Genomic DNA, 72,089 nt, shown 5'->3' on the forward strand with positions numbered 1-72,089 from the left:
AATGAAGGATATTAAGTCAGAAACTAGTGTTCTAAAAGTAGAAAAAAATGCACTCGAAATAATTGTAGATAAATGAAATATGCTAAAATTCAATTCAATATTGTAATTATCACTTAAAATATACTGAACTAAGATAAACAATTTCTAAATGTCACTTTGGAAACATAATGGCATCTACAGACAATAATCATAATCTGATCTTTTCATTAACCAACGCTCTATTTTCAAAACTATCACCTATAGGAAATTATAGGAATTTATAGATTGCATGTTAATTAATGAAAATGACTAATGAGTGAATCTAAACATGATTAATCATTTCTAAAGCAATCAAAATCAAATAGACAACACATACCAAGGGGCCCTCTTGGAACATGTTGTAGAAAGTATTCAAGAGCTTAGGGAAATGCCACACCATTGAACGCGAGGAGTCTTTATCTATTAAATAACTTCACACATGATTACATATAACAATATATTCTTAAAATAAACATATAGAATAATTAAATAACTACTCCCACTCTTCATGAGAATTTATTTATACATAAATTATCAATTAGAAATGATATAACCAAATCCCCAAATGAAAAATTTGTTCAAACAGATTTTGCAAATTTGGCAAATTGGATACACATAAAAAATGTGTTTGATAGTCTTAGAAATATTCAATATCTCCCAAATCATGCACTTTTTCAGGACTATGCTCTTGTTTCTCCTAAATGAGGATAATCCACACAAAATCCATGTTTTATATTTTTCTCAAAAATTGAGGCAGAAGTTGATTGTTCATAAATTATCGCAATTTTGGTTGAAGCTTTGATTGCGACAGAGGCTTGCACATGCGACCTAGGTAAGTTGTGAAGGACATAAAACCATATTGAGGGATCTAGTAACAAAATCTAGGTTTCATATTTTCTCCTTGAGTTGTGCAAGTATAATAACCTTGGATTTTATTGTGGGAAATCAACCTTTGATTGCAGGAAATTCTAAAAACTACCATCATTAGCAAGATAAAGTATAATCTTCTTTAATCTATTAAAAATGAAGGAAAATTGATATTAATCAACCACTAAAGCATAAAGAAATGTATAATGGTGTTTTTACAGAAAAAACATGGTAAATGGAGTGATTAATGAGTGAAAGAATGAGTCAATTTAATCAAAAGAATGAGTGTGGATGATGAAAATGGTGAAAAAATGATTGCAAATTTGTGACCCAACACAATGCATGCACACGTTATTAAGATTTTACTAAATATTTTTGTGTTGACAATTATTTGGCTTAACCATTCCCCTTCTTGGGCATCCTTGCAATACATGCATTAATTTGAAAATTAAAATATATCAAATTCAACTGAAAGGAACTTTTACCCAATTCTTTTACCCTTCTACCTTTTCTTTCTACTTTCCCTACTTACTTGGATACCATCACATGCATTATCAAGTAAGATCTTTTAAAGGAGTTCAACTGGATTCTTAGCATACTTGATGTTGCAAAATTTAGCGACCCATGAAATGATCTCAAACTCGCATATTAGTTACAATTCCATCATATCATTTGCTAACACACAAGTTTCAATTAATATTCATAAACACCATTTGCAATATGTATCCAATTTACACATTCAAATAATTCCTTCAGTAATGCACCTAAACATGTGCATATACATCTTGTCATGTTTTTTCCATACTTGCACATATTCCATGTTTTTCATACACATTAATTTTTAAATTTAGTTTTCAGTCTCTCCTATTTTCAATCATTCACATGACAAATCTCATAAGCATAAGCACACTACTTTCTTTTAGGTAGTTAACAACAAGAGATAAATTTTGCACACTTTCCATATGAACATTCCAGGTGGCATGGAATTATTTAGGTAACCTTATTGTATTACCCAAAATATAGCAAGTGCCAGTTTCTATTTTCTTACCATTCATACATTCATATAATTTTCCTAAATAAAATATATCAACCAAGCACAATTTTATGTTAAGGGAAACTCCCTTCTTAAGTCATTTTTACAGTTGTGACTTCACTTTCTATATAGTTCATATTGACCCAATTAAACCCTCCTTGAATGATCCTTTATCCACACCTGCCCTCTAATGCAAATCCAAATTTCTTCCTTGCAACATCTCTAGGGCCACTTCCCCATGCACTCATGTGCATATCAGTTGTCTCAACACACATTATATCAATACACCTATCTTAGAACATGATCATTCCTTGATGCAATAATAAAATCATATATTCATATCATGTACTTACTCAAGCATTCAAACAAATCTTTAAGTGTGCATAAAATTTAAGAGTCATAATCAATAATTATTAGAACACTTATTTTGAGGAAACCACTGAATGAAAACAAACCTCTTATTTTCTCTTATCCGTAGGCTCTATTTCTTATGTTTTGTTCAATAGTGGTTCATTCATAGGTTGGGACATGACTCCATAAGGACATTAGATTACCAAGAGCCAGTATGATACATAACCAATATAATACACAAAAAAGGTCAAGGCACCAGCCCCAACAGCCTCCAACCAAGAATTTCACATCCCTCCATCATACCATTCAACACAAGGTAGTGCACCCCCCTTCTCTGATCACAATAGTCCCTCAGGTTATGCGACTATCCTACCATGGTATCCAATTTTAGTTGTCCAAGGATGTCTCAGAGCCCTGTGGCTTATAGGAGTTTCATATGCCTTTGGGGTTCTAGGTATTCTCTAGACCCCACACACAAACATGTGTCCCCATACTCCCTCTAGGGTTCGCACAAGGCAACCCAAGGAGAATCGCACTCACAACACTATCACAACATGCATATCGACATGCATAAATTCCACTTGTACCATTCTCTCATCAACACCTTATCTTCCATAGCCTTAATTCCACAAGACTACACGTAGCACTTCATTGGCTTCCTAATCATGATGTCAACTTATTCTTGGTTACATGTTCACCATTAACCAATATTAGTCATCTGAATCATGTTATGACTGCAGACTACTCTGATTCTTTATGCATACACATCCATTATTGTATGCACCTAACATATCTTTATGCATTTATCATATCATTATTTAATATCTATTCAATGGACATGCATATTTGAACTATTTCATCTCTTGAATTTTTGTCATTCCCATGCTATTATTCATCAACATATGACAACTTCTCAAAACATTGAAGAAAATGATTAAAACTAGTAAGAGATAAATTAATAGATTCCCCCTCATAGTTATGGCTTCATCACTCACCATAAATTTTTGCAGTTTTGTTGGGTTGCGCTAGGGAATCTAATCAACATCTTGCATGTTTATCTTGCTACATAAAATTCAAGTTAGTCTTCAAGTAACATTAGTGTATTAATTTATACAAAAAAATGATTTCACATAAATACACATGCATGCATAAATATTAATATAAAACATAAATTCTTTCGTATACTCAAGCTCATCTAGGTTCAATATTGAAATTTGGCTCTACTACCACTTTGTCACATAGTATCAGAGCTCTCATTTCATCTATTCTTGAGCCCATCTAGGTCTAGTGTTGAAACATGCTCTCACACCACTTTGTCACATACCTGATTCCCTCAATGAATTACGGAGGTTACGGGGTACCCAAAATTTTCTTTTTCTTTTTACTAGCTTGAAAATAAGCTTTGATATTGCTTTGCCACATACTCCTAAAATTATCCTAATCACACTTGCAAAAACTTAATTTTCATATCTCATACATTTTTTCAAACATTTTACATGTAAACCTTTCTTCAAATATTTTAGATACAACCAATTAAGTAGTATTTTTATTGTAGACATTTTGAATGAAATCAAATAAGAAACACCGCTAACTAAAATATACCACTCAATCATGCAACTTTTGATTTCTATCTTTGAGGTATTTTATCAAATAGTTTGTATGAAAACTGTAATATAACACCTTTAACACATTTCTTCAAATTCTTTGCATGACAATAAGCATAGATCAACTAAAATAGTATTATGATACAACAATGCTATCCCCATCCACAAGGCAAAATTTCCATTGGGGCATTTCATCAAACAATTCGTATGCAATGAATCATTAAACCATTTAGTTATTTTTTCAAACACTTTGCATGTAAAATAATATAGAAACTTCTTTAGGGAATATATCCTAAATTATAGTATCCCAAGTTTTGAAAATTGAAGCAAATGATGAGTGGAAGTTCCCCTCATTATGGTCCAAGTTTCACCCTCTAGAACCTCCCAAACGAAAAGTTATAGTAGAAATTCCAACATGACCTGTATGATGCATGATTTTAGGAGCATTTAGGAAACTCGGCTTCCTTTGATCATATATCCTAAAATATCATGACCCAGGATTTGAAAGTTGGACCAGATTATCAACAAGATTTCCCTTCACTATGGTCCATGATTCAACTTCTAGAACCTCCCAAAGAAATTTATAGCATAAATGCCAACATGACCCATTTAATACATTATTTTAAGAGAATATAGGAAGTTCGACTTCCTTTGATCATATCTCCTAAAATATCATGACCTCTAATCTGAAAGTTGAACCATATGATCAACGAGATTTCCCCTCACTATGGTCAAAGTTTATTATAGCAGAAATTCGAACATGACATGTTTAAAGATGCATTTAAGAAGCCCAAATTCATCTAATCATATTTCCTAAAATTTTGTTACCCAAGATATGAAAATTGGACTAGATGATCAACGGGATTTCATCTTATTGTGATCCAAGTTTTAGCTTCTGGAACCTCCTAGGAGAAAAGTTACAACAAAAATTCCAAAATGACCTGTATAGAGAAGAGTTTAGGAAGCTTGTCTTCCTCAACTAGTGTTGTTACACAATTTAATACATCTATAAAGCTAGAAAAAATAGTATAACAACTAGAGCTAGGATAAATTTGTTAAAGGGTATGTGCATGTATATATAAAATTCTTAAATAGAGTAACTAGGTAATAATGCATGTCACTAAACAACTTATGCCAAAAATATCATTAAAAACATAAATAAATATTTATCTATTGTAGCAAAAAAATACTAGAAAATAAAGTAGGATGGGCCATGTTCTACAAAACCATAGGCTCAACTATGTTGCAATTTTTCTCACATCTAACCACCCCCGTGTTAGATTTTTATGCCTTGAGGGAAAAACTAAACTCAAGGATTTAACAAACATTTTTCAAACCAGATTTAACACAAAAAATGAAGGCTACTCTCCCCCCACACATGAAAGAATATCAATGTTCAACCTTCATTCCTTAACTAAGCTATTAAACATTAAAAAATGACAATGCATGTCTAAATGATATAAGGGATTACTTCTCTAATCTCTGTAGTCCCTTCTTCAGTGCTTTATGTGCCACAGATAACCAAGGCCATTCCAAGTTCTCATGGTCATCTAGTCCAAACAAAAAATAATTGCAAGACATTCATTTCCTATCACATAAGCTATCACTCACAACCCTTAACTAGTCATAAAGTCAAAACCTATCTAGGTTTTGTCACCAATCCTTTTGCCAATTCAAATTTCCTAAATGAGAGAGAGAGAGAGATTTTTATGAGAGAGTAATAGAAGAGATAAAAATCGGAAAGGAACAAAAAAGAAGAACCCCTTAATTCCTTCTCCCTCTTAATTTTATAATCAGACCTTGACCCTTCATCTTCCAAAAATTTCAACTTATTTCGAAGGCTAACCATCATATCAAAGGGAAATATTCACCCAAGATATAATTTTCCTCTTAAGTCAAGTTTACCCCCTCCCCAAGGAATCATAATCTATTGGTTGTCCCCTTTCTTCAGCTCTAGTATTTTTATTAATAAAATAAACATTGCATTATATAATAGAGTTTGACATCGTAGAATGAATGCTGGCATCCCAACATTATATGCTCTTAATCACATCACAAAATTTGGTGTAATGAAATGGGTGTCACAGAAATACAAGGATCAAAAAGTGGTTCAAGTACAAGTGGCTATAATGATGAAATTAAAGTAACTCTTCCAAGTTGGAATAAAAAAGTATAGATAATATTTCTTGTTTCCTTTTACCTCTGTAAGCATGCCTTCACAAGAAACAATTATTTATGTTGCCTTTATGTGGGGGTGTTAATTTGCATCTCCTCTAAAATCTTGTCTTTAATCTAACACATAAAAAATGAAATTGGGTTTGGCCGAGGATAGTTCTTTTACCTGTGTCAACCTCGTTAAAATAATGAAACAAGAGCTTGTGCAATTCGAGCTCAATAGCAGTAATGTCAACCTCCACTCCATTTTTCAATGGACTGAAGCTTGGGGGGCATGTACCTCGAATTGAGACACCATGCTGGGGGGCATGCCTGTTCCTTTATTCTCAAGCATAGTTTGCATGTGAGTGCTTTTAAGCTTGCATAAAAAATAAAATCATCTTCAAGCATAGTTTGCATATGTGATTATCATGTGTGTTTTCAAGCTTGTGTAAAAATAAAATATACATGTGTGTAAATACATTTCACAATGGGTCGTTTGTTACGCAATTGATACATTAGATTACATTTTGTGTCAAATATTCGCATAGCATATAACACATCATCACATGTGAAAGATCCATCTAAACCATAGGCATATGTATATATATGTGTGTCGCAAAGTTTTGCACCGCGCGCACCAAGCGTCTCAACAGACGATGGATGCGAGTCGGCACCCCCACTGTGTGCCTCTAGTATGCAAAAGGCACATCCGCCAATCTAGCATAACCCGGAATCCCTTGGGTGAGTCCCTCTAGATTCTGCACCAGCTCTTCCCCCACGGCACCCCTTGCCTGAGGATCAGCTGCAGGTTGGCCCCTCCATGCTATAGGAGACAAGCTGGCTGGTCGCTCTGGGCCCACATCTGCATATACGTACAACTGTCATCAGAACATGCATGTATTGACAAAAAAATGAAAATACATAAAACATCAAAAAAGAGGAGATCATACCTAACTCCTCTTCCCACTCCTCTCCCTCTGGCAGTGGGAGGTCTGGATCCCCCATGAAATTGGTTCCCGCGTATGGCCAATCCTCTACCATGATCAGCTGACGACGAAGCCATATGAAGAACTCGGGCCGCCAAGACATCTGCTGGCCCCCTCCTCCTCTGGGCATCAATGATGCCCAACGAGCCATCCTAGGCTCTCGTGGCAATGGGTCCGCCACTACAGCTCCTTGGAACTAGAAGAGGGGTAATCGTTCCAAGAAGAAGGACACCACAATCGAGCCATACCCAAACTGTTTCACTCCCCCGCGCTTACGCTTTGTAAGCTGCCTTTTGATATTTGTAGTCACCGCTGTAGCCCAGTCAAAAATGGTGGGGCTGAGGCATTCTGTCGCTAGTAACAAATGATTCTTGCTCACCTCATGGGGCGCCTGTACCCCAGCTGCACAAGTGATGGTGAACAGTATCACCTTAAGAACCAAGTCATGGATGGTGGCGATATCCACCTTGGCACTGTTTTTCCCAAATTGTGCCTCTGGACACACTCGGGCCTTCACTTCACCTATATTTTCTCTGGAAGGTCTGCTTCCGGTCAAAATAGGGCTCGCCCCTCTCCGTGACAGCCCAGTAATGAAGTACACATCAGATACATCCAGCTCTAAGGTTTGATCCCGTAAGCGAAATACTTGGTCATCAACATCTCAAGCATCCACTATGAACTGTAATAATTCTGGTTGAGCTCGCAGATAAGAGGTGAGGAAGAACTTCTTGAGACCACAGTCTCTCAAAGCATTCATACATCCCTCATCCGCTATGGCCAAGGCATCTACGACATCATGCTCCCGTTCTTTCCATTCCACCACCATTTTTGCTTGTTTCCTGCACCCACGAGGATGAATAAATCATTATTGAAACACTGGTAGGCTTACAAACCGGACAAATTTAAAAAATGATGAGAAAATTCAAGCAAAAAGTTAGGTCGCGCGGTTGGTGCGGCACCTTTGGGCAAATCACCCCATTGGCGCGGACCCGTGCCGGATACCCGCGCCAATGGGGTGCAACCCTAAATTTTAAAAGAGTATGAAAATGGAGCTAAGGGAAGTGCCTCTTACCTGGAACTGGCGGAATCTCAAATGGTTGTACGGATTGGCGGTAATCACTGCTCGAAGTTCGCTCCCCAAATGGACCACTACTACTATGCAAGAAGTAAAAAGTAAAAGTAATTCTATTTTTTACATTATATTTATAGACTTTTTGACTTGTAATTAGGTTTAAAAAGTTGTTTTTTGAATATTTTAATGTACTTTTGGTCGAAAATGGATTTTACGCTTGCTTCTGGTGCCATGACAGGTCTTTTTTGCAACTTCGATGGTGAAACGAGTTGTATTTTATACTTTTTCGGACTCAGTAAATACGCGAAAAAGTCACTATGGAGTCATCTTTCAGCTCTTTTCTGATTCGCTAAAAATGAAAAGATTGCCGAGTTATCCCTCTTGACTCGTTAAACGTAAATAAGAGGCGGTCGTCTTTAAACCCTTTTTCGACCGTGTAAAAACGAAAAGATCATCGGACCCTTGTCGTTTCAGGTTCGTTAACGGTTACGAAACGACGTGATGTTGATCGATTTTTTACTTTTTCAGGTCGATGTCACTATATATGAAAAGTACTCCTGAGTCGTAATGGTCGGGCGGTTCTTTCGAGCATTGTTTTATACTTTTTCGGGCTCGCGAGACACAACTTTACGAAAAAGGACCCCCCTGGAGCTCACTTTTCTGTTGTCTTTTCAAACTCTCTAAACAAGAAAAGACGTCGAGTTCTTCCTTTGTCAAACTCGTTAATACTTAATGACATCGGATTCTGTTGTAATGACGCCTCACAAGCATATGCTATCCCCGTCAAGCTTGTTAAAAATAACTGGGGTGCTCGCCAGAAATGGTGGGGAAAATGGACCCATAATTATTGTCGTGTCGGCAGTATGTCGCTCTCGAACATGGCACTTGTCTGCTTTCATGTCTAGGTGGGGACATCTCATCTCGCTTTTCACTTGCCGTCGTGGGTTTTGGGTGATCCTGTTTGACCTCTCATCTACTCATTGCCTCGTCACCATGACCTTTGATCCGTTAATGTCAAATGCTGCCAAGTCCACTGTCGTGCCACCGATATGTTCAAGAGAAGTTGACCTCTGCAGAATTACAACCTCCCTCTGATACCTCGCATAATTTTGGTTCACCACAACATTCTTCCTCTGTCTCGCGTCAATGATGTGGGAAACATTATGGCCCACCTTTGATCAAGGTCACTTCCTATCGACTTCAGCTCATTATCCAGGAAGTTGATCTAGAGACTCCCTTCCGGTGCCTTGGAGCTTGCATGCCTCAATGGCAGGTTCTTCGTGTTCGACGAGAGGTTCTCATCATTGGCCTCCGATCGAATGATTCTACGGGTGTTTGACGCCAGCTCACTTATTCGCACGCCGTAGATTGTACCTATAGTACCTTGAGGGCCATTGTCATTATTGGTGGTACCTCTCGCGTCTGTTAACAGTTTTCATCATTGACTGGTAATCAGACGATGTTCATGCATGTTCGACTTCAACTCATGTATTCGCATGCCTGAACTTGTACTTTGTTTGGGTCGAGATGGAGTGCAAGACCTTGGATTTTGTTTGTTGGAATCCAGGCTGCGATTTGTGGTTTATTATGATCACTACATGACTCATTCACTGGATGGCTGCGACCATGCCTGAGTCTATTTATCGATCCTCTCTGGATGGCTGTGTCCATGCCTTGGATCTAGATTATTATGTACTCTGTTATGGATGGCTGCGCCCATACCACATATATCATGTACTTGAGATATCAGTTGTACTTCTTTTCGCAGGTTCTCCGGCGGCCGTGTTTTCAGTCACGCATGTTCTTGTAAAGCATTTCACCCCTCTCTCTCCCTCGGGCCTCATGCTTTAGGGGGCATCTGTTACACAGCAATTTGTCACCATTTGTCACCGTCCCTGTTACCCCTCACCCGCACACTGGAGGACTCATTCCGGGACCTGTGAAAAGTGACATGACCTGAAACCACTTGCATCATATTCCTCTAAGTATGAGATTCATATGCCCTAAAGACATCTCCTGCAAAGTACCCATGAAAACAACTCTTTTTGCATTAGCGCAGGTCCACAGTTCACTGCCCACGCCAATGAGGGAAATCCTCTAAAAAGGGCACGCCATTGGCGCTCTGTCTCAGAGTCACACTCGCGCCAACCGAATTGAGTAAAGTTTTCAACGAATAAGCTTCCGAAGGTTCTCCCTAACCCATTCACCAACTGAATCTATGTTGAGCTAGGATGGTTTGGCTTCGAATCTCTATAGAAGGGAAGTGGTTTTCCACCTTTCATGGAAGTTTCCAAGTGACAAAGCCAATCCCATGAATAATGTGGTTGATCCTATCTCTTTCTTCTCTATCTATAAAAGCTTGCCTCTATGCCTTGAGCAAGCTAGTTCTAGTTAGTAGTTCCAGCATAGTGATAGAGAATACCAGGAGTTCAAGAGTTTGAAGCTGCAAGAGCCTTCTTTGCACTCATAAAGCCAAATCTAAGTAAGGAGATTCTTGTCACCCAAAGAGAGAGAGGCTTGTTCCCTATCCCAACAAGCTTTGCAAGACTTGTGTAGCTGACTACCTAGCCAAAGGAGGATTTGACATCAGAACAATGGTTGTATTCTTCTTTGTTATTTATCAATAATATATGACTATCATTATGGTTCCACTCTCATTGTCCTATGTTTAATGTTGAGTTATATCTTTTCTGACTGATATATAATTGCATCTACTAGATTTATGCTTGTATTCGTGTTGTTCTTTGCATGTACAGGTGTCCAATCACGGAGATCGTGGGGATCGTGACCGGCCGAGGCAAAGGAACGAGAGCGACGTCTCTTCTACGAACATTAGCGTTGGAATCCAAGTAGGTTATCACCATCCACTTTTTATTTGCAATTAGGAACTTGCGTGATAGCATTGTGTGATTGTTGCTAGACCCGGTCTGGGCTAGTAGGGATTGTCTCTGTCCGTAGAGAGGATTTACCTCCACAACACTAACCATCACATCAAAGGGAAATATTCACCCAAGATATAATTTTCCTCTTAAGTCAAGTTTACCCCCTCCCCAAGGAATCATAATCTATTGGTTGTCCCCTTTCTTCAGCTCTAGTATTTTTATTAATAAAATAAACATTGCATTATATAATAGAGTTTGACATCGTAGAATGAATGTTGGCATCCCAACATTATATGCTCTTAATCACATCACAAAATTTGGTGTAATGAAATGGGTGTCACAGAAATACAAGGATAAAAAAGTGGTTCAAGTACAAGTGGCTATAATGATGAAATTAAAGTAACTCTTCCAAGTTGGAATAAAAAAGTATAGATAATATTTCTTCTTTCCTTTTACCTCTGTAAGCATGCCTTCACAAGAAACAATTATTTATGTTGCCTTTATGTGGGGGTGTTAATTTGCATCTCCTCTAAAATCTTGTCTTTAATCTAACACATAAAAAATTATTTCCCTAATTTGCTCAATGATCCCCAAAGAAAAAAACACTAAGGAGGTGATGAATTCACCAAAAGTTTACCAACTCTTTTATTCTCACTCACAAAAGTGACAAAATCAAGGAATATTTTTACATTAGGTAGTGTTGGTTCGAGATATCGGACAAGGTTTTATGGACTTGTATAACAAATGGGTTGTATCCTAGCACTAATATATAAACCCAAGAAGACAAGGAAGTTTTTACATGTGGTGCATTGCGAAGAATTTAGATGGTTGTGAGAAAAATATAGAGGATGGTCACAACCATTTCTATCTCTAAACTCTATTTAAAAATTTAAACATGTCTCACATAAACCTATAATCTCTTAACAAATGAACTACATAGCTATTATGTAAATGAAACTATTAATTACAACAAATCCCTCGAATCAATAAGGGACGAATAATGTACAATCTTGAGAAATTCATTAATATTCATTACAAAAATCAACATTACTATATATCTTAACATTATTCGAAAGACTTCAGCTTAGTACAAATGTCTAAAGGTTACAAAATGCAACACCTACTATTTGGTAGCTAACATCCTATAGATCGTAATACAACCCAACCCTATATAGGCCAAATATTTTACATTATATCCTCACACTCATAGAAGTTTGGTTCTTCTTGGTCATTCTATGACTCCTAATATAGTAAAGGTAATCTACATGTTTGTTTCTCCTTTGAATTTAAATACTTATATTCAACCTTATATTAGTTCAAACCTAAAAACTTAGATTCTTTTTTTAAATTATTGGGCTACTAACTCTTTACATCATTATCTTTCTTTATTCCATAACCACATCACAATCTAGGTGGTGATTTATAGATTTGGTTGATTGTAGGATCAACACCACCATGTGTCTACCAAAAATGAAGGGGCCAACAAGCCTCAATCACACATGTTGGCTTTCCCTTGAGTCAACTTTGGTTGTTTCCCTACTTCCTCTCCAAATAAATGGCCCAATTAGGACATTGTGTCAATGACCTATTTTTTGAAGCATTCAAATGCGATTAATCCATTCAATCACTTGGACAAGAGTATCTTGGCTCTAGTGATGAAAGTTTGGGAATTTACTTGTTTGGTGTTGTTGGATTAGAGTCTTATACTTGTGTCCAATACATAGCTACAAAATTATTTATTGTTTGTAGCTATTTTCATTTTTTGTGGCATCTGGTGTGAGGGCCTGCAATACTTACAATTTACTTGCAACCTAGAATATATGATCCATGTTTTTATCTAACCAATCAATTTCCACTTGCTTGTGTTGTCATTCCTCTAGATCCACCATGTTATTGTCTTCTGCTTGAATGATGTCAATTAATTATTGAAGTGTGTTCACCAGTGCCTCTCTATCTCTTAATCCTAGGTTAGTCAGTAATGGGAAATTTTACTTCTATCACAACCCTGAGTTGCAACTTATTTTTCTCAAGATATTGTATTAATGGTTCTATATTATATATGAGAATTCTAGTTTGAATGCCTCCTATTTGTATATCTATTTTAAGATTGAGTCTTAAAGGGGTAGACTGTTTCAAAAATATTTAGTGTGATAGATGAAATCAATCCAATAATTATTTCATCTAGTGTGGTGCAAGAAATATCATGGTCCACTTATTGCATGGTATGCCTTAATGTATCAGAAATTGATGCAAATATCTCCTATTCATGTATTTATTACTTGCTTTTGTTGGCATAAGTTGTTTCTCTACCCCTAATGCCTTTGAAAGTTGGTCCCATGTGATGTGGAATTCCCTTTTTTCTTTGATTTCCTGCTTTTTGGCTACAAATATATGATTACCTATCTCCATGCTTGATGAAAAATGTAGGTAGACCAATCCTCTAAGGGCTTTGAAGTTGTGTCCATTAAATAACACACAAGAATGGATATAAACTAGAGGATTCTTTGTCGCCAAGGTTAAAATTTATTGCATGGAGGTATTTTCTTACCTATTGGAATTTATAGTGTGCCCTTCCCTTCCTTTTCTTAATGGTCAAACACTGCATTGCATATTATTTCTTGTGTTTTAGTTGTAATATAATGAATGTAATGGTTATCCTAAAATTTGTAAAGCATGGTAGTGACATAGGTGGATTTACATGCCAATGTATCTATGGTCACCATGCTCCATTGTAATCTAATTGTGAAGTGAAGGTCCTTAATTCCATTTTCTCCAATTCCTCTTATTATTGGCCTAAGAGTGTGTTGATGGTGCTGGATACCACCAACATACAAGATATCTCCTTGATATGAGGTCCCAATTATACCTCACACCATTTGGTTTAGGAGTCCTATCGGGAATATGGCAGGACTACCATCTACTTAAAGAGAGAAGTGCACATGTTATTTTGAATGAATAAGAGAGTGTGCCTTGTGAATGTTTGATTACAGATATATCAAGTTTCTTTCGTTGTAGATGGGAAATAAAGTGAGCCTCTGAGAGAGAAGTAATAGCACTACCCTAATGGATACACACACACATATATGAAAGACTCATCTAACATCAAGCGAAATAGTTCAAATAGATGCGATGATTGTTACAAATATTACAAGACATTTCCAATAAGTTAAGCACCAAAGTCACCAAAATAGTTCAATTACTCCAGTACATGTGAGAGAAAACATGAATAATAAACATTTAAATAATATTCTTAAAACATCCACAATTCATGTCTGAAAACGTGTTGGCTGAAAGGATTCAAATATTAAGCAAAAGTTTTGAGATACATAAGTGTAATGAACATCACTAGCTCCAATAGTGGAGTGTTAGAGCCACTACTTGCTCCCCAAAAGTACTAACTCTATCTCTCTAATGCCTTATGGGAGAATCCAAGGTTAAAAGTGTTTTGCATGAGTAATGAGGATCTTTTGAAACTTGAGGCATGACCTTTCACATCCTCATGAATCTTGAATTTCCAACTCCTAATGACCTTTGGAATTCTACAACCTTTGGACTTCCAAATGACTTTTGGAATTACATATGACTCTTGGTATTACATGTATTTTGGACTTCCATGGCTCTTTTGTCCATACATGACTCTTGGACTTACACTTATTTGTCTTGAAAATGATTACACTATTAAATCATAACTTCCACATCATCATGTGATGGAACATGACAAGTCACTATTATTGATGATTGGGAATTATAGTGGCTACTGAAATGGAATTCCTTCAAGACATGGCTTCCACTCGTGTCTCTATTCTGAATATAGCTTCCAATTGTTGGTGGCTTCACCCTACAAAGGGTATTCAATATTATGGAGTCTTACAGGTGCTTTGATCATCAAGAATTTAATGTGTTCTTTATTCTTCGTTGCTTCCTTTTTTTGGCTTCTTTTTCATGCATGATTTCCATGTTATTCCTAGATTACCTGTAATTGAAATTACCCATGACAAGCAACCATCATCCCGAAAATATCCTATTCTAACATGTTTCATGCAAAGTTTTTGTTCATGCCTACAGAGTGCACTCAAAAGGAATAAGGAGAGCTTATGGGCACAAGGGTGCACTTCGAAAGGCTAAAGAGCTAAAGAGAAGATGCTTTAGGGCTTCAGGATGCACTCATGCACTCAAGGGAGAGGGACACTCAAGTGAAGGTGTAGGGTGCATGTACAAAGGACGAAGGAGGAGGCTTCGAGCTTCCGAAGTGTGTTATGCACTCAAGGGAGACAAGGAGGGTACATGGTGTAGGGCTGAAGGCTAAAGGAAAATGATTCAGGGCTTTGGGGTGTGCTCATACGCTCAAGAAGGTAGAGGAGGGTGCATGGCGCATCGTCAAAGGATGAAGGATGGAGCTTCAGGGATTTGGAGTGCTTTCATGTGCTCAAAAGACCAAAGAGGGCACATGGTGTAGTGATGAAGGCTGAAGGAGTTGAGCTTCAGGTCTTTGGGGTGCGCTCAAGGAGGGCGCACTTCTTTGAGTCGAAGGAGTACTCTCAAAGGAAGGATTTATTTCTTAAAGGGCATAGTTCAGAACAAGGAAGGAGAATGATGCTTGAGGAGTGCACTATGTGCTCTTCAGGGGTGCATGGAACAATTCCTAACAATGAAGGATTCCTGATCAAGGCTTAAGAGTGCGCTGATGTGCTTCTTGCTTCAATGGGTTCATTTTGCAACCGAAATTTGTCTAAGTGTGAAGGATCAAACCGGGGGAAAATACAATGAGTTTAGACATAAAATCATGTGTGAAACTTACCAAATAATTAAGAAAACTTATTAAATATTGAACAATGATAAATGGAAATCAAAACAACACTTTACATGCATTCCCCAAGTACAACAAGAAAAGTTTATGCGATTGTGACCAAAAAGTGTCGTTTTATGAAAACAAAGGTGTGGCTAAAGATGTTATACTCAATGCAATGACACATAAGGATGATCAAGAACACTTGAAACATATAACATGATTGAAATGACACTTGAAAACCAAGGAAACACTAGATACGATGGTAAAGTAGGCTCCAAAATTTGAATGTAGTGAAATTTTTGGAGGGTGTTGTAGCAACGACAATGCTTGGCAACACACTGAGCGAGCTTCAACTTCTCTGTCTAGGAATATATTTTCTTTTAAAGGGTCAGCCCTTAAGGAAGTATTGTTTCACCAATCAGATTGGCTTGAATTTCCCCTTTCGACTAGGTTATAAACATAGTACCTCACTTTCTTTCACTTAGTTCAACACAAAAAATATGCCATATCACAATTGTTTCAATTCAAGAAAGGGTAATGTCTGCGGTGATTTTATGATATTCAGAGTACGAGTTTCCATATCTGGTGTTTCTCCTCTGCCAACGGGCCTGGACAGTACCCTGACAAAGTCATTTCCAGATCACAAACATAGCTTCACTTCTAGCAGGACTGGACAGTACCCCATCGAAGTCACTTGCTTGACCTCCATGCCCAAGAAGCCTTTCTCTTCTTTCACCCTTTATTTATTTATGTTGGACACCTAATCCTAATGGGTTAGTGTGGAAGTCGAATGGACAAAAGCAGTCCAAGAGACCTTGGGATCTGAAACCCAAGAGTCATATGTTGTACTATAAATGTATATCTGATGTTAATAAAAAATGTACTCACTGATTTATCTTTCATATCTTTTGTGCTGTCCATGTGTGTTTAACATGGTATCAGAGCGGGCGAATTCTGGCCCTGCTCATATTTGAGCCACTTGTTTTGTGGTCTCTACCTACATGTCAGTTCTGTCTTTCTACTAATCAGAGTTATCAGAATTGCCACCTTATTGAGCTTTGTATTCCTCATTCTGCACCATATTCTTTCCTACGCTCTGTGCACTCTCTATAACCGTTTTCTTCCATATTCTATTTATATTCCCTGCGCTATGCTCCATACAAACCTGACATTTGAATGCTGGTTCGACATTATTCTCCTGCTCTTCTGTTGCGCTGTTTGACCACCTATTTGAATGCGTTGAGTGCCTGCCATTACCTGCGGTCTGCTACAATCCCATGTGGAGTATGAGGATTGTCCTGAGAATTATGAGGTTGCCCATTACCTTTCAGAAATGAATCGCTGGAACGTTCTGTTACTCACGACAGTAGAAAGGCGTGATTCGATTCATAGTATGCTATTCGATTTATGGTGTATATGAATGGTGTGATTCGGTTCATAGTGTAAATATTCGATGCATAGTATGTGATTCACTGTGATTTGAAATCCATGTTTGTGGGTTGATATAAAAGGTCTCCATGTATTGATTAATTATTGGAATGAAGAATTGAACTTCTGCTGATCCTAAAATGTTTGAGAAGCTGTTAAAATTGCGTTGAAAGTTATGTAACGTTTGCTCTGAAGCTTGTTCCATTGACATATGTCATGAACCATTGTTGAAACGGTCATCATTGCCTCAAAAGTCATCATCGCCTCGTTCGCCTTCTCTGCCATTGAATAGAAAGTAAAAATAGTAGCAAAGGTCTAGCGGGAGAGAATCCCATCGGCCTTCACGGATTTTGCTGCATCCCACATTGCATCAAACATCTTGTTATTGCCAAGAACATCGACAAGCAGAGTCCAGGCATAAGGGTTGTGCTTGCCCCCAAGCAGATTAACAGACTAGTGGAAAAACTTGAGGGACGCTTCACCTGCCTTGTATGAGTTCTTCAGCACTGATCCAATCGTAACAATATAGATTAAAAAAAATGACATGGTAGGACCTCAGCAAAAATAGTGTGCGGTCCAAAATCCATGTGGTACAGCGATAGCATAAGGTCGTCAGTTCCACTCTCGGCAAAGGATTCGATAGCCTCTTCCAGCAATTGTATTTGCTCTCTAGAGCGCTGAACCAGGTCATTCTGGAAGGTAAGAATTTCTGGAGCAACTTTCTCATTTCTCCAGGCCCGTTTTAGAAGCTCGACGTCCGTAGCAGCCCCGGATACGTCTGCGGTGTCTTCTTGCGTCCAAATGCTTGAGAGGAGTTATTAGCTAGCCCCGGGGGAAGAGGTTGTGCCTTCCCCGTTCTCCATTACTGTGCGGCCGTCTGTATCAATTCGAGCTACGCTGGTGCTGTAAACTCTCATTCCTCTACTCAATCAATCAGGTGTTTACAGTTGTGGTTTGAAAAAGGTACGAATGGCAAGGGTTTATGGTTTGTAACGTGAACGATGGATAGTTAACAGAGTTGTCGAATGGTAATTCGGATGGTTGGAGAAAGTACAGAAGCTATTGGTGCTGGAGTTGGAGGCGGTAGCAGCAGCAACAAGATGCCTACTCTTGAGGTATATGGAACGAATTTGAAAAAACTGGCAGAGGAAGGCAAGCTTGATCCAGTAGTTGGATGGAAGCCACAAATAGAACGTGTTACTCAAATACTGGGACGCCGTACAAAAAATAATCCTTGTCTTATTGGTGAGCCTGGTGTAGGAAAAACAGCTATTGCTGAGGGACTTGCGCAGCGAATAGCTTCTGTAGATGTTCCAGAGACAATCAAGGGTAAAAAGGTCATCACTTTAGATATGGGTTTACTTGTTGCTGGTACCAAGTATCGTGGAGAGTTTGAAGAAAGATTGAAGAAATTGATCAAACAGAGTGATGAGATTATACTCTTCATAGACGAAGTTCATACTTTGATTGGAGCAGGTGCAGCAGAAGGTGCAATTGATGCAGCCAATATTCTGAAACCATCTCTTGCACGAGGTGAACTTCAGTGTATTGGAGCCACCACCTTGGATGAATACAGGAAACACATTGAGAAGGACCCAACACTAGAGAGGAGATTCCAACCAGTACAAGTGCCAGAGCCAACTGTTGATGAAACGATACAGATACTGAAAGGTTTACGTGAGCGATATGAGATTCATCACAAGCTTCGTTATACTGATGAGTCTTTGGTGGCTACTGCAAAGTTGTCGTATCAATATATCAGTGATCGTTTCCTTCCTGACAAAGCAATTGATCTGATTGATGAGGCTGGTTCTCGAGTGAGATTGAGGCATGCACAGCTTCCTGAGGAGGCCAGAGAGCTTGAAAAACAACTTAGACAAATAACAAAAGAAAAGAATGAAGCTGTTCGAAGCCAGGACTTTGAAAAGGCTGGAGAGCTACGTGACCGGGAGATGGAGTTGAAGGCACATATTGTTGCTATAACAGAGAAGGGTAAAGAAAAATCAAAAGTTGAGAGTGAGGCAAATGATGAGGGTCCAACAGTGACAGAGGCAGACATTGAACATATTGTATCTTCATGGACATGTATTCCTATTGAAAAGGTATCAACTGATGAGTCTGACAAACTTTTGAAGATGGAGGAAACTCTTCATCACCGTGTCATAGGGCAAGATGAAGCTGTAAAAGCAATCAGTCGAGCTATTCGTCGAGCACGAGTTGGCTTGAAAAATCCCAACATGCCAATTGCGAGTTTTATTTTCTCAGGTCCAACTGGTGTTGGCAAATTAGAGCTTGCGAAGGCACTAGCAGCTTATTATTTTGGTTCAGAGGAGGCAATGATATGGTTGGATATGAGTGAATTTATGGAGAGGCATACTGTCTCAAAATTGATTGGTTCACCCCCAGGATATGTTGGTTACAGTGAACGAGGACAGCTGACTGAAGCTGTGAGAAGGCGACCCTATACAGTGGTCCTTTTTGATGAAATTGAAAAGGCTCATCCAGACGTCTTCAATATGATGCTTCAAATTCTTGAAGATGGAAGACTGACAGATGGTAGAGGACGGACTGTGGACTTTAAGAATACCCTTTTGATCATGACTTCTAATGTTGGGAGTAGCGTGATTGAGAACGGAGGCCATGGAATTGGTTTCCAGCTTGATTACGATGAGAAAGACAGCAGCTACACAAGGATCAAAAGTCTTGTCAATGAAGAGCTGAAGCAATATTTTCGACCTGAGTTCCTGAATCGACTAGATGAGATGATTGTGTTTAGACAGCTCACAAAGATAGAGGTGAAGGAAATGACGAGACTTGAAGATGCATTAAAGTTACTGAATATCCTAATTCATTCCACTGTTGATGGGATGGTAAAAGTCAACAAAGAAACTCTTTTTGACATTCAAACTTATTTGCAAAATGCACAAGAAAAAATCGATTTTTTGCAGCTTGAATCACAGCTACAGCAAGAAGAGCTACATCAAAATAGACACCATTCTGAACCTGTTTTTGTTCAGAACATTAAGACAACCACCCATCAGCAGCATGTTAATAATGTTACAGTTCATTCAAATAAAGCAGCAGTTGTACATGCAGATGCAGAAACTCAATCTGCACTTCCCAAGCCCATCATCAGACCTTGGGAACAGCTTGTCCACAACAAGCACAGAACTGGTCTTGGATATGACAAGGACTTGTCCTTTCATATTCCAGACTATGCCAAGCCCATTCAGTTTCAGAGTGCTGGATTCATTGATGACAGTTCACCTGCTTCTCATGACAGTTCAGCTTCAGCTGTTCCAGATTCTGCCCCTCTTCCACAACAGCAGCAGCAGCAGCAACAACAACAACAACAACAGATCATAAAATGCCAACACTGTGACCGAGTTGGCCATTTGAAAGATCACTGTTTTGATCTTCATCCATGTAAGCACTGTCATAAAACCAGTCATTCCTCACACAGATGCTTCAGAAATAAACGTCTTGCAAGAACAAAGATTCATCTTGGATGGATCGCTTCTTGGCAATGGGCATCAACAGCCAAGAAGATATTCCAAACACATATCAGAATTTGTTCCAGAGTATTGAACAATCTTGCAGTTGAGTTTTCTCCATCTTCTCACCTTGTATCTGACAGGGGGGGAAATGGTCATCTACAAGCTTCAAAGTCACATCAAGCGAGCCTGAGCCACAACCTGCCACACCAGTTTCAGAGTTGTAGCCAGAGACAAAGATTCCCGTGAACAGATTGAGAACACTTCCTCTAGCAGAAGACACCAGCTTCTTGCTAGTTTTAGAAGAGTTGCAGGAATTGCATTAAGCATTCCAGAGTTGTTGGTCATCCTTAAACCATCAAAGATTGAGAACACTTCCTCTAGCAGAAGACACTAGCTTCTTGCCAGTTTTGGAAGAGTTCCAGGAATTGCATTAAGCATTCCAGAGTTGTTGGTTATCCTTAAACCATCACAGATTGAGAACACTTCCTCTAGCAGAAAACTTCAGTTTCTTGCCAGTGTTGGAAGAGTTCCGGGAACTGCACTAAGCGTTCCAGTGTTGGTGGTCATCCTTAAACCACCGCCCTTTTTTACCAACATTTCATAGAGCACATTCAACCTAGTGCTGCCATGCATTTTTGCACATTTTGTATTACAGCTCTCTTCTTGGACTCATACATAACCCTTCGGATTAAGGGGGGGAATGTTGGACACCTAATCCTAATGGGTTAGTGTGGAAGTCGAATGGACAAAAGCAGTCCAAGAGACCTTGGGATCTGAAACCCAAGAGTCATATGTTGTACTATAAATGTATATCTGATGTTAATAAAAAATGTACTCACTGATTTATCTTTCATATCTTTTGTACTGTCCATGTGTGTTTAACAATTTATTTAACAGGAATGTGCTTTGACACTTATTATTTTCAATGGGAGGAAGAGGGATCCAGAATTATTGAGGGCAAAGGCGGTTTTTCCTTCAAAGAAGTATTTAAAACCTATGATATAGGTTTGCTCGATTTAGATTTTCTGCTTATCCTTTCTCTACTAGATTGGACAAGCGTTTACACACAAGTAGATTTATACCAAGTTGAGTAGTTTGTCTACTAGCATGGGCATGGATCTAATAGGTTCTCTCCAGGTTTTCCTTTTGGATGTATCATATTTTCCATTATGACTTAGCTCAACCTATAACATATTCCCAAACAAAGAAGAAGAACAAACAAAAATCCAAGCATTGTGGTTGTCACATTTTCTCTTTCATTCTGCCACAAAGTCGTTTTGAGCCATGAAATTTTCACAAAAGGTATTATTTATTCATAATGACCAATTCAAAAAACAAAATAAGACATGACTAACATAACACACATACAACCAAAACATGCAAAAAAGAAAAGAAAAGAAAAAACTGTACAGGAAGCGCAGCTCGTAGCTGCTAGTGAAAATAATGTTTCAAATCTTGACCATTTATGGGAAGGGGGTAAATCCTCCCATCTAAGCATTTCAAATTGAAGGAATTATGACCAAGCTTCTCTTCAATGGTAAAAGGGTCAATCCATAGGGTTGGAACTTCGTGTGTTTGCCTTTCTCTTCGTGGGATTTATCCCACTTCGGTACTAAGTCACCCACATTGAAACTCTTAGCCCCTATGGACTTCTTGTCGAACCAACATTTAACACGGTTTTGATGGAAAACAAATCTCTAGTTGGATTTGAGCCTTTCTTCCTCAAGTTTGATTAAAGTATCTATCATGGTCTAAACCAAGAGGTAAGGTCTACCTTGGGAAACTTGGGAGAGTTGCAAGGCTGGGAGATACAAGTTTGAGGGAAAGATAGTTTCTTTACCATAAACCATAAAGTGCGGTGAGGTATTAAGGGAAATATTACGAGTTACATGGTCAAACCATAATGCATTTATTAGAGCATTGTTATAATTCCTTTGCTCATATTAAATGGTTTTCTTGATTATGCGGATGAGATTTTTATTTGTCGATTCAACCAAACCATTTCCTCACAGGTAATAATTAGGTGCATGATTTAATACAATCTCATTTTCTAATGCAAACTCATAAAGTTTCAATGATGAAAAATAATTCGCATTATCAAAGACAAGTGACGTTGGAATTCCAAACCTGGTCATAATATTTTGTCTCAAGAAGTGGATGACTTCCTGGTCTTTTACTTGCCTTAAGAGAACTACATTTGATCACTGAGTGAAATAATCTGTCGCTGTCAAAATATATCAGTGTTTCTTTGATGAGTATGGAAATATTTCTTTGATAACATCTAGGATCCACTGTTGGAATTGTTCCTCAATTCCTACTAGTAGAAGAGGGGAAATTGACTTCTGATCCCAACTGACGCATTTCTAACAAGCTGGGAACTTACAAACATAAGCGTGATCATATTTAAAAAAAGTGGGCTAGTAATAATCAACCCTCACCAATTTATGCACAGTTGTGTCACTGTCATAGTGACCACTTTCTAGTCCATCATGTAGGTATTAAAGTACCTTCTCTATATCCTGTGGCTCAAGGCATCTGAGAAAGACACTGTTGTTGTGGTTTTTGAAATGAAATCCATGAACAAGATGGTAGGATAGAGCATTTAAACGGATTGCCTCTTTTTGTTTGTTCAACAAATGTGTGGGAAAGGTGTCGTTCCCTCTAAATTTCTGTACATCAGAATACCATGGCCTTGTAGACATAGTCTGGGGAACATGTTCAACATTTTAAATCTATATCTCTTTCTCCCAACCTAAAAGATCTTTCGCAGGAGCATCTCTTACTTTGGCTCCTAGATGATAGAGGCCATGACACTTAATGGTATGAACTGGTTTAAACTGCAAATCATATTCCTGTAAGAAGGTCATGTAATTTTCCCTCTTCTAACCCAACTCCTACTGCATAAAGAGTGTTCTTACGCTGGATGAGGAAAAAATATGATCGTGTGAGCTTTTAAAAGATAGGGCCTGAAATATTTGATTGCCTTGTATACAACATATGCTTGTTTATTGATGGAAGGATAGTTTAGCATTGATCCCTGTAATCCGACACGTTCAATTTTATTAGGGCGACATTGTTCTTTGCTTTGATAATTGCATTTAATCATTAATCGGTTAAGTTCACCCCATATCATCAATGCCTTATTCAGATCTACACCATTATACATCAACATATACAATTACAAAGAAAGAAAACACATCACCAACATCATCATTGTAGAGGAACATAAAAGGATCAATAGAAAAAAATAATGCGCACACATAGAAACACCAGGGTTGGTCCAAGACCAGGGAAAAACTTACTATCGGTAAAACCCTTGCAAATCTTCTTCTTCTTAGATTATCATCAAATGATACAAAAAAAGAGAGTACAATGATCCATAACTTTATCTATGCAACAAAACAATAATGATATCTATGAAACAAATCTAATCATGCTAGGAATCATAACCCTCATACTGATGGCTGTAATGTGCTATCACAAACTATTGTCAACTGTTGTTTACTATTGTCATTGTGTTGAACGCTGCTGAGCATAGCTGTCACTATCAATGAGCCGAATACATATGTTTGCAGCAGAAACTAAAAAATCATATATACAGATCTACATATATGTATAACACTAGAGAGAAACCTAGATCTACCATATCACTAAAGTTAAATGAAGTCAAGATGTCAAACCCTAGATCTAAACTTTGGTTGCTCTCATCAAAACTATCTTTATGCGACTGAAAATTCCTTGTCGCTCTCTCGGATACTGTGTGGGGTGACTGAGACTTCTTGATCACTCTATGGAAGAATCTGTGCATGTGAATGGGGTGCAACACACCTAAAACCATTGGTCGCTCCCTTGAAGTTACTTTTCATGCGTCCGGGATAGCCTGGTCGCTCTCAGGACCACTCTGTGTGAATGACCGGGGACCAATACCTCCAGGGCTTCCTTTGAAGCCATAGTCGCTCCAATAATCCTTTATGCCAATGTCCAAGGGTATATATTCGCTCTCATAGGCTTATGTGCTAGTGTCTAGGGAAAAAAATTCATTGTTATGTGCTAGCAACCGAGAACTAGAAGACCCTAACCCAAAGCAAACCTTTCACTTGTGATTTCGGACTCTTGAGCGAACTCCTTCCGTCAAACCTGTGTGAACCAAGACAAAAGAGAAGAGAAGATGTGTCCAAATGATCTTGAGGTCTCTTCTATTTATAGGCCTTCCCGAGGGTTCACTTGGGGTTAAGGCTGACCCAAGAAGTTACTCATGTGGTTAGGGCCGACCCATTCCATAATACATGTATGAATAAAAATAATTCATAACTCAACTTCCACTTGACCAAATTGGGTGATATTTAGGTAGATTTGGTCCTCTAAAAAAGAGGAATATAATGTAATCATTATCTCAGTGATTTGAGTTTCCAAAGGTGGAAGTTTAATGTAGTTGCAAAAATTAACACTCCCTCTCAGCTAGGGAGAATTCCACCTCACAATATCTGTCCATCAAACAATATGCCATTCTAGAATCTTGGAGTGTCATCACGTATCATCACGGATCATCTCTGTCATGTAGTCATCATGCCATTTCCATATAAAGTCTCTCATGATCACAAATCATCATTCTACATCTCTATCTATTCTTTGCTTACACTTTCTTATCGCTTGATTGTTCCTACTCGTATGATGAAAATTTGTGGATCTAGAAGAAAAAGAATTTTTTACCTAAGGGGAGCTCAAGCTACCACTCTCTATCCATCAGGATTCTATCTAGAATATATACTAGTGGGCTGCTACCTAGAATATCATCATTAATCGTCATCAGAGAGCATATCGTCAAGGACCACATCTCAACCCAAAACCACATCAGGGAGCAATAGCTTCCACCCATACCGAGCAATAAGATAACTCATCACACAAGGGATTACACCCTCAACCCTAGAATTTCATTGAGCAGCTTACCCTCAACCCAGAATCATATTGGGTTATGTCAACCCATCCTATTTTTTACTGATCTTCCCATCGAAGACCCAGAATAGTCATGTGGTAGAACACCTGCATCATAATCAACTTGGGTTGTACATCCCAAGTACACTCTCAATTTTTTGGCCAAACGAGGAACGATATTCACATCAAGATGGAGTGCTTAAGGGTATGATACCAACTGGAGTATACAATGCAAAGAAAAAGTAGGGGAGCAACATTTTCCGACCCTATAAAGATAGAAGAGAGGAATTCTTAAACCGTGGGTAACAGATAGGGTAACTCCCTATTCTCCAGAGTTTCGTCAACCCCAGGAGCCCTGCATCTCAATTCCTCACCATGGGAGCTCAAACAGAGAGGAAGAGTTGGCTCAGTGTTCTCGATCAATGTTGCTCTCATCATCAACTTGTCTGAATAACATCTATTTCCTGTTTATATAGAACATCAAATCAAATATCATGTCAGATCATATATAATCATATGAATAAAAAAAGGATACCCTAATCATCCTCCCTCTCAAGGAGGTGCCAACTACAAGCCTAAGCTTGTTTCGAACAGTTGCATTGTCTCAATATATGAGAGTATCTTGGACCCAACTATAAATATAAGATTTACTGCCAATCATATCATCATAATGTATCCATGTCATATCTAGATCATGCTCAAACATCTCTCTAAGGAGATTCTATATCCTGCCTCACAACTAGCCATGCTAGCAACATCATGATCAACCTCGGTCATGCTATGGACCTCTCATCCAAGATATCATGGAAGATAACATACTAAAGCAACATCCAAATGTGCTTATCAACAATAATCTCAAATATCAACAATCTATGCAAATACATATAATATGATAAATATATCATTCTCAAAATAGAATACCTCATGCAGATATTTCAAAGCATGCTCGGTGGCAACTCCATGTAAGTGAAGCAACTCACTTATGAATTTATTCAAGTTCTATGTACATCATACATATACATATGCATGTTCAAAACACAACATCATTGCTTCAATTGTCGGATGCTATGTCAAGTTCAACAACATCTTGAAATTCAAATCAAAGTATCCAAGGATTTACAATTTTCATTATTCAAAAACATTTTCCAATATCTTTGCAATATGGGATTTATTTCCCAAATTCCATAAATCAATTCATCATGCCATGATACATTATTTTGGGCTTCCTAAGCTATCTCCCTTTGATTTAGATCATCATAGGCTCATTACATATAACAAGTAGATCATCGAGATATAAAACCAAAACCATAATCAATATCAAAGCTATACCTTGGAACTCATCATCCTGACTTCATTAGATAACTCTCAAATCTAGACATATCTAGATTGTAATGCTCTAAGAATAATTCCTTGCTAAGCCAACATAATCATTCTTACATAACTCCATGTTGTACCATCATTGAACAAAGTCAACTCATCTGAATTTATAAGCCAAATTGTTGGGTGCAGGTTTTGTACATATTTTGAACACCCTTTTCCCCCCATCCTTGACCATTTCACCTCTGAACCTATGGACTTTATATCATATTTACCTTTTTCTCATTTATAAGAATCCATTTTTGTTCTGACATATTATTTTTCCATTTTTATTAAATATGAATGAGGTGATATATTTTTGATGGCTAACCGAGGAAATTATGGAAAAAGGTTATCTGGCTCTATTTCTTTCAGGTGATGCTCCAAAGTCTACGGCCAAAGGATGAACAACAATGTGATAAATCACAAAGGGGTTTTTGAGTACTTGCTTTTACACCTCAAATTTATTTACTACTCAAGCATTACTGTTACACCTCAAGCATTGTTGTTACACCTCAAGAATTGCTGTTACACCTCGTGCTGTTACACCGTGGGACGTTGACTACATTGCAACTGTCTAGGACCATGGGTACTATTCCATAGGACAACTGTCGTAAATATTGTATTATCTATGGGCGGCTAAGGAGTCAATCCAGTTGTGATTTTGAGAAATGATGTAACAACAATAGGCCTTGCATTTAGAACCTTCTCTCAATATTGATCAACATGAGAATCGTGAGATTCTCATGACTAATCTGTTTCTTATTTTGGACATGTAAATCTTATAAATGGGACTCATTTCTTTTACATGGGATGAACAATATCGTTATTTTTCTCCTAAACTCATAATCATTTTAATACAAAGGATAATGTTGCTGATGTTTTCATAGACGTGGTGTTGAGACTTTACTAATTCACATCTCATCCCTGTGCCCTGCTAGGGAGGAAGGGCCCTCCTCTTTAGCAGGGATTGAAGTAGTAGCAGTAGCATTTAATTATTGTTCCTTTCAGTAAGTGTGAAATTATTTCTGTCTCCATCTAATTTGTTGAATGGGTTTATTTATGTTTCCATATTTTTGATATGTTGTCACACATGATTGATTTGAACATAAAATTTAGCCAACCAACTTAGTTAGTGGTTTGGTGTGAGGCACACCTTTTCGTTCATAACATGAAGTGTGGTTTCATTTCTGTAGAATGTCTTAGATTTCTGCATGAGTGTTACTTTCTGAAATTAAATTCAACGACATTTGTTCTGTCTTTTATTTTTATTCTTGGCTAAAGTGTATTGGCACAGACAATGCATAATCCATTGAATCAGTGGTCTCCCTCATCACCTTTCCAATGCCCTCCATCACAACCATATCCTTGGACTCAAAACTGGAGACAAAATTCCCTAGGACCAATTCCTCTTGTAATACCAGTACAAGAGTAGTTGAAACTACCACCTCTTCAAACACCTGTTGCTACACCTTCTATACGACCCCAATTACCTATGAAACCTAACCCTAACCCAAACAATAAGGCTGCCCAGAACATTGAAACCTCAACTAACTTTCAGACTTATTGTATCACTCCTGTCGGGTGTAATGAAATCCATCTTTGGTCAGGGAAAGTTGTTAACTCAAAACTCTCCACTGTTATAACCATAGAAGAATGTAAGTCACCCAAGGGGAGTTTCATAGATTTTGAAGCTACTGTCACACCTATAACAACTGATTAATAAAGACTGTTGTGCCTGTAACAACTAGTTCGAGTAAAGATGATACACCTGTAACAACCGACTTGACTATAACAACTAAAAACCCTCCATATCCTCAAAGGCTAGCAGAAACTGGTATGACTTCACACCTAGAATTGGATTTTCTCAAGGATTTGAGAAACTTACACATATAGATTCCTATACTACAGGCTATTAGTGATGTGCCTGTTTATGCAAAAACAGTAAGGGATCTGTGCGTTAAAAAACATGGAAGGAAGCCTAAGGACCCTTCTACTATTCATGTGATGGGAAAGTTGTTTAGGTTGATGATTTATCAGCCCCTTTTAACCAAATACAATGATCTAGGGAATCCTGCTATCACTGTTTACATCGATGGAAAGGCCATTACCAATACATTGATTGATTTAGGAGCAGCCATTAATGTAATGATGAAAGAGCTCTTCATCACCTTAGGGTTACACAGACTAGGACACACACCTACAGTGTTGGATTTAGCAGATAGGTCTCATGTTAAACCTGAGGGGATGTTAGAGGACGTAGTGATTACAGTATATTCTTGGCGATATCCTGCTGACTTCCTTATTTTACAAACTAAAAGAAACCTGGGGGGCATCATTTAATCTTAGGAAGGTTGTGGCTAGACACTACATATGCATTCATAGGATGTAGGTCTGGGTCTATGATGATTTCTAATGGCCTGGTCACCAAGAATATCAACCTTTATCCCCTAGGAAAACCAGATATGGATTTGGGAAATCCCTTGTGGGATGAATTTGAACCCAAGTCAGATCACTCAGAGCCACTTCTCACCCTCGGGAAGGCACAATACTTTAAGAATGTAACGAAAGATGATATCATAAGTGGTTTTATTAGTAATTCACTTTCTGTTACTTCCATTGAAGACTGAGGGGAGGAGGATGTTGTAGAAGGTTTGAGCCTTGAGCAAATGAAGACAACTCCAAGCATTAACATCAGTACTATTGAAATAGAACCAGGTAAATATCTTAATCTCAATCAAAACTTGAATGCTGAGTAGAACAGATTGTTGTTACAACTGTTATAGAAATACAAAAATGTATTTTCATTTGATTATACAGATATGAAGGGTACCCATCCCAACCTATGCACTCACCACATCTATTTGAAGGATGGTTGAAATCCAGTGAGACAATCACAGGGATGCATGAACCATTCATTGAAGGAGGTAGTCAAAGAAGAATTGCAGAAACTCATGAATGCCAACTTCATTTATCCCATTTTTGACAGTCAATGGGACTATCTCCGCTTGTCATTGTACCCAAAAATAATGGCAAGTGGAGGGTCTGTGTGGATTATAGAGAACTTAACAAAACCAATCAAAAGGACCATTTCCCATTTCCATTTATAGACCAAGTCCTTGATACCCTGTCTGGAAAGAATTTTTTCTTATTCTTAGACAGGTTTAGTGGGTACAACCAAATATAGATAGCCCCGAAAGACCAAGATAGAAAGACCTTTACCTGTCCTTGGGGAACTTTCACATATAGGGTTCTTCCTTTTGGACTTTGTAATGTACCAAAAACTTTCCAAAGGGCGATAATGGGAATTTTCTCGGATCTATTGAATGACTGTCTAGAAATTTTCATTGATGACTTCACACCCTATGGGGATGCCTTCGAAACAACATTAGTTAATTTGGAAAAAAGTATTAGTTAAGGGATCGTGCTGGGACATCTTATTTCAGCTGAAGGGATTAAATTGGACCCTGCTAAGATAGAGGTAATCTTGAAAATCCCAATCCCTAAGACACAAAAAGAGGTACATAGCTTCTTGGGTCATGCAGGGTACTATAGGAGGTTTATAAATTTTGTTTCAAAGATGCGAGCAGGCCTTTGAGAAATTAAAAGACTGTGTTATGAAACCAGCTCAAGAAAAGATAGAAAAGATAGATCAACGCCTTAGAATTCAGCCTCTTCGAGGGGGCAACCTCCTTTACATTACATAAATGAACAATTCTTGGATGATACAAATGACAAAACATCATTTCTATATATAGGAGTCTAAGGAGTCACAATATAATCCAGCCGACCTAACAATAATAATATAAAGCCACAAAAATAACAATAGAGGGATTCTATGGGGCACATAAATAACAACATGGGGGTAATAGGGGCACAACAATATAAATAAGGGGTATAACTACAATAGTAATGGGGTAATCACTAGTATTATAGGGACCCAACATGCCCCTCTCCTTTAAAAAAGTGTTTTCCTCAACGCTTGAGTAGTTCTGGATACTTCTGCATAAAATTCTCATCCTCCCATGTGGAATCTTCAGCAGATAAGTTCTTCCACTTGATAAGATACTCTGAAATTGATCGATTTCGTAGCTGTCGAGTTCTTGTTTCTGTGACTGCTTCCGGTTCCAATATAATTTTTCCTTCCTCATCAAGTTCTGGCAATATTGTTTGCATTGGGAGCTTGTCGCCTATAACTTTCTTTAAACACGAAACATGGAAAACTGGGTGCAATCGAGAAGCTGCAGGAAGCTCCAATTTGTATGCCATAGTTGTTGGCATTATGATTCAGGTGTTGTCCTTGATGGCAACCCATTCAGGTGGTAGATCAATGAAGCTGAAGATCATGAGGTTGCCATCAAGTCCAAAGGGGGAGATTGTTGGCATTATGATTCAGGTGTTGTCCTTGATGGCAACCCATTCAGGTGGTAGATCACTATTCTTGATGATCAGCTCTCTATTTTTAAGAAGGACGCAGGAAATCTGTTCCGAAAGTGTGTCCTCGCAGGTATACCATGCAGAACCCGCGTCCAGGGACGCAGGCCAGCCATTCAGGGGGTGCGTCCACCTAGTGCACACATTTCAAGACAGAGAAAAGCACGAGGGGGTTTCTTGTGTGGTATCTAGCCGACGGTTTTGTGTTTCTATGGTGTCGGCTCGTGGTATTGTTCCATGTTTTGGGGAGGAGCTTGCCTATATAAAGCAAAGAAGTTCATTTGGATTATTATCATCTTTGGTTGAATATCTTTTGGTGTGATCTAGTCCAGATCTATGAGGGCGAATCTTCTAATGGACTGTGATCTCTATGGCGCATGATCAGATCTGCAGATCTGACTGTTTGGGCTAGTTCTGAAGTCTTCATATCTTTTATATCTGAAGGGACGCAGGTTCAGTGAAGTGCAAGTGCGCCGAGACGCAGTACAATAAGGGCTCAGGTGCGTCTCTGAAGCGAAAGACGCGGCGCGATAGTATTATTGGGTGCGTCTCTGAAGCAAAAGACGCGGCGCGATAGTATTGTTGGGTGCGCCGGTACGCAGAGCAGTTTAAAGGAACAGTGCGTCGGTACGCAGAGCAGCAGAAGGTAAAACTGCGTCCAGTCGCATGCCACAGAAAGAAAAATTGCGTCCCTGTCTTAAGATGATCTGTTGACTGTATTTTTCTGTTCATAAGGTGTTCTGGGTTAGTTCTGTGATTACTGATCTGATAACTGTAGTGGACTGTAACTGTTGTATACTTGTTGATCATTTGATTCTTCATGAAAAGAAGTAGGGGGTTGTAGCTCCCTTCCAGGAGAGACTGGAGAACGAGAGAGAGTTGTAGCTCTCTGCAGGTTGCAGCCTGCGTACTGGTAAAGGACTGCACCAGTACAAAATCATTGTAAAAGAATTTCTAAATTGAAAGAAGATAGAGACATATTGCAGCAGGTGGTTTTCTCCCACATTGGGTTTCCACCTTACATCTTGTGTTCCTTGGTGTGACTGTCTATTTTCTTTGTTCATGCTCATTATTTTATGGTACTGATATGCAAGAATAATTCAAAAGATCAAATAAGGAAGATTTGTTAAATTGCTAGATAATACTGATTCACCCCCCCTCTCAGTATTATTTCCAACAATTGGTATCAGAGCAGGTCCTTCAGAAAAGCTTGATCGCTTGAAGGTAGATCGTTCATCATGAGCAACTACGAGAGAGAAGCATCAATCAGGCCACTGGTTTTTGATGGGACAAACTTCAATTATTGGAAGGTAAGAGTTACTGCATATCTTCAATCTCTTGGTACAGAAGTTTGGGACATTGTAGAAACAGGCTATGCTTTTCCTTCAGCCACTCCTACAGATCCAGCTGAGAAAAAGAAGTATGAAACAAATGCAAAAGCAGTCAGTACTCTATTAGGAAGTATATCCCAAACAGAATTCATGAAGGTAATGCACTTCAAATCAGCAAAAGAAATATGGGACAAAATGATCACGAGCTATGAAGGAGATGAACAGGTAAAACAAGCTAAACTTCAAACTCTCAGGATTCAATATGAGACTCTCAAGATGTATAATGATGAAAGTGTAGCTAATTATTTTCTTCGGGTAGATGAGATTGTTAATTGTATGAAAAATTTGGGTGAAGAAGTAAAAGAGTCTATAGTAGTTCAAAAGATTCTAAGATCATTATCCCCCAAGTTTGAATCTAAAGTATCTGCAATAGAAGAAAAAGAAAATCTCCGTGTTCTCACTATGTCTCAGCTACATGGAATTCTAACTGCTTATGAAATGAGAAAGGGAGGTCCATCAGACAGAAGGGAGGCTGCTTTTAATGCATCAGGCAAAGAAGATCACTATGAAGCAAGCCATGTTCCAGAAGAAGAGGAAGAAGAATCAAATTTTGTCAGAAATCTTCAAAGGGGTTCTGGAAGGTTCAGAGGTAAGCTACCCTTCAAATGCTTTGCTTGTGGAGAGTAGGTCATTATGCTGCAAAATGTCCTTATAAGGATAAAGGAAAGGAACCAGCTAGATGGAACAAGAAACAAAGTGCAAATAAGAAAAGCTATTACACCCATGAAGATAGTGATGGCTTATCAAACAGTGATGAAGATGAACAAGGTAATAAATATAGGTTGTTAATGGCATTTGAAGATGATGATTATGAGGATGCTGTAGATGTGGATAACCTTTATGATGAAATTACTAGGCTCAAGAGATGTATAGAAGAAAAGAACATGATCATTGATACTCTACAATTTCAAATTGATGAAAAGGAAAAACATCTTGAAAAATTAGAAGGTGAAATTGTTGGTCTTAGAAAAGAAATTGAGAAAACAAAAGCTATTAATCTCAAGTTTGTCAAAGGATCTGAAACTTTGGATGAGATTATCAGTGTGCAGCGGTCTCCACTAAATAAGACAGGTCTGGGCTATAATGGAGAAACTTCTCAAGCATCCACTTCAAAAAGTTATCTTGATGCAGCAAGAAGAAATGAGCAAAAGCACAATGAAGATCATCAGGTAAAGCAGGGACAAACTTCAAACAGAAACTATCAGGGGCAATCTAGCTTAAGGGTGAACAAAAGCCACAACCAGCCACAGGTAAAATCTTCCCAGTTTGGTTCAAGAATAGATGAAAATAGAAATTACAATCAGTTGGCTGGTAGATTCAATAACCGCAGAAGCTTCTTCAATGGACAATGCTTTTCTTGCCATAACTTTGGTCACAAAGCAGCTCAATGTGTTGCGTATAAAACAATCATGACTAGGGAAGCTCAAAAACAAAGAAGTATGACAGGGATTACAAAAAAGACCTATAACTGCTTTTCGGCTCTTGAAAATGAAGTTGAATGTTCTATTTGCAATAATTTTGGTCATGAAGACTTTGAATGCAGAAGCAGGTTTCAGGAAAGAAAGGAACAAGAGCAGAAAAAGGAACAAGCCTCAGGAACCAAAACATGGAGAATAAAGGAACCTCAAACAGAAAGATGTGGGATAGCGTTTTATGCAGAAGGACAGGAAAATCTATGGTACATTGACAGTGGATGTTCGAAGCATATGACAGGTGATAAAGAAAAACTTGAGTCTTATTCTATTTTAGAAAAGGGAAAGAAAGTCTCTTTTGGAAATGATACTCCTGCAACTATAAAAGGAAAAGGTATTGCTCCTTTAAAAGAAGATGTTAAGGCTGGAAATGTTTTGTTTGTTGATGGATTGAAGCATAATCTACTAAGTGTCAGCCAGATGTGTGATCAAAGAACCGAGGTTATATTCAGATCAAATGGATGTCTTGTTCGTGATCTTGATACAGGAAAAACAGTTCTCAAAGGGAAAAGAACTCCAAATAATCTATACATATTTGAAGAAGGACAACAACAATGCTATCTAAGCAAGGATGAAGAGCACTGGTTATGGCATCGAAGATTGGGCATCTAAGCTTCTCACAAATAAGGAAAGCATGCAAATATCAGGCAGTTCGCGATCTTCCAGATATCAAAATTCCTGACAACACCATATGCAGATCATGTCAGTTTGGAAAACAAACCAGGACTAACTTTCCAGAGAAAGAAGGATCAGCTAGCATGCCTCTTGAGCTAGTACATACAGATGTATGTGGACCATTCAGGAAAAGAACACCTAGAGGAGAGGAATACTTGATATTATTTATTGACGATTTCTCCAGGTTTGTTTGGTTAGGACTTATGAAGCACAAAGATGAAGCATTCGAAAAATTCAAATCCTTCAAAGCCTTGGTTGAAAATGAATCAGGTCACAAAATTAAGTGCCTCAGATCCGACAGAGGTGGGGAATTTACTTCAAATGAATTTTTCGATTTCTGTGATGAACATGGGATAAGGAGAGAATTCTCTACAGCTAGAACTCCTCAGCAAAATGGAGTTGTTGAAAGAATGAACAGAACAATCCAACAAATGGCTCGTGCTATGCTTGATGAATCAGGAACTCCCGCAACTTTCTGGGGTGAAGCTGCACATGCTGCGGTTATTATTCTCAACAAGACAAATGTCCGGGTGAACAGCACTCAAACTCCTCATGAGCTCTGGAGTGGTAAAACTCCTTCGGTAAAGCACTTCAAAATCTTTGGGAGCAAATGCTATATCAAGAATACTGAAGAGCAGCTTGGCAAACTTGATCCTAGAGCAGATGAAGGCATTCTTCTTGGCTATTCTCCACATAGCAAAGCATACAAATGCTACAATAAAAGACTTGGCAGAATTGTTGACAGCATTGATGTAGTGGTTGATGAGAAGGGATACATTCCTAGGCAAATACATCGTGAAGACATCGAAGAAGATGAAAGCTACCCTCAAAAACAGAATGATGAAGAAGAAGAACCTCAAGAAGAATCTCAAGAAGAACCTCATGAAGACGCAGAAGAACGAACAAGAATAGAAGAAAAGACTCCATCCAGATATGTTCAGAAGAACCATCCAGAATCTCAGATCATGGGACAGAAAGAAGCAGGTATACAAACTAGAAGAACAGTTGCAGAAGCTTCAAGCTATTTGGCATTACTCTCCTCTACTGAACCACAAAATGTGAAAGAGGCATGCAAAGATGAATGTTGGGTGAAAGCAATGGATGAAGAACTTGAGCAAATCGAAAAGAACAACACTTGGGAGCTGGTTCCTAGACCAAAGGATAAGAATGTTATCGGAACTAAATGGGTCTTCAAAAATAAATTGAATGAAAATGGAGAAGTAATTAGAAACAAAGCCAGACTTGTTTGTAAAGGGTATGCGCAGCAAGAAGGAATAGACTTTGAAGAAACTTTTGCTCCTGTTGCAAGACTTGAGGCCATTCGAATGTTCCTTGCTCTCTCAAGTTTTCAGAACTTCAAAGTATTTCAAATGGACGTAAAATCAGCCTTTCTGAATGGAGACTTGGAAGAAGAAGTGTACATTGAACAGCCAGATGGGTTCATTCTTGGAAATGATCCAAATCTTGTATGCCGATTGAAAAAGGCTCTCTATGGTCTCAAACAAGCCCCAAGGGCTTGGTACTACCGGTTGGACAAATATCTTCATCAACAAGGTTTTTCAAAAGGTTCAGCAGATAGCAATCTGTATATAAAAGTTGAAAATGACAAATTGCTAATACTTGTTGTGTATGTAGATGACATTATTTTTGGCAGCAATGAAGAAGCTATGAGTCAAAGCTTTGCCTCGGTCATGCAGAAAGAATTTGAAATGTCCTTACTAGGAGAACTGACATACTTCCTTGGTTTGCAAATCCAACAAAAGGAAGGAGGAATCCTTTTATCTCAAACCAAGTATCTCAAGCAGATTTTGAAGAAATATGGCATGGAAGATGCAAAACCAGTATGTACACCCATGGTCACAGGATGTAGTCTCAGTGCAAATGATGAATCTGCAGCAGTACATCAACCAACCTACAGATCTATGATTGGAAGTTTACTATATTTGACAGGTACCCGACCAGACATCATGCATGCAGTTGGAATAGTTGGAAGATTTCAGGCAAATCCGAAGGAGACTCATCTTCAGGCAGTGAAGAGAATTTTCAAATATCTTCAAGGGACTCAAAATTATGGCTTATGGTATCCTAGAGATACAGATCTCACTCTTCATGCTTATACAGATGCAGATTGGGCCGGAAGCGTGGATGACAGGAAAAGCACAAGTGGTGGTGCGTTCTTTATGGGTTCCAGACTGGTATCTTGGTTCAGCAAGAAACAGAGTTCAATTGCCTTGTCTACAGCTGAAGCGGAATATGTTGCTGCTGCATCTTGTTGCACCCAACTCCTTTGGATGATGCAGACTTTGCAGGATTATCAAATCACTTATACACCTCCAATCCCTATCTTATGTGACAACACAAGTGCAATCAGCATCTCAAAGAATCCGGTTATGCATTCAAAAACCAAGCACATACCAATCAAGTACCATTTTCTCCGGGAACAAGTACTTGAACAGAAGGTCAAGTTGGAGTATGTTCCTTCTAAGGAACAAGTTGCTGATATTTTCACCAAACCGTTGCCCAGGGACACTTTTGAATACCTCAGGCAAAAACTGGGGGTTGTTGATGCATCATCTTGTTGAACCTCTTCTTATTGGTGGTACAGGCTCAGGGGGAGCACATAATGCATTGTTGGCATTATGAAGAAGGAGATATTGGAAATAGCTGCAATATGTCTCTATCTCTTTCATGGTGGATTTCTGGTTATTTGCAGATCTGGAGGAGCATGAGCGTAGGGGGAGCATACCCTTTGCCCTTGATGTCAAAGGGGGAGAATGAAGCTGAAGATCATGAGGTTGCCATCAAGTCCAAAGGGGGAGATTGTTGGCATTATGATTCAGGTGTTGTCCTTGATGGCAACCCATTCAGGTGGTAGATCAATGAAGCTGAAGATCATGAGGTTGCCATCAAGTCCAAAGGGGGAGATTGTTGGCATTATGATTCAGGTGTTGTCCTTGATGGCAACCCATTCAGGTGGTAGATCACTATTCTTGATGATCAGCTCTCTATTTTTAAGAAGGACGCAGGAAATCTGTTCCGAAAGTGCGTCCCCGCAGGTATACCATGCAGAACCCGCGTCCAGGGACGCAGGCCAGCCATTCAGGGGGTGCGTCCACCCAGTGCACACATTTCAAGACAGAGAAAAGCACGAGGGGGTTTCTTGTGTGGTATCTAGCCGACGGTTTTGTGTTTCTATGGTGTCGGCTCGTGGTATTGTTCCATGTTTTGGGGAGGAGCTTGCCTATATAAAGCAAAGAAGTTCATTTGGATTATTATCATCTTTGGTTGAATATCTTTTGGTGTGATCTAGTCCAGATCTATGAGGGCGAATCTTCTAATGGACTGTGATCTCTATGGCGCATGATCAGATCTGCAGATCTGACTGTTTGGGCTAGTTCTGAAGTCTTCATATCTTTTATATCTGAAGGGACGCAGGTTCAGTGAAGTGCAAGTGCGCCGAGACGCAGTACAGTAAGGGCTCAGGTGCGTCTCTGAAGCGAAAGACGCGGCGCGATAGTATTATTGGGTGCATCTCTGAAGCAAAAGACGCGGCGCGATAGTATTGTTGGGTGCGCCGGTACGCAGAGCAGTTTAAAGGAACAGTGCGTCGGTACGCAGAGTAGCAGAAGGTAAAACTGCGTCCAGTCGCAGGCCACAGAAAGAAAAATTGCGTCCCTGTCTTAAGATGATCTGTTGACTGTATTTTTCTGTTCATAAGGTGTTCTGGGTTAGTTCTGTGATTACTGATCTGATAACTGTAGTGGACTGTAACTGTTGTATACTTGTTGATCATTTGATTCTTCATGAAAAGAAGTAGGGGGTTGTAGCTCCCTTCCAGGAGAGACTGGAGAACGAGAGAGAGTTGTAGCTCTCTGCAGGTTGCAGCCTGCGTACTGGTAAAGGACTGCACCAGTACAAAATCATTGTAAAAGAATTTCTAAATTGAAAGAAGATAGAGACATATTGCAGCAGGTGGTTTTCTCCCACATTGGGTTTCCACCTTACATCTTGTGTTCCTTGGTGTGACTGTCTATTTTCTTTGTTCATGCTCATTATTTTATGGTACTGATATGCAAGAATAATTCAAAAGATCAAATAAGGAAGATTTGTTAAATTGCTAGATAATACTGATTCACCCCCCCTCTCAGTATTATTTCCAACAATAGTACCAATCTTTTGCAACACCTTGTACGGACCATAATACTTTGGTGATAATTTATTATCCTTCTTAGCTTGCTTTAGGGACATTTGCTTATATGGTTGTAGCTGTAGGAATACCCAATCACCTACATCAAAACTTCTTTCACTGTGATGTTGATCTGCCTGTTGTTTCATTCTATTTTGTGCCAACACGAGGTTATCCTTTAAGAGTTGGAGGACTTGTTGTTGATGTTCGATGTGATGTTCCACTGCCTGAACCTTAGAATTTTCTCTTAAATATGATGTGATGGATGGTGGTTGATACCCATAAAGTGCCATAAATGGGGTCATTTTTGTTGTTGTATGGAAGGAAGTGTTATACCACCATTCAGCCAGAGGCAACCATTTGACCCATTGTGTCTGTTTATCAGATACAAAGCAACGAAGATATCCTTCCAAACATTTGTTTACTATCTCAGTTTGCCCATCAGATTGAGGATGATAAGATGAGCTATGAGCTAACTGAGTACCAAGACAAGAAAATAATTCTGTCCAAAAATTTCCAGTGAAAATGGGATCTCTGTCACTTACAATAATCTTTGGGTTTCCATGTAGCTTTTGAATTGTTTCCATAAATGCAGTAGAAACTGTACTGGCTTTAAATGGATGTGATAATGCACAAAAGTGTGCATACTTGGTAAGTCTGTCAACTACCACCATGATGACACTCTTTCCCTCAGACTTGGGTAAACCTGTGATAAAATCCATTGAAACCTCCTCCCAACGTTGGCTTGGAATGGATAAAGGTTGTAATAGACCCGGTGTCTTAATTGTTTCAACTTTATTTTGTTGGCAAACCAAACATTCCGCCACAAACTTTTGAATATCTGATTTAAGGCCATCCCAAAAAATTCCTTCTTAACCCTGTGGTAAGTTTTTAAAAATCCTGAGTGCCCTCCTAAGGGAGAAGTGTGCAATTCCATAAGAATCTTTTGTTTTAGCTGGGAATTCTTACAGAGGTATAAGCGATCTTTGTACCATAACGAATCATTTTTCCAGCTAAATGTATCAGACATACTGGAATCTTGTTGTAGCTTTCGAATAAGTGCCCACACTTCTTCATCATTCTTCCATTCCTCCCTTGCTTCGTTTATCCAATCTGGTTGGATAATAGAAATGGCGCACAACAATGCTTCCACATCCTCATCCTTTCTTGAGAGTGCATCTGCCACCACATTTTGCTTCCCTTTTTTGTAGATGATTTCAAAGTCATAACCCAACATCTTTGTGACCCACTTTTGTTGCTCTTCAGAGGATAATCTTTGTTCTAAAAAGTATTTAAGGCTATCATGATCCGTTTTTACCTTGAAGTGTCTTCCCATTAGGTAGGGTCGCCATTTCTTAAGTGCATGGAGTATTGCCAACATTTCCTTCTCATAAATAGCTTTGCTTAAAAACTTTCCCTTGATTGGACGACTTTCAAAAGCAATGGGTCTTTCATCTTGCATTAGAACAGCACCAATTCCATTTCCTGAAGCATCACATTCCACAATAAAGGTTTTTGTGAAGTCCGGTGTAGCTAAGACCGGTGCTTGGCACATTGCCTCTTTAAGATGTTCAAAGGCCTTTGTTGCTTCCGGAGTCCATGAAAATGCATCTTTCTTCAATAATGTTGTTAGAGGTGCTGCTATTCTCCCATAATTCTTAACAAACTTGCGATAATACCCTGTCAACCCAAGAAATCCTCGCAGATGCTTTATGGATGTGGGGATTTTCCATTCCTTAATGGCTTTAATTTTGCTAGGGTCTACCTTAACTCCTTCATGAGATACAATATGACCCAAATATTCCACCTCCTGGACTCCAAAGAAACATTTGGATCTTTTTGCATATAATTGTTTCTCCTCCAATAGTTGTAGCACCCTGTCAACATGTTCAACATGATCCTTCCAAGACTTGCTGTAGATTAGTATATCATCAAAAAATACTAACACAAATTTTCTAAGGAATGGTTTGAAAATTGAATTCATCAAACCTTGAAATGTTGAAGGTGCATTGGTAAGGCCAAAAGGCATGACCAAAAATTCATAATGACCCTCATGAGTTCTAAATGCTGTTTTCGGAATGTCTTCAATCTTCATTCTGATTTGATGATATCCTGAACGAAGATCCAACTTGGTGAAGTAAATTGATCCATGCAATTCATCCAGTAATTCATCAATGACAGGAATGGGAAACTTATCTTTAATAGTGAGCTTGTTGAGCTCCCTATAATCCGGACACATGCGCCATGATCCATCCTTCTTGTGCACCAATACTACTGGAGCAGAGAAAGAACTTTGACTTGGTTGAATTATACCAGCCTCTAGCATTTCTGCAACCATACGTTCAATTTCACTTTTTTGGACATAGGGATATCTGTACGGCCTGATGTTTGGAGGAACACTTCCTGGAATCAGATGAATAGCATGATCATGATCACGCATAGGTGGGAGACCTTTGGGAGTCTCAAATACCTTGGAATGATTGTCCAGGACTTTTTGGAGATCTGGAGAAATAGATGATTCCGATGTGGAAACATCTAGCGAACATAATTGTGCAATTACACCTCTTTGCTCCTTTTTTAGAAGCTTTGTCATACCATTAGAGCTGATTATCTTTCCTGGTTTCCCTGCAATACCCCTTAATTCAACTTCCTTTCCTTCTGTAGAAAATTTGATGAAAAGTTCTTGAAAATTAAAAGCTATTGTACCCAAGGATTGTAGCCATTGGACTCCTAGTACAACATCAACACCTCCCATTGGAATGGAAAGCATTGGGCTAGTCAATACATATTCTCCCATGGATAGCTTGATATTATGGCACTTTCCAGAGCAATTTATTGTTCCTCCATTTGCAATCATCACTTGACACTCTGGTGCTGGATATAGGAAGCAATTCAATTCTTTTGCTACCCTACAATGAATAAAATTGTGGGTGCTTCCTGAATCAATCAACACTATTACCTTTTTCTTCTTGATTTGTCCTTCTATCTTGATGGTTTGAGGAGTGGTAATTCCCGCCAATGCATTACAAGATATGGTCGGATTTATTTGTTCTTCATCTAGGCTTTGTTCCTGGAGTATATCTTCTTCTTTTGACCTTTCTTGCTCCTTTTCTTCTTCCTCTTCACAATCTATGTAGAATAATTTCTTCTCAGCACACTTATGACCTTTAGTGTATTTGCTATCACAACTGTAACAAAGCCCTTTTGCTCTTTTTTCTTCCAATTGTTGTGGTGTCAACCTTATAGGTTGTGGAAGACTAGGGGCAACAACACTTCCGTCTTTATAGTTGTGAGTGGTATGCTTCCTGGTTGCCATAATTTTGCTTTCCATTTTTCTTGCTAACCTGAATGCCTTCTCTAATGAATCAGGTTCCCAAAGGCGAACATCATGTTGGATATTATCCTTTAAAGACCCTATGAACACATCAATCCTATGCTCCTCTGGAATATCTTTTACCCTTATGTTCAATTTTTGGAACTCCTCAATGTGCTCCATTACTGAACCCTTTTGTTTGAGACTTATCAATTGGCTAAAAAAAGTGTTGCTTTTTGTATCTTCATAATGTGCTATCAATTCTTCTGTAAAAATTGCCCAAGTGATAAAGTTTTTACGAGAGCAAAGCCATTGATACCATACAAACTGATTTGGTTCCAAATATACAATTGCCATATGTACCTTTTGTGTTTTTTGCACATTATTGAGATCGAAGAACTGCTCCATCTGTAATATCCATGCGGCGGGATCCTTGCCATCAAACTTCCTCATATCGATTTTTGGAATATGGTGGGTCTTCGATCCAACATTAGCATCTATGGAATCATGATTAACATTACTTTTGTTCACATCATGAGTTTCCTTTACAACCTTTTCACCATTAGTAAGTATTTCTTGTAGAAAATTTGTCAAATCTGTCTTCAAATCTGCCATGTCTGTCTTCAAATCTGTCCTCAAATCTGACTTCAAATCATCCATCTTAGCTTCCATGCCCTTTATCTTAGATTCCACGCCATTTATCTTAGATTCCACGCCATTTATCTTAGATTCCACGCCACTTGTCTTAGCTTCTGTTAGCTTTTGTGAGCGTGACATTTGTTGCACTTGTTCTTGTAATTTTGATATATCATGTAGCATTTCTTCCTCTTCTTCATGAGTCATGCTAGAGCTTTCAGGTTCCTTACTAGGTGTTTGCATTTTATTTCCTCGGGGCATCAGTTACCGATAACAATGCTTTACTATGCCCTTTGAACTCCATTAAACCAAGCTTACACAAAAATTTAAAAAAAACTACACATCTTTTTTCACTTTATAAAAGTTTGATATTGAATCTGATGTATCTCTGTAATTTTGGATCATCCAGTTCTAAAATTGCGACCTGTATTAGCTTTCTGTGTCCTCTTTCCAATGCCACAAGTCTGACCCAAATTGGCTTCTCCAAGGAAGAGTTATGTGAAATCTTCCACAGTGACTTTCTTTTAGACTAGTTCAGTAGAAGGAACTTGTACGACGTGCCACGAGTCACTGTTTCAACCTTTGAATCTGAAACATGCATACAAGAAACTACAGTTTGTCCTCTTTCTGTACCTTCTTATGAAATTTCAATCCGATCCCCAGAGAGAAAGTTATGACGATTTTCCCCAGGTCACCTGTTTTGAATGTAATTCAGGAGTCTGCAAAAGACCAACTTCCTCAGATCATATCTCTGCAAATATCGCGCTAAAAGCTCTGAAATTCGGACCCAAGGTTCAGCGAAATTTCTTCTCAAATGAGTTTTTTTTGCGACTTTTGAAACATGACAGAAAAAAGTTATAGCGAAAATGCCACGATGACCTATTTGGAGCAGCGAAACCCTAGAATCCAAAGCTCTGATACCAAATGTTATGAAACCAGCTGAAGAAAAGATAGAAAAGATAGATCAACACCTTAGAATTCAGACTCTTCGAGGGGGCAACCTCCTTTACATTACATAAATGAACAATTCTTGGATGATACAAATGACAAAACCTCCTTTCTATATATAGGAGTCTAAGGAGTCACAATATAATCCAGCCGACCTAAGAATAATAATATAAAGCCACAAAAATAACAATAGAGGGATTCTATGGGGCACAGAAATAACAACATGGGGGTAATAGGGGCACAAAAATATAAATAAGGGGTACAACTACAATAGTAATGGGGTAATCACTAGTATTATGGGGACCCAACAGACTGTGTATCAACAACTCCTGTTTTGTGGGGTCTGAACTGTAATTTGTCGTTCCATATAGCTATAGACACATATGATAGTGTTGTGGGAGATATTTTGGGTTAGTTTGAGGAAAAGAAACCATATTCTATTTATTATATAAGTAAAAACTTGACTCCATTTGAACTCAATTATACAGTGACCAAGAAGGAATTCCTTGCAGTAGTGCATGCCATCAATAAATTTTAGCACTACATCAGAGGATATCAATTGTTTGCACACACTGAACACTCTTCCATTCATTTTTTGATGAACAAACCAGTCACTAATGGTAGGATTACACGATGGTTATTGTTGTTACTGGAATTTGATATAACTATCCTAGATAAACTTGGGAAAGAGAAAATGGTAGCTGATCTTCTTTCTAGGTTGAATGTTGGTAGTGAAAGCATGCCTATTGAAGATTCTTTTCCGGATGAATATCGTTTTTATATTTAAGTTCACTCACCATGGTATGCAGACATAGATAATTATCTTGCTGAAGGAAAAATCCCCCAACACCTATCCTACAGGGAAAATAAAAGGATTGTTCAATAAAGTGTTAGATACTCATGGATAGAAGGAAATATCGATCACACTGGTCTAGACCATTAGATCAGACGATGTGTAAGGGAGGATAAAATTTTTGATCTCCTTTAAACCTATCATGAGGAACCTTGTGGAGGAATGTTGAAGATAAGAGAACATGATGCAAGGTGCTCTCAACAGGATATTATTAGCCCACAATATTCCAAGATGCTAAAAAAATTGTGAAGGGATGTGATAGCTTCTAGAGAATGGGTCAACCACTCCAATCAGACGAGATGTTGTTGCAACCTCAATTAGTCTTAGAACCATATGAGAAATGGGCCCTATATTTTGTAGGACCAATTAACCCGTCATCTCGGTAGAAATCCTACATTATGGTCTGCACTGACTATGTCACAAAATGGGTTGAGGCGCAAAGCATTAACCAGAGCTACAAAGGAGGTTGTTTCAAATATCTTGTTTGAAGATATTTTTGTCCGCTTTGGAGTACCCAGAGAAATAGTGACAGATGTAGGACCCCAATTTACATCTCCTTTGATTTAGAACCTGGTTGAAAAATACAAAATTGGGCTGATAAACTTCTAGAAGCATTGTGGGCATACCGGACTACATGGAGGAATGCTATAGGGTTCTCACCATACGAATTAGTGTATGGTAAAAATCCTTTGTTCCCTATAGAATTTGAAAGTAAAACATTAAGAACAATGCCAAAAGTAAATTTGGATTTGGAAACAACACAAAAACAACGGTTGAATCAACTTAATGAACTAGATGAGAAGTGGTTAGCTACCATTCAACAAACAAACATTGTCCAACAATAAAGAGCTAAGTGGCATGAAAAATTCATTAAAAAGAAGAAATTTCAAAAAGGGAGATTGGGGTCTATTATATGATTCAAGATTTAAGGATTTTAAAGGGAAGCTCTGCACCAGGTGGCTATGTCCTTATGAATTTGACACAATCTTCGACAATGGGACTGTAAATTTAGTAACCATTGATAGTGCTAGGACACCATTGTTTGCTAATGGGAACCGTCTTCGGCTATATCACAAACCTGCTTCAAAGGAATCATTCATCAACATTGTCAAGGATTCTGACCTTTAGATTACGAAGGCAGGGGATAATTCCCCTGTTTTTCCAATTTCTTAATTCTCTAATAAGTGTAACAATCGAAAACCAGCTTTTGTTGGCAGCTATTACACCTAACAATTAGAAAAAAAAAAGTATATATATATATATATATATATATCTATATATATATATATATATATATAAATCTGACTGTGAAAACCTCTTTTGGGGCACAGAAAGACCGATTGTGACAGTTGAAAACCACTATGTGGTAGCTGTTGCACATTTCTTTTTCCTCTGTAACAACATTATGTAACTCATGCATATTCTATTTTTATGTTGTTATAGGTTCTATTAGAATATGTTTGTAAATTCTTTTTGTAAGTATTTTAAAGAATCATGTAAATAAGAAACGACTGTAGAAATAGCGTGGAAATTGGGTCTGTTGTTACATGTGTAACAATTGTCAACTTGTAAGCAGTCACATCAGCGAAATCATCAACCGCAACACAGAAAAGAGAGATTATTCGTAAACGCTATGCCGCGAGAGAAATTCATACAACTGGCACATCATCGTTGGAATTAATTACATCACTGATCGTTGTCACCAATCCTTTATTGCCACATCACGTCAGGTACATCATGGAAAGGTATATCACTTATGTCCTCTATTTAAAAATAATGGAAATTAATATGGTGTCTCTTTGACGGACGTCACATTAAACTCGGGGGAGAGGACAAGTCACTTCATAATCTATGATGTTGAATTTAAAAGTCGGTAATCATTATTAAAACTTTGTCATCATTATCCCTTTATTTCGATCATGCTGATAATTAAAATGCATTTAATGCTAGATATACATGATCCAGACCAATAATGAAACCATACTGTGTGCAGTATGATCCTCCCTAACCCGAAGTTCTCGTTTCATTGCCTATTTCACTACCCTAACATAACCATCATCGAAGCACTGCATCTTCATTCCAAAATTCTCAGAGAAAGAGCAGAATATAGATTGCTGCAATAAAGATGGGAGGAGAAGAAGTCTGAGAAGAGCCCAATTCAACTGAAGCATTGGAGAATTTCCCTGAGGCATGCCAGGTCTTTAAGGAAGCGGGCTGGTTTGAATTTCTCAAACGACTCAAGGGAGTAGAGGAGTCAGTGGCCATGGAATTCGCTCGGAACCTGCATAGAAACCAAACGAAAGTTCGGGGGTTAAAGCTAGAAGTGACAAAAGAAGTGACTGCCCATGTGACATCACTACAGACTGCTAAACCATCTATGACACAGGAAACTGGTTAACCTTCCATATTTCTTGTTAGAAAACATCAGGCACATGTCTGCGGCTGTAAAAACTACTGCACACCCAGAAACTTGTGTCACCAATCACGCTCTTATTATATTGATTGTATTGGATGCATTGGAATGACAAGGCAGAAACTGAGAAGAATTCATGAGTAGAAATACAAGGACCTCCCACAAGAGGCGAACTGAAATCCCTGACGCCCCAAAGGAAGCAAGGGAGACTGGAGAACGAGGCCAATATTTGGAGGGTAGGATCGAGAAAAGATCATTGAAGAAGCCGATAGGTGGAAATATACTGAAGAAAATGGTAAAAGCTAGTTCACGACTGCAACCTTCACCTTCATCCAACAAAGAACCAGCAGCCGTAATGGAGCTGCTCAATCCTCGAGATGTTGTTACACCCCAAGTTATATTGCATGTGAAGGAACACAGGGTCTTGAATCAGGATGGTGTTCGAAGAAAATTTTATTGATATCAGAGTTGTAGAAGTGGAAACAACAAACAATCTTGTTGCAGGAAGGAGTGATCTCATTGACGGCACACGAGAAAGTAGTAAACTCACTCAAGGAGAAATGGGTTGAGAAGGAATTAGCAGAAAAATGGGAAAGATGGGAAATAGAGGCAGCTATGAAGAAGATAAAATAGTAGTTGTAGTAGCAGGTTCAGGATTTAACGAATGATAAACACAACCTACATGAACTCACCCTAAATCTCTTAGGGTTTAGAAGACCCTCTCCGTCCTACCCAGTTTTTCTGTGGGAATGATTTTTCTTGTTTTAATTGAAGGCATTCTATGAAAATATACCGTATTTGGGTAATTCTACCCAAACCTTTTTGGACATTTTTCGTGCCTGTGATTTCCATGATCAAAGATTGCTTTACAAGCTTTTCCTCCATAATATAATTTGTGAGCATGTTAGTACGCACATGGTTGCGTGTGTTCTTTCTTACATGGGTGATCTACGGTTGCATGCCTTTATTTCTTTTATGAAAAATCAGATAGAATGGCACATGGACATGAAGACATTGGGTGTGAATGAAGAGAAGGCAACATTAATGATTTGGGCTAAACCAAGTATGGCCACAAAATTAAGATGACTTTTTAGTTTTTGAGCATTCTGGATGTCAAGGAATAGGTAACCATCTATAGGCAAAGAATTGTGAAGCTCTGCCTCAACCTTTTTGTGAAGATGAAGAGTCATGCACTAACAGGGTGCCATAAATGCACATAGATTAGTAGTGAAAGACTACATGAGAGTGACCCATTTGGTTTTCAAAATTTCGTGGTTGTTTTTGTACGGGTCCCAGAGTATACCCGAATTATGGATCAATTAGGCGCCTTTTGGATAGGACTCAAGTTTAAGTATCCTTTGATTTGGATTCTAGTGAAAGAGTACCAACCTCAGTATCAACTATGTGATTATGAAGAGGAATCTTGGCCACATCAGCTGATGGCCACTCAAGGCTACAGGTTTGCTGAGGAGGACACCACTAATGCCTATAATCTTATAGAAATGCATATGAAGTATAGTAGCAGGCTCTGAAGTATTTTTGCATGAGGACATGCAATTTCTTCAGCTTGGGGGAGATGTTGGGTGTAGGTTTTGTGCATATTTTGGAAACCTTTTTCCCCCCATCCTTGACCATTTCACCTCTAAACCTGTGGACTTTATATCATAATTAACTTTTTCCCGGTTATAAGAATCCATTTTTGTTCTGACATATTATTTTTCCATTTTTGTTAAATATGAATGAGGTGATATATTTTTTTATGGATAACCAAGGCAATTATGGAAAAAAGTTCTCTGTCTCTATTTCTTTCAGGTGATTCTCCAAAGTCTACGACCAAATGATGAACAACGGTGTGATAATTCACAAAGGGGTTTTTTAGTACTTGCTATTACACCTCGAATTTCTTTACACCTCAAGCGTTGTTGTTACACCTCAAGAATTGTTATTACACCTCGAATTGTTGTTACACTATGGGACATTGACTACACTACAACTGTTTAGGACTACGGGTACTATTCCACAGGACAACTATTGTAAAGATTGTATTATCTATGGATGGCTAAGGAGTCAAGGAAGTTGTGATTTTTAGAAATGGTATAACAATAATAGGCCTTATATTTAGAACCTATTGTAACAATTTCTATTTTCTCTCGATATTGATCAGCATGATAATCGTGAGATTCTTATGATTGATCTGTTTCTTATTTTGGACATGTAAATCTTATAAAGGGGACTCAGTTCCATGTACATGGGACGAACAATATCGTTATTTTTCTCATGTAACTCATAATCATTTTAATACAAAGGACAATGTTGGTGATGTTTATAAAGATGTGGTGTTGAGACTTTACTAATTCGCATCTCATCCCTCCATCCTACTAGGGAGGAAGGGACCTCCTCTTTAGCAGGGATTGCAGTAGCAGTAGTAACATAGTGGTAGATTAATTATTGTTCCTTTCAGTAAGTGTGAAATTATTTATGTCGCCGTGTAATATCATAATGGGTTTATTTCTATTTCTAAATTTCTGATATGCTATCACATAGGATTGTTTTGAACATAAAATTCAGCTAGCCATCTTAGTTAGTGGTGTGGTCTGTGGCGTGCCTTTTCCTTGGTAACATGAGGTGTGTGTTATAGACATTTTTGGGCCCTACAACCCCAAGCAGGAAATGTCTATAAACCAAGGGCTCCTAAGTCCCTAAAAGTGTTGTTCTAACCCCTAAAGGAACAAGGTCAACAGATTACAGCTTCTCCCATAAGTTCTCCATGAAAAACTACTCAAAATTGGTCAAAATAGGATCATTGCAGCTGCTCCACTGGCTAGGTGCGTTGCATCTCACCCAAATACACTGTGAGGGTGCGTTGCATTTCAAAAGTCCCTTCTGTGGGGTGCGATGGGCGAGAAACGACAAATGGTAGTGTCATTCTGCGAGGTGGAGAGGAAATGGAAGCTTCCAGAATCTTCTCCTGTGACACTTGCCTCACTGAATTCGACCAAGGATGAGTAAGAGGCCCTCAGTCTCCAAGTGGAAGAAAGAACTGTCAGAGAGAAGACACTAATCAAATCACAGGTTGACTCATCCCCCTTACAGATATCTATATATGGATCCCTCATCCCAGAGATCTAGAGGCTGGAATTTTGCATATTGTAAGGAATTGCTGTTGGTTTCTAGAGACAAACATCAGATTGTTGGGTGATCTAAGCTTTGCTTGAGGTGAAGAGGGGCTTCTTTGCTGGGAGGTTGATGCTGGGTCGGAACAACTGGTTGTAACTCCTCCTGGATCTTTTCTTGTTTATCAATAAAATCTGTTTGAGTTTTCCTCCATGCTTTTGTATCATTGATGCTTTACATTTGTATGGTCAATTTACATCTAATCCTACATTTTTTATGAATATAGATCCATGTCTTTGTATAGTGCTATGCTTCTGTGATCTTACAAGTACTTTGTGAAGCTAGGCGTGCAAGGGAGCAGGTAGCTGGGAACTATCAAAGAAGAGAGGGATCGAATCAAAGGATTAGCACAAGACAGAGGTTGGTCTTTCTATTCCTCTCTATCTATAATTCATAAAGGAAAAACATAAGTAGCTTTTCTTTGTTTGTTTCTAAGGCAGCTGTCACACCTTAGTGGGATAGAGCAGTTCTAAATAGACACTTTTCCCTATAACAAAATGGCGACTCCGCTGGGGAGATAATTAGTTTGTTTGTTTATCATTCTTTGTTGTTTGTTTCATAAACTTATAAGTAGCATTCGAACTGCATTTTCCATAACAAATGCAAAGTAGATAACTGCTGCTTCAATCCATCCACTGGATATGTTTATGATTTAAACAACTGATTCACAAACTATCTGATTGCACTTGTGATAGCTCTTAGATCCTCCTTAGATCTACCTCTGATTGTTGCATTACTGATTGCTTTTTACTCGACCAAAAACCAAGAACTGAACTGCAAACTGCAAACTGTGACCCGGAACCCAGATAGAGTCTCATTTCTGGCCCAGTGCAGGTACTGTTCAGAGATTCTGAATTTCAGCGCACTTCCCGAGTGGAAAACCTGCGCTGCATTTTAGATTCTCTGTGTTACAGGTGCGCTGATCAGACTAGCTCTGTGCAATTGTGGCTTCTGTGGATCATTCTTTCCAGTTCTATTCTTGAATTTTGCTGCCTGTGATCAGTATATGTCTATTTGAAACCCCTTTTCTTTGCTGTTATTCCGCCTCCTTTGTACAAAAGAACTATAGATGTTTTTGTGTGTTTGTTGAGTCGTTTACAGTTCTCCTTTGCAAAAGTAGCATAATCGTACTGTCGCTCTTTGATTTGAATCTGTCGCAAGTGTCGATTTCGATCGTAGGAGAAAGTTTGATTGCTGTTGATGGTCGATTATCCTGTTACTATTGCTTTTGGTCTGAATTTGTAATTTTCTAGTGTCAAAAACAAGTATCCATTTCGAAATCGTAAGGTGTCGTAATCATCTCCATTTTTTGATTTCGAAAAAAGAAACTTGTTTATACTTGTCACTTGAAAAGAAATTCAGATTTGTGCATCAGCTTTCTTTTTAGCATCTATATACTAAGAAAGTCGAAAACAAATACATGCATGTGCATATGCATATAGACAGTCTGTTTGGCTTGATTTAGGAAAGTGCATTTACAGTGTGCTTTTTGCTCTTTGTGAAAAGATTCTGTCTTTCTTTTCCCTAGTAGCTAGGATTTTCATTGCACAAAAGAAGATAAAAAGTTTGTTTATCATCTTTAGATTGCATTTTAGGAATTACATCTACATCTCGTGGTGAACCTGAAAGGCAAACTTCATAAACAAGATCAACTTAAAATAAATTCAATGAATCTAACAACGCTTTGGAACTTGACACACAACATTTAGAGGTCTAGGCTAGAGACGTATTCCGGCATCATAAAACCTGGTAACTGTTGTTCTCACTGATGGTTGGGTGATTCCTCCACTTTAAGACGATAAGTGCCAGTACGGACTTGTGCTCCCATGTACCGTTGAGTATATTTTGGGAGACCCCTATAGGCTTAAATCCTTTATCCATAGGAAGCCGTGTCTGCCGCCCTATCGATCACAATGCACTGAACACAACATTCGGGAAGATTGACTGCCGTACCGTAAAAAGTATTCTGCAGTTTTGCGATTGGTTTGGTACTCCCTCTACCTAGACTTCCAAAGTAGTCCCTTTCATTCCTTTTCAGACTCCTTAATGGAAAAGGTCCATCTGAGCACTTGTCACTTCAGGCTCATTAAAAATTGAAGGCGACTAGAGTCATCTTTTGTTTTTTCTCGACTCTTAAAAACTGAAAAAACAAGTTGTGTCAAAGCGTCTAAAAATTTATTTTAAATGGAATATTCATTACCCCTTTCCTACGTTGATCTTGGGTTGAGAAAATGGAATCCACCAACCAAGGAATTCCCCTTGGAGGAAATACTAGTCCCTTCTCCTCTTGGGGAGATGTTGGTGCACCCCATATGGCCACATTGTTGCTTCCAGCACTGACAATTGGTTTGCCTATATGGCTCTTCTCAACCTCTCGTTCAGAACACCGCAATTCCTGAACAATTGAATCAACAATTAGACGAGTCCAGAGTTACCCACTAACCTTCTACTTCCTCTAATTCTTCCTCTCCTCCTTCCTCTTCGCTTGATGGGGCTGGTAAAGCAAAAAGTCAAGTACCTAAGGAGAAGAAGGAAAAGAAGAAGAAAGAGAAGAAGAAGAAGGAGCCAAAAGCGAATGGGGGCAAACGAGTGTCGTCTAACAAAAATCCACACACTGCACCGACCAGGCCTAAATCACCATGTGTCATTTGCAAAGGAGACCACTATCACAGAGATTGTCCTTGCATCCCTCAGATCTTAAGGGACTGGTCTCCTCATTTGCACAACTCGGTGTCGTCAACCTCTGATGATCATGTTGAAAACATACCGTCAACTAGTGAAAGTGAAGCCCCAGGACAAAAAGGAAAATATAGATTTCCTTGTAAACTGTGCGAAGGCGATCATGCCGTCCACCGTTGTCCCTTCTTAGACTAAGCTAAAAGAGTTTTGGATGATCGTTCGGTTTCACCGTTACGACTTCCTCCTGGATATAAAAAACTCTTGCCGAGTCCGTCACCAGTTGAAAATCTGGATGGCCCGTCCAGGTAGTCGGCCGAAGCACCTATCATTGAAGATAAACCATCTGAATTCATGCCAGACGAAAGTCAAAAGGTCGAGGCGGCAGTTGACCCGGTCTTGCCTTCAGAGGTTCCATCTTCAGATGATACAGTCACTGAAGAGAACAAGGATGACACCGTCCAAATTCTTTTCATAAGCACAGACTCCAACGAACATGGGGGCAATTTACCCGTTCCTTTATCGCAGGAAGGAAGTTCGTCGGAGTCGTACCCGGCCATCTATTCGGTCCCACCTCCAAGCAACCTTGTTGTCTCCTTCGACTGGAATCAACTAGGCAGACCCCGTTTACCAGCCAGTATACCATTCCGGATTATTGTTCAAATATATAAAATGGTTATGGCTGGTACCATCATAGATGAAGGGGCTTCTATGAGTATCCTTTCCTCAACTGCTTGGAAAGCGCTTGGTTCGCCATCACTTTTGCCTGAGATGAGAAATCTAATAGGCTTTGATAAAGGAACCAGTCGACCGTTAGGGATCCTTCCCGATGTCCCCATAACATTGAGAGGGAAAAACGTTCACATGAATGTAATGGTAGTTCAAGGACCACTAGATTACAATCTACTCCTTCGACGAGACTATATTTATTGCATGAGAGCCATTGTCTCATCACTCTTTAGAGTGATGTGTTTTCGGTCAAGCTCGTAGACCAGCTTTCATTTCTTGGATCACGCATAGCAAATAGTCATATACCATCCCTGAATGGTCTTTTCACGCAAGAAATGTCTCAATCTCCAGTCCGTCCTCCCGATGAGCGCGAGTGATTCGAAGGGATATGACTGAAACCCAGGGGGCATGCACCCTAGTCTGCTTCGGCAGGAAAACTTCGGGTATAGGGTAGGTTTCCGCGAGAGAATATGATCTCCGTACTCCCATCCGTGATTGGAAGGGGGAGTTGGACTGGAACAAGATTCTTTTGTCAAAGTTATGTGAGTTGGCGAGCACTGCCACTCACCTTTGTTTATCTCAGTAGACATCACCGAAGAAGTGTTTTGTTTACGCTGTAAATAGAACAATCTTTGGTAACCTGTAAGAGGCAGGCCTCTCTCGGTAAAACAAATGTTTTAACGGAATAAAGAAGGGGTAACCTTGAAACTCTATTTTATACCTGGGGGCATGCAAACCTTTTGGAGTGCAAGCAAAGAGTGATCATTTATCTGTTTTTTGGATTGGTCGTTTCCTAACTTGCATAAAGAAAGGATGTGGGGCAAAAATCTAAAAGTTTTCGTTTTTACGAGACATTCTTATCACACAACTGGATTAATCGAGCAGTTTTAGCACATAGTTCAAGCTCGTTAAAAAATAAACATAAGACAAGAGCAAATGTTTCCACCCGCGTTTAAGCTCGTTAAAAAATGAACTATTCCCCAGTAAACAACCATCATGAATGTAGTACTTCAGCCATTAAAGCCTTGGTCGTGTTTGCACCGTCACCTCCACTTTTGCATTGGCCGATCATTCACCTCCTTTTGATTGTTTACCCATTTTGAGGAACAGCTGTGAAGAGTGATTTCACTAGCCATCCTTGTGACACTGCCATGATTGGAAAATTCCAAACCTTACCTGGAATCAGCTGCTACCCTTTTTATCACTCGTTCCTCAAAAGATGAGTCTCCTTTAAGCTCTTTTCAACTGACTCGTAAAATATGAAAATATTGCCGAGCCATTGGCCTCTCCAGCTCGTTAAAGGGACAGGAAGTGCTATCCCTCCTCTAGATTTTAATCCTTTTGGACTTGAGGGATTATTACACAAAAATATCGAGCGCTTGTTTTGTTCGGCTCGTTAAAAGTATCGAAAATCCATCCCTTCTGTATTGTTTTATACTTTTTCGGACTTAAGGGATTAGATGACGAAAAAGGAATTTTGGAGTTACCTTTACGTTCCTTTTCAGACTCTCTAAAATTGAAAAGGACCGAGTTATCTTTGTCGTTAAACTCGTTAAAAAGATTAATAGCGACAAACTTGTCTTTAGAAGAGAATGAGTTTCACTATCGCTAGGCTCGTTAAAACATAGCGATGGGTTTGCCAGAAGGGAAAATTATAGAACAAGCATATGTTATCCTCCTCAAGCTTGACAAAAATAAAGAGGTACTGGTCAGCAATGACTGGGGAAAAATTGGGAAGAAAACTCAAAGAAACTTTGTTGGTAGCAAGTCGCTCTTGAACATGACACTTCCACTCTGTGTCCGAGTCGGGTTGGGTTGTTTCATTCACCGGTCACATCACCATGGTCACGCCATACCATCCACATTTGGGGTTAATGCTACCAATCCATCACATCAGTGTCGCCGATATGTTCAAGAGAAGTCATTTAGAGAATTCACCTGTGTCTCACCCACTACCATACATTATACTCCATTCTTTCATGACCACCACCTTGAACCTTATATCACCAGATCGTTTTCACCTCCATCAAAATAATTTGCTCCGTTCCGTGTCATTGATGTGGGATTCATTAAGGCCCTCCTGTGACAGATCACTTCTTGTCGACATCAGCTCATTATCCAAGAAGTTGATCTAGGAACACCCCATTCAGTACTTTGAAGCTTGCATGCCTCAATGGCAAGTTTCTCACTTCCGGTGACAGGTTTACATCAATGGCCTTTGACCGAAAGATTTTGCGTGGTGTTCAACGCCAAGTCCTTTATTCACACCACGTGAATTGTACTGCAGTACCTTGAGGGTCATTATCATTATCGGTGATTCCTCTCGTGCTTGTTAACAATTTACATCACTGACTAGTAATCAAGCGATGTCTTTCCATGTTCGACTTCAGAACATTTCTCACATGGATCGACTTGTACTTCGAGTGAAGATCGGACGAGAGTGAGGACCCCGGATCTAGTTTCATCCATCCGGGCTGCGATATATATTCAGGGAAATAAAGACATTAAATGTACATCATTGCAGCACAGATAATCATCCTATCAAAAGGATGATGGCTCTATCAGAATCATCAGTCTACACTTAGACGGTTGTCTGTCCTATGTACATGAAAATGAATTTATAAAGCTGAGCATGGGAATGCCCGCCTCAACTAGATCATGAAAATGTTATGAAGATAATGTATTGTATTGTATCTTATTACAGGTATCCTCCCATCATTGAAAGAACTTCGGATCCTCATAATAAAGCATTTCATCCGACACCAAAAGGTTAACGGCCTCATACTTTAGGGGGAAACTGTTATAGACCTTTTTGGGCCCTACAACCCCAAGCAGGAAATGTCTATAAACTAAGGGCTCCTAAGTCCCTAAAAGTGTTGTTCTAACCCCTAAATGAACAAGGTCAATAGATTACAGCTTCTCCCAGAAGTTCTCCATGAAAAACTACTCAAAATTGGTCAAAACAGGATCATTGCAGCTGCTCCACTGGCTAGGTGCGTTGCATCTCACCCAAATACACTGTGAGGGTGCGTTGCATTTCAAAAGTCCCTTCTGTGGGGCGCGATGGGCGAGAAATGACAAATGGCAGTGTCATTCCGCGAGGTGGAGAGGAAATGGAAGCTTCTAGAATCTTCTCCTGTGACACTTGCCTCACTGAATTCGACCAAGGATGAGTAACAGGCCCTCAGTCTCCAAGTGGAAGCAAGAACTGTCAGAGAGAAGACACTAATCAAATCACAAGCTGACTCATCCCCCTTACAGATATCCATATATGGATCCCTCATCCCAAAGATCCAGAGGCTGGAATTTTGCATATTGTAAGGAATTGCTGTTGGTTTCTAGAGACAAACATCATATTGTTGGGTGATCTAAGCTTTGTTTGAGGTGAAGAGGGGCTTCTTTGCTGGGAGGTTGATACTGGGTCGGAACAACTGGTTGTAACTCCTCCTGGATCTTTTCTTGTTTATCAATAAAAGCTATTTGAGTTTTCCTCCATGCTTTTGTATCATTGATGCTTGTTACATTTGTATGGTGAATTTACATCTGATCCTAGTTTTTTTATGAATATAGATCCATGTCTTTGTATAGTGCTATGCTTCTGTGATCTTACAGGTACTTTGTGAAGCTAGGCGTGCAAGGGAGCAGGTAGCTGGGAACTATCAAAGAAGAGAGGGATCGAATCAAAGGATTAGCGCAAGACAGAGGTTGGTCTTTCTATTCCTCTCTATCTATAATTCATAAAGGAAAAACATAAGTAGCTTTTCTTTGTTTGTTTCTAAGGTAGCTGTCACACCTTAGTGGGATAGAGCAGTTCTAAATAGACACTTTTCCCTGTAACAATGTGGTTTCATTTCTGTAGAATGTTTTTGATTTCTACACGATTTTTACTTTATGTAATTAAATTTAAAGACATTTGCTTTGTCTTTTATTTTTACTCTTGGTTGAAGTGTATCAACACAGACAATGTATACTCCTTTGAAATAAACAAACCTACCCTAGGTTGACAATTAATAGTTGCGATTTAGTCATATTAGTAGTGATTAAATCGACTCAACATTTTTGCGCCATTGGTAGGGAAGGCAGTCGACGATGCAATCAACCAAGTGTGTTTTGTTAATAGAGTGTTTTTGGTGCACAAATGCTAAATGGTAAGACGAGAGGTAAGAACCTACACATCACTCTAATATACCTGGGCGAGCTCACCCCTGTGGTCATTAGGACACTTAGGTTGTGTGAATTCCTTGATTCTTTAGATGTTCTCTTAGCTTTAGAGGTGTTTGGCGGTAAGACGAGAGGTAAGAACATGCACATCACTCTAATATACTTGAGTGGCTCACCACTGTATAAGGGGAGACACTTAGGGCTTGAATAAATATGCATAGGGTTAATGTGTAAAGTATAGGAATAATAGAAATCCAAAAATACAACCAATATAATAAACCACATGAAAAACAGGTCATAAAAGAAATAAGAGGAGCACATATTTGGGGAGGAAAACATTTATTCATGAGATGGTCTCAAAAGCAGAAAAAGAACATTCAGATTCTTAAAGGGATGCAAGGAAAACATGGCCACAAAAATCTATTACTCCCTTTAATAAGAATAGAAGCATTTGGTTCCTCTGTCTCTGGACCGTATCATCCTAAAACTAGTGTAACCACTCCCAAAACTAATTATCCAAATCAAGAGCATCAATGGAAGGCTAGTGATCAGGACCTTAGGACTGAAGGTCAATGGGAAACCGGTGGGGAAAACGAGGAGCTTGAGATGGAAAAACATTCATTGACTTATCAATATCCCGATTCGGGCAATGCAGTGAAATAGGAAGCCCTGAAGTAGCCTGTTCTATCAATTAACAAATATTCACCCACAAGATAGTCACCAAAATGGTCTAAAGAAGACCTGTCATAGCAAGGATCAAGAGGATCAACAATGGGGGACAACAATGACAAAAACACTAAAACAGATGCCACGATTACCCCCTTTGAGTTTCCAATAGGGAATATCAAAGGCGAGGCTCCCATGAAAAACATTCCTTTGTCATATCTCCCATCTTTTCAAGGGATGATTGTAGAAGACCCTAAAAGGAGCAGCATTGAGATGGTTCATGGGATTAGGTTCCGCTACCACTTGGACGTGGAGTGACATGAAAGAGACATTTCTATCTGAGTATCAGGATTATTGCAAAAGGAGGGATTTGAAGGAAGAAATATTTAGGATGACACAAAAGGAGGAAGAAAGCTTGGAGGACTATGTGGAGTGATTCCATTACAATTTGTAGAGATCTAAACCCAATGACTTAGATCAGGAAATCTTGAAGACCATATTCATAAGGGGAATGAGACATGACTGCCTTGATACCTTGAATCTACTAGGAAAGGGGGACATATCTTAGGAAACACTTCCCGAGATAATAAAGCTTTGTTTGAGATGATCTAGAGGATCATCGAAGGGGAGAAGAATGGTACGAGATGCCTCTGCTTGGATACAAAAATCTGCAAATGGATGTTTGAATAGGGAAGAAATCGGAAACTTGTTCGAGAATCTTAAAACCAATCTTCTTAATACCCCGTCTGCTCAAATAACGACGACACAAGTGAAGAAAGCACAGAACGAGGCTGATGCAGATTTAGCTGTGATCTTCCTGATATGAAAGGACAAGAATTCACTGAAGGAATGTAGGGTAAACCACATCAAGCTATGCAACATATGTGATCGAGAGAAATCCACAGGTCATTTCCTAGAGCTTCCTAGATTGAAAGTCATGCTTAAGGAATCAAGCGAGGAGGTTTAGTATTCCTACTTCATTGGATCTAGGAAATCATGGAAATCATGACCCCTAGGTATGCCTCAAGTCTTCTCTTCTTTTAATCCATGGAATAATACACATAATGTTCAACAATTTCCATGGTAGTACTCTGCCCCTCCTCTTGTACAATATCCTTCACCTTGGAATCAATGGTCTCCCTCATCACCATTCCAATTCCTGCCATTGCAACCATATCCTTGGAATTGAAATTGGAGAGGAAATTCCCTAGGACTAGTTCCTCTTGTAATACCAATACAACAGCAATTGCAGATATCATCTCTTCAAACACTTGTTGCTACAACTTATATATGACCCCAATTACCTTTGCAACCTAACCCTAACCCAAACAATAAGGTTGCCCAAAACATTGAACCCTTGACTACCTTTCAGACTTATTGTATCACTCCTATCGGGTATAATGAAATCCATCTTCGGTCAGGGAAAGTGGTTAACTCAAAACTCTCCTGTTGGGTGTGGGATCCCCCAAGGGAAGTTTTGGGGCTTAAAGCCCATATTTTGGTCCAATTTTGTAATCCAAATGTAAAGACTCTGCATTTTGTGGTCGCAGAGCGCGTAGTTGTTAAAGAGTCATAAGGTTGTCCGCCCTTATTTTGGAAATGTAATGTTGGTTGTAGAAGATCTACCTGTGGTCCATAGACCATGGATTATATAAATAGATCTAAGATCTAAGTAGTTAGAGGCATAATTGAATCGAAGTAATTAATATCAAACATGTATGAGAGATAGCTCTGAATTGGAAGTCTAGTTTTGGGTTGTAGCATATGTAGAGGCTCTGCAGCTGAGTGCACAGAGGTGTAGAAGACCATAGTTGAGTGCGCGGACCCCTGCAGCTGAGTGCACAGAGGTGTAGAAGACCATAGTTGAGTGCGCGGACCCCTGCAGCTGAGTGTGCAGGGCGGGTCGAGTCTGTAATTGTTCAGAATTATCAATAAAGAGAAGTATTCTACAATTTCTGCATCTTTATTTCCTATTTATGCATATATCATATTGGGTATGAATTTTACTTATAATGCTTATATGACGCGCGAATGTATGTAAATATATTGGTTAAGTGAACGCAAGTAAGAACATCCATTTATGCGAAGCTAACTAAGATCTGTTAAGAAGATAAGTAAGACATTGAGCCTGGTTTGGGAAATATCACAGTTTACTGCCCTATCAACGCGAAAGTATATCAACCCCTAGTTAGGGCTGCGTGAAAGAAGATTGTATCCTTTCACGAAGGTAGTGAAGGGTGGAATGGAGGGCTAAGAAACCTGCACGTAGGCAGGTATATTTTGAATAAAACAACATCACAACCATCTCAAGGGTGCGGAAACTTGGTTCCATCATCCCCCCATACTGCTTTGGGTGAGACTTCAGTCCGTTCTCCGCGGGTTGATGTGGAAAGGGCTAGTAGTGTAGGGATTTGTTTGGCTAATGAAAACTGAACCTGGGTCAGGCTCCCTCAAGCCAACAAATGGTTCCGTTGCTAGGACCGAAAACTGCATAGAGATGTGTGATGTCGTATCACTGGAATCCAACTAAGAAAGAAATCGAAGGTTGGTTGGACAAAAGAACTCAGAGTTCGCGGCACAAGAAATAGAAACCCGCAACTGTCAGAAGAACAGTGGTTGGACGGATGCCTGTATACGGAGATCCACAAAATAATTTTCACATCCTTCCCTATTGAGCTATATGAGTGGATCGCGAAGATAGCAAATAGCCAAGGAAGGTGGAAACTTGATGGTCCTATTGTGTGGACCCCAAAGCTAGTGCGAAGGTTGGAAGCATCGAAGGATAAGATCATGCGCACCATCGATCATTGGCTCAATCGCATTATAGGAGGATTTGTTACTGAGTTCGTGGTTGACATCTCATTTAGCTATGGCGAGGCAAAACGATGCTTTTTCAAAGGACCATGAGGTAAGTACGTAAAATCTTTGAATAATTGGATTAAAATGTTGTTGTGCAAAAAACGGGTTATGCAGCTACCTTGATGTTTGGAATTGTTAGTGCCTAAATCTACCTCAGGCTGAGAAAGGTAGGATCTAGGGTAACATCAAACCAAGCTTAACCTGGTAGCTAGCCCTACTAGGTCGCGAGAGGGCTCTCTCCTGTCAATATTAGCAAAAATGATCAATGAGGCTCGAGATGACTAATGTAATTACTGATTTTAGGCTAGGTATTTGTGCAAAAGGGCTTGATTGAATTTGATGATGTTTTGTTGGCTCAAATGGAAAGGCAGTTTTGGGTCTTGGGAATGCGGCTCAGTTTTGTAGAGGTCTCAATGGGGTAAGGTAGGCAAGTGATTTGATACTTAAAATTGAATGAAATGGAAGAATTTAGACAGGTGAGGAGTTGAAGAGGGCACGAAAACCTCAAGGATCCTCTTCAAACAGCTGAAAACGTCAATAACTAAGCAAACCCTAGGTAGAGCACTGCAATTTCAATGGATTCTACCTTTATCCTTGTTTGTTTTAGTTAAGAAGAAGCAAGAGAGCTAATGGCATACATAAAACACATATAAACTTACAATTTACAGAAGGAAACACAATATCAAAGCAACATGCCACATGAATCCCATAGAGTGCTGCAAGCCACTGGTCTATTCCTTAGCCAAAATTGCTGAAATGAGTATACAATAAACTCCAAGCTTTCCCAAAAGTCCAACCATGCTAATGACTAAAAAAACATAAGATATAGGCAAACAACAACTCATCCTAGCCTCCAGGGGTTGAGCTCATTAGTTTAGGAGTTGTTCCAACAAATTCTAAACTGAGAACTACAAATTAGGTAGTGGAACAACATGGCTCCAAGAACTAGGGAACTGACTCATTTAGTTGCAAACTAACTTTTTGTGGATAAATCTACCTTCATGAGTAAAAATTTGACATAATTACATCAAGATCCATCAACTTGCATTAAATTACATCATAATTTTGACATTAAGAAAGAGAAAAGTCAAACTGTCAAAGAACTAGGCGAAAACAGAGTATTTTTGGTCTAACTGAGCAAAATTTCCCCAATGCACCACGTTGATTTCCCTATGCGTAGTGCCTGTTTGCAGCTACTTTTGGAGGCCTTCCCGGTGTCCAAATTTGCTCCAAGTGTGCTTGTTGGAAAGGTTTGCCTGTCTACTTTCTAGAACAAGTAGAATTTTTGAATTTTACCTCCATTTTCCCCTCCAAAATTGAGTTCTCCCAACACTACTTCTTGTGTGTCCAAAAAGGGGCAGAAAGGTCATTTTTGGGGTGTTTTTGACCTTTTTGGGGGCTCAAAACCTGTCAAAATTTCTTGGCCATTTGTGGGCATGCATATTTTTTCATGAAAAATCCAAAAATGATGAGTTTTCCTCAAAAGGAGGTCTCCATCAAAAGCGAGCGCTAGGTGGCGCGGCGCATTGAGCAGAGAAACCTGTGTTTTGGCCCAAAAATTCCAAAAATGCAAAAAGTGTCCCAATTTTTTTGAAATTTGGGCTGAGTGTCCCTCATCAAGTACTATGTTGGGCCAAGGAAGCCTTAGCCAAGATCTGAATTCTATCTTGCTCTTTTTGCCTCCTCGATGGCTTCTTAAACTTGGCCTTCAAGTTCCTGATTCTTGCCTTGCACACTTTGTTTCTCTCCAAGTAATGATGGGCCATGTGCCTCAACATATTTTTCCCTCTATTGGCCTTCTTTAGCATCTTTTCCAAGTGGATATTTTCCATTTCAAGCCAAGATTCATGATCAGCATTGATTTCTTGTTCAAGTGTTGTGAACTTGACTCTCCTCCGTTTGGCAGCTTGGCGGTTTTCTCGTATATTTTGCAACTCCATAATCGCTTGTTGATCCTCAAGCTGCTTGTTTCTTTGCTCCAAGTACTTTATTATCCACTTGGATTTTTCCAAGTTGAGGGATAAAGCATTGATGTCCGCCTGTTACTCTTGCATGACTTCCTTGAGCTTTGAGCTTTGTGGGTCGAAATCCGTGTCCTTTTCCTGAATGAGAATGAAATCAGTCTCCTGCTCACCTGAAGGCCCCTCATCATGTAATGGCCTCTTTCCCTTATCTTGAACCTACTGTGCTGATGAAGGAAGCGAGACCCCTTCAACCCCGGGTGGAGATAATACTCACTTTGCTGCTGCAAACAACTGTCTAGTGCCCTTCTGATAGATGACAAATATTGGCACACTAGCGGTCTGTGTCTCATGACCCTCCCACTGATGAGAAGGTCACCTGTCTCATGAAAAGTCTTTAGAGGTACCTGAGGAGCTGTGAAGAACTCATGAGAAATGAAATCCTCCCATGTGATGCCCTGCAAACCAAGCTGATGCATGACCATAATTTTAATGAGAGAAAACTGATATATACTATTGAACTGCTGCTGAGGAGTCTTTTGTTGTACTAGGGTGGTCATATTCTCAATGTTTTGGCACCTGAAGTAAGGGAGATTCATCATTCTCACCCTGTTAAAGTGCATCAACAACCTGATATGATAGTCATATAGGCGAGAAAACCGGCCCTCGCAGCTAAAATACTTCATTATTAGTTTCATTAAAGGAGCATATGAATCTTTCAGGTACCGAAAGGGAAAAAATCTGTTGAGTTGTCTCAAATAACCAGGCTTGATGTATGGTTCATAATGTTCCCTATCAATTTGTTGCCTCTTATTCCATTGTTCTCCAATATTAGGAATGCCAGTTGCTAGAGAAATAGACTTTGGTGTTAAAGAGAATGTTACCCCAGCTAGAGTGGCTTGACCATTATGTAAATGAAGCACAAACAACCAGGCCAACTCATGATGATACTAGACTCTAGCAACCATCTCATAGAACTCATAGTAGGATTGGTGTTGGAAGCATGTGATAGCGAGAGGGCAGGCCTGCAGCTCAGCAAGTGTGGTAGGTTCCTCTCGTATATGTTTGCCACCCTTATGAGGTCTCCTTGGTGCATGTATTTCTGTTGGAGAGTCACTGTGTGTCTCTTCCTCACGGTCATATGAAGGATTAGACTCCATTTTTGCTAGTGGGTGTGTTTTCTTGATGAGTAGTAGGAGATTTATGGTGTTTTTAATTTTCTGCCACCAAGGGAAAAGTATATGAGGGACTGTGGAGGGAGAGAGTATGAGGGATTTTGGGACTGTTAGGACAGGGTTTTGTTTGAGAAACAGGGGATTAGGGAGTGATATGTAAGCTTTAGGGACAACAATTAGGGTTTGGGGATTTATAGTTAGGATTTGGGAAAATGGGAATTGGGGATAGGGATGACTGAATATGGGAGTCAGGGAATGGGTGGATAAGCTAAGAAAATGAGTGGAGAAGTGAAAAATGAAGGAGTGGAAGAACAAACTTGGCAGCAAAATGACAAGTACAAACCCTAGGCAATATTTTTTGAGAAATGACAAGAAAGTAGGGTTTGATTTTTCTTTTACACAACCACCATAAATTGTATGAAAAACTCCTTCACTAGCAAGGAAGAGGGCTTAACTTACTTGCACACTGGACGTTTTGAGCGATTTTAGCAATTTGAGAGAGTTTTTGAGAGAAACGGGCTTGGTAGCTCTATGCGCCGTGCCTCAAACCCAACGCATCGCGCCTCCTGTGTGCGCCATGCCAGTACAAAATAACACTGAAGACTGCGGCCCTATGTGCCGTGCCTCTTACCCAGTGCACTGCGCCCACAATTTTACACAGTTTTTCTCCAAGTTCGCTCCCTTTGCTCAATACGACCTTCACTTTGCTCACACTTTGTTCTTTGAATGAAAATGAGCTTTTGAATTGAGAAGAATGATTTATACACAAGAGCTTTTAATTTTTGTTTCATAAGACCCACTTTAATAATGTTTGCAATGTGACTTTGTTTTTCACCTCTGTTTTTTGAGCAGTTTGCTTCATTTGAGCCTTTTGATGAACTGAATGACTTGATCTTTGTTTGCCTTGCAGGGGATGGAGCTACTGAAGCTTGGAAAGGTGACCAGGGTTGCCACTGAAGTGATGTACATATGAAAGAATTGAAAATACATGAATTTATACAAATAAAACCTAAAATACTCTGTTTTGAGGAAAAATACATTTCCGAGTGAAATTTATTGATACTGGAACTTTATTCAGCTTCCTCATGCGCCTGCTGACTGTTATTGGAGATTTTGAAGACCTTTTTAATGAAACCCTAGACCTAATGAAACTGAAACCATAGAAATGAATCTTGCAAATTTAAAGACAAAAAGTGACTAGAGATGATCTTGATGAATGGAAATGAGCCAACAAGTAAAGGACATGAGGGAAAATGTACAACAAGCCACTACCGTCAGATGATACATGCTCCTAAGGGAATGCAGTTGACTGAGAGAGACACCTAATATGTAATGCAATAAGAGAATTTGATCTTTGATGGAGGGATGAAGATACTGACACTAACAGGAACTACGCAAAGTGGAAAAAGTTACAGAAATGAAGGAAATAAGGGTCTGGAGTATAGCCCCTTGATATCACCACCGTGAAGCGATGAAGAAGGGATAGCGAAAGTCTCTCTGTGAAGTGCTATTCATTTGATAAGAGAAGGATTTCCATGAATACCACCTCTGCCCACACCACCTCCATCTTCACCACCATCGCCAATTCTAGTCTTCCCAAATTGGAAGAAAGAGTTTCATGTACATGTTGACGCGTCATGTATAGCACTGGGGGTAGTACTAACATAGGATGGCAGAGAAGGCATGGACCACCCTATCGCATTCACAAGCTGCAGATTATCCAAAGTGGAGAAGAACTATTCCATCACTGAGCGCGGGGGGCTAGCTATGGTGTACGCTCTCCAGAAGTACCGAAACTACTTGCTAGGAGGCCACTTTAAGATGTATACAGACCACTCCGCATTGAATTACCCAGTCAATAATCCTGTGTTGGGGGGGTGAATTTGCAGATGGCTTTTATTGTTCCAAGAGTATGATTTTGAAGTTATTGTAAAGCCCGGATGATTGAACGCGGGACTAGATCACTTGTTGTGCAACGAGATAAGGGAGGAACCTACTAGTATGTAGGAAGGATTACCTGACGCACAACTCTTTGCTATGCGCATCGTGGATGGACATTTTGAGGATATAATACACTTTCTAACAATTAGAACTATGCTAGAAGGATACTCTGTCTAGCAAAAGAAGGAATTAGTGGTGCATGCAACAGACTTCTCTGTCTTTGTTGGGTATCTATACAAGGTGGGGAATGATGAAATACTACGAAGGTATGTATGTGAGTTTGAACGAAGCAGCATCCTTACAGATGCTCATGGGGGCACCGCGGGAGGACATTATGCAGGAAGAGAAACCACACAAAATATTCTATGTGCCGGGTTGTGGTGGCCAACCCTTCATCATGATTCAAAAGCATATTTCAAGGCGTGTGATGTATGTCAGTGGATAGGCAGGCCATCGCAGAGGGATGAAATGCCTTTGAATCCAAAAGTAATGTTGCAGCCCTTCAAAAAGTGGGCAATAGATTTTGTAGGACCTATTCAGCCCCAAGGAAAGACAGGCACGAGGTACATTATCACTGCGACATAATACTTGACTCATTGGGTAGAAGCGCAACTAATGAAGGATTGCACGGGCATGACTACTGTGAAGTTTCTATTTTAACATGCACTCACGTGATTTGGATGTCCAAAGATCTTGATGAACGATCATGGTACACACTTTCTAAATGAGACAATCAACGCACTAACGGAGGAATTTCAGGTGTATCACCAAACGAGCACACATTATCACCCACAGGCCAATGGGACAGTGGAGGCGTACAACAAAGTACTTGAAACCATGATGGCCAAGGTTTGCAATGTTCAGCGAAGTGATTGGGACCTACACATACCTGCAATATTGTGGCCTTATTGGACAACATGCAAAAGGTTAATGGGACAAACACCCTTTAGGTTGGTATATGGGGTTGAAGTGGTGATGTCTATGGAATACATCATACCTAGTCTGTGCATAGTAGCGTTTAGAGGTATGTTGGATTACGGAGCCCTCGAAGAGAGGCTCGCGTAGTTGGATGAGTTGGAAGAAGAGAGATTTTTGGATGGATTTCATCAACAGGTCTAAAATCAGCGTGAAAAAGTGTGGCATGACCATCATATTAAGCTCCACACCTTTAAGGTGAATGACTTGGTGCTATTGTATGACAGTAAGTTTGATAAATTTCTAAGGAAACTTAGAATGCATTGGTTGGGGTAGTATGTTATTAAGTAGATTACTGATGGTGGTGCAGTCTAGTTGGTTAATTTGAATGGAGATCCCTTCCAAGGAAAAAGTGAATGGTAGTCATTTGAAGCCATACACAGGTGGCCCGACCATCTGACTAGCCAACAGAAGCACAGTCTTAGCACTCTAGGCAGCTGAAAGGAGGCATGGGACTATAAACTACATTACCCGAGTTGGGGATCTGAGCAATGTCAGGACTACATGAAGCAGTGAAGTGTCACAAGGTCTGTGATAGTGAGAAGACAGTTGTGCTAGTGCGCAGGTCCGCCGGAAAGTGACCATTAAAGTCACTATTCACAATTTGATGGTCAGTTTGAGGCCAAATGGAGTGGGCGGTAGGCATTTAAGGCGATATTTATGGGCTAGATTCTTGAAAATTTTCCGCCAATCTAGCATTAATGGGCTGAATGTGGGGGGAATGATTGAATTCAAATTCAAAAGGCCCTATAAACTACAAGTGGTTGTCTAGCGAAAAACACTTGGCATTTTGAGAACTGAGTTGTTGCGCGCTCAATTATACATGAACCGAGACCTATTCGAGACTCTGAAAGTGAATTCATTGTTTGAACAACTACCAGAGACACTGCAAGAATTGTGGAATAGCGCTATGTCAGCACCCGCAAAAGCCATGGACATAGGAGTAGTGACAACCAAGGAAGCCACGCATGAAATTGCGGTAGTAGAAGCCTCAGAGAGCGTTGGAATGATAGTTGAGGTCCCTAAATCACCCAGAACACCGAGACCTAAGAAGGAGAAGCATCTTATGGTCCCGATGTGCATCTCGCCAAGAAACCCACAGAGGACCAAGCTGACCTTGCAAGAAAAGGGGAAGGCCATTAATCTGGAGGTTGACGAGGAAGAATATGAAGAAATACTGGTGGATGAGGAGGACATGGAAAACGAAGTTGAAACCTAGGGTGTAGACCCTATTACCAGGCTACTATAATATGTTCCTCCACGCAAGGGCAAAGCCAAGGTGCTGAAGGACATAGACGAGAGCAAGAGCTCCCTACAAACCCCATTGCTCCCAGATGATATTTTTTTTGAGGGGCTACACTTAGGGCGAGTTCTTGTACTGAAGTTTGAAGATTGGGACCTCGCGGATCATGAGAAATTCCTGCATTTAGCAACTGAGTAGCTAATGCACCGGTGGATTGACGCGACAGCTGGAATGATTGAATTGGAGCTGCACAAATGGTTCAAGGGTGTAGAGAAAGTCGGATTGCTAAACTTGCTTTGGGTTCCACATTACCACCGCGCCCCAGTGACCATCTTCGTCATCAGGAAACTGCTCTACTTGGTGCATGATGGGTGTTTGTGGCTGGAGGAGCCCATTCCCATCACAGAACACCTGATTCATTGAATCACATGGCTTCCTTACTCAGGGGAGGATCCAGCCAATATTTCAAAAGGAAAAGGTGTTGAGTTGGCCCTCACAGAAGCGACGAAAAAGAAGTTCAAGTTGGAGAAGAAGAAGCGAGGATATGCCGTCTCCAGCATTAAAAACCCTGCAGTTAAGGTCACGACACAAATACTAGCAGGGAAAGTGATGCGGAAGTCTGCGCAGATGAGGTGCCCGCACCTGGGACTGTACTAGCGGCCCAATGCGTGCAAGGAGTCTAATTAAACTAGGAAAACTATCTATGCGGCGATTTCCTTGCGAATTTTCGCGAGGCACAGGAGTAGGGAAAAACGTTTCACTACGCGTGGCTCCTGTTGTCAATCGTACTGGTGGCATGGAGCTACCCGAAGATAGCCAATTCCCTTCAGTCGCATTGGACTTTCTAGATGCAGTGAAGTATGCTTCATTGTGGGTGACCAAGGATGCACAACGAATAAAATAAATAAAGATATTTTGATTCTTAATGGAGATGAATATCCGTATGGGGATCAATCGAAAGCCACAGTTGTCGCCCACAGTATACTTCAGTTTGCAGAGCTTTGCAGAGTTCAAAGCGAATTTCCACCATGTTTTTATGAGGGCGCGGAAGTACCCTACGAAGACATGGCATAACCTATCATACTTGGTGACTGATGATGTAATTTTCGTAGTCCTTGAGTCTTGACAGCCGGAGTGGCGCGCTCCATTTGGCTCTGCGATGGAAACAGACAAGTGCGTTGCACAACGCACGAAGGAAGAGACAAAGCTTCGAATGGCATAGCTAGTGGAGAAGTGTAGAAAGGAGGAAGTAGAGGCTAAGGCCCAGGCAGTGTGCAACGTCGCGAAACTGGCAGAATAGTAGAAAACAGGAGGAGAAGAGCACTAAGGATAGAAGTCACCTTCACCTGGAATTGAGGTAGAAATAGATACAGAACAAGGTGGTAGGGACCCACAGATGACATCCACCAAACTCAAGCGTCTGGGATCATGAGAGTAGGCAGTGCCATGAAATAAAAAAAAGGCATCAAAGACATCTTTCGACACAATCACCCTCACCGAGGGGGATTTGCATGATATCGATGAAACGATGAGGGATGTCACCATGGAGGCCCTCCAACAGTTCGAAGAACAACAAGTTAGTATTGGTGGCTCTCCAAACAAAGTTGCAGGAGTTGTAGGTATGCACTCCATAGGCTGGAATAATGTCCACCAGCCTCATGATCAACACTTTAGCTATTGAGAAGATGTTGCACACAAGGATGAACAACACGATAGTGCTACCAAATGGGGCACATACTACAGAGGAGGAGGCTGACAGGCCCATGGTTAGTAGCTTGAAAGGGGTAGGATTGAACATGGATGTGCTCCCTTGGGAGACTCTCTACCTATTATAGGATGGAGTCACCTTGGAACTTAGGGCCTGAGAGGGTCGCGCTCTATAGGTGATGAGCGAGCAACGCATCAACATCGAGCAGTTGGGCCTACAGTGCAACGAGGCAGTGGAGCAGAACAAGAAAATAATTGATGTAGTGGAGGAAGCATGTTGGATGGTCCCAGAGTTGGAAATTCAGGTAGAAGAACCGATGGAGGCACACGTTCGCAAGTTAGCCACAGGGTTGCGCAATGCTCGAGCAGATATGGCCAGGGTTCAGCTAGAGTTGAACCTGCAAATCACAGAATTGCATTTGTAGGCGCAGCCTTCAACCCCACTGAAAGTCAGGGAACAATGTACCACCACTGTTACAACAACAATATCGGTGGTTGACAGTGCAGTGGCAGACTGCATGCAGCTTTTCAAACAGCCATTCGAGGTCCTAACCACCCTGTAGGAGGACCCGAATGTAGAGCACCTAGAGACAGAGGTGCGTGAGCTACAGCAGAGGTATGACGAGGTAAAAGGGACCGTGCAGATGGTTTCCCTTACATAGAGGCTCGCACAGATGCAGGAGGCAAAGGCACTCAAGGAACAGGTGGATGTTGCTCGACATAAACAAGTAGTATTAAAAGCGTGCCTACAACCATGGATAGACGAGGCTTATGTGATGATAGCCTCCATTGAAGGAAAGCTCACGAAATTGCAGGTAGCTCAGCGAAAGATTTAGTGTAGTAGTTCAGCAGCAGTCACCGAGCCGCGAGTGGAAGAAGTCCAGTAGGCAGCATGTCAGTGCACTACCGAAGTTGCGGTGATCCAAACAGAGCTGGGAGGTCTTCACGCTAAGATCTCTGCACCTGAAGAGTGACTTAAGGGCGGGTCACGATGTTTGTGTTGGGGGCCTGTTGGGCCTGGGATCCCCCAAGGGCAGTTTTGGGGCTTAAAGTCCATATTTTGGTCCAATTTTGTAATCCAAATGTAAAGACTCCAAATTTTGTGGTTGCAGAGCGCATAGTTCTTAAAGAGTCATATGGTTGTCTGCCCTTATTTTGGAAATGTAATGTTGACTTTAGAAGATCTACCCATGGTCCACGGACCATGGATTGTATAAATAGAGCTAAGCTCTAAGTATTTAGAGGCATAATTGAATCAAAGCAATTAAGATCGAACATGTATTAGAGATAGCTCTGAAGTGGAAGTCTATGTTTTGGGTCGTAGCATAGGTAGAGGCTTTGCAGCTAAGTGTGCGGACCCTTGCAGCTGAGTGCATAGGGCGGGTCGAGTCTGTAATTGTTTAGAATTATCAATAAAGAGAAGTATTCTACAATTTCTACGTCTTTATTTCCTGTTTATGCATCTATCATATTGGGTATGAATTTTACTTATAATGCTTATATGATGCACGAATGTATGTAAATATATT

The 72,089-nt window shown here is 39.5% G+C and overlaps 1 pseudogene; it reads left to right on the forward strand.

Moving 5' to 3' along the window:
- Positions 1 to 18,212: 18,212 nt before the first annotated feature.
- Positions 18,213 to 47,278, forward strand: LOC149254286 (ATP-dependent Clp protease ATP-binding subunit ClpA homolog CD4B, chloroplastic pseudogene; annotated as a pseudogene).
- The last annotated feature ends 24,811 nt before the right edge of the window (positions 47,279 to 72,089 follow it).

Source organism: Pinus tabuliformis, chromosome 7 (assembly GCF_031772625.1).
Source record: "Pinus tabuliformis cultivar Carrire ecotype Pingquan chromosome 7, CPIR1, whole genome shotgun sequence".
NCBI lineage: Eukaryota > Viridiplantae > Streptophyta > Pinopsida > Pinales > Pinaceae > Pinus > Pinus tabuliformis.